Raw genomic sequence first — 56,640 nt, 5'->3', positions numbered from 1 at the left:
AATGATGCTGAATGTCTACTTTATTTGGTTGGTTTATTGTACAAATGTTAAGGCTGGACTGAAATGGCTATCTCCCCTTCCTGCCATCCTGATACCTCACCTGTGGATTTGTGTTATGTGCAGTAGACATGTGTAGTAAATGTGTTCTCTGTAGTCAGTTCATCCACATAACCATCAGCAAACAGAAGAACCTTAGTCTGCTACAAGTGAGACACATTATAAAAGATGCTAAACGTATTGTTGCACTAGAAAAACAAAGTGAACAATTGCCAAGGAAGTGGCAGAATATCAGCATGGCTTCAGGAATGAGCTGTGGATGTGAGAAAGAGTACATTTCTTGGAGGAAAAAAAAATCCCTCTGATTTTAGGATTCTGATATAAATAGGATGTGGCATAGCCCTACTGTTGGAACCCCCTTTGCCCTAATGCAGAACCAGTTCTGAAGGCTTTGGCAACTGATTGTTATAGTTACCTTTATTAATATATGTTGGAAGCATTAGTCACGTATAATCCTAGAATTTATGTGAAACCTCTGAAAGGAAATAATCTGAGGTGCTATTGATACTCAAATAATAGAGAATGAGTTGCAATTTGCAATTGCTTCAGCTTACTGGCTCTTTCACTTTGCAGGGTCATGCCACCTGATTAAAGGTGTAAGTTCCAAATAGCTGACTCTTCTGTTTCTGTTTTGGAAACCTAAACTTGAGAAATAAAAAATAAATGTAACAATAGAACAAATATTATGAAAAATGGGCAATGCATTTAAAACATGGACATTGTTAACTAAACTCTTACAGTTATATAGAATTTCCTGTTTGACTGTTCTGTTGTAGTTGCAGGTGTATGGGAACAACTGCAAGATGATATTTGGAACACGACTCTGAATTATGCACTCATTTATAATAGAAATGGATAAATTGGGAATGTATATGGCAACTGTGGGGTAGTCAAGCACAGCTTACAAATGAATTAGATTGTCTCACATTGGAGTGGCTGGTATTGGAGTGGCTGCAGTTTGCTAGATGGTGTAGAATAAGAGACATTATTCTCCTGTTTATAAGATTGGGTGAGACAAATGATTCCTTCATTTTTTTACTGCTCCACCCTTTTCTGAATATAGTTTCAACAAGAGTTCATTGAGTCAAACTAGGATTCATGCATTTCCCCTTTGAGGGCTAGCTTAAGCATCCATGAGCCATTTAATCCAGTATGTAAATTGTCTTGACTCGGCTGACTGAGTAAACTCAAGACTCCCTTTCCTTGCTTTGCAAATATTTGCCTGTTGTTTGAAACAAACAGGATCATTTTTCTTACATTAATTTGATAATTCAGCCAGTACCAAGATTCTAATTTTATTAGGCCAAGAGTTAATCTGTTGTCAGAACCCAACAAAGCCTTCTTTGAAGATTGTTTAAGCATATGAGAGCGTGGGGCATATGAAGGGGAAAAGATGTTTCCAACTCTGGCATTGTGGGGTTATGTATAGAGGTGTATCTTGCAATTAAAAGAAATTAAACACATGGGAGAAGCAAGGAGAAAATTTAACTAAGTTCATGCTGAAGCAAAACTACACAGAAACTGTAGAAACTGTTGATGAAATAAAAATGTGAAACCCCAGGAGTTTATTGTGTCTACATAATTAGAGAAAAGGAAGAGTGGAGCCAGTTTTGTTAAGTCATTAAAGATATTCTCTCCAAGAGGGATATTATATATTCTGTTTTATTTTCATCGAAGAGGGAGGAAAACTGTTTCCTGCTCTTCCCTTTGGCATGTCTTGAACATTTCTATAGAAGGCATGGCTTCTTATGCAATTGATGTTAATGCTGCTGACTAAGCCTCCTGTATATAGGCAGGTGGGTTTTTTTTTAATATTATATAACTAGGGGCATTAAGCTGAGGGGAAAAAAAGATGATGCATAGATTGGGAGAGAATGCAGAGCCATTTGATCTGTGGTAGAACAGGTGTGGAGGCCCCTACTTAAAAAGCGCGGACTACTGCTAGCAGTGCCTTTGTTTAGTATATTATGTTGCTTGCATCTGTTTGTGTGTGTGTGTGTGTGTGTGTGTGTGTGTATTTTTGTTCAGAATGGTCAGCTACAAACACATATAGTCTGTATAGAATGGAATTAGTGAAAGCTTTTACGTGGGCAAATTAAATACATTTTTGCAATGCTGTAATTTATTTTTACTACTGTTTCAGCCCTGTGACTTTTTTAATGTCACCATCTGACTTTTTTTTAAATTCCTTCTCAATTTGGTTATATGATGCAAACTGTGTAAGAAACTATTAAAATAAAGGATATCTGATATGAAGAATGAGTTCTTCCCTCTTAACTCTTTTGTTGGGTCCACTTAAGGTTACACACAACATATTTTAAGAGATCTTATTTTCTACCTCACTGACTCACTATTCCTAATAGGCAAAGGATCTTGAACTTCCTTTCTCAGTGTGATTACCAACATAAATCTTTTAGACTTTATTTTTCTATGCAGCTTATCTATTAGGTACCGTTTCCTTTTCATTTATCCTATATATTCAGCATTTTATGTACCTCTGTGTGAACAGGAAACAGTCCAATAAATCACACAATTTAAATCAATATCAATGCACACTGTACATTCCATTTGAGTTCATACTTCAGCCACTGCATCTTGGTCAGGAGTTATTCCCCCGAGCTATTCTGTAGCCATGCAGGAGAGAGAGAAAATAATGTCTAAAAGCTGGTATGATTCAGTTAAAGTGCTGAATTGGGGAGATCCAATTTCAAGTCCACTGTCATCCATGGAAGCCAGGCCAATCACACTCTCTCAGGTTTAGCTACTTCCAAGCTCTTCTGGGGAACAGCTTGAGTAGCTAGAGGAACTGTGGGATATAAAACGAATGAATGTTTTAAGGCAACGGGCATATTTGCCCTCTGTGATGCCACTTTTTGCAGTCCTTGGTAGCTCTTCAAACGATAACCTCTAAAAACTGGCTGAGTTCAAAAACACATGAAAACTATTGGGAAAGCTCTAAAATAGGCATTTCACAATTTAAAAAAAAAATCCTGATTACCTTTTAAAAAAACTATCCCTATTTATATACCTGATGGAGTTCCATCCATTTTAAAAATTAACTACAGCCTTTTCACTGAAAAAGTTTGCCATCTTGGTCTTTTTTTGACTCATCTTTTCAGTTTTCCTTGCAGTGCACTTCTTTTCATCTTCTCATCTTTCCTATTACCTTCTCCTATTGGTATCTTATGATTTATCAGTTGTTTATAACTTATTATTTATGATTGAATCATATGATTTATGATCTATGGCATACCATTGTGTTGTTTGTATGTACATTGACAGCTCATGCACTGGAGACAAATTCTGTGGTGTCCTATCATGCTTGGCCAATGAAGAATATTCCATTCCATTCCATATGCTAGGTGCCAGAATAAAGTATAAATTCCTATCATCCTTGTTCAGTGGAAACAGTTCAAAATAAATAGCTATTAAGTGGGATGAATTATATTGTTGATAACAAGATATAGGTCTCTTCTGATTATATGGTGCTATGATTATATGGTACTATGAATATTTTGAATAGCCAGTATACAGAGTTAGCTTTTAGTTTTAGTATCTTATTCTGGTAAAAGCTGAGTTACAAATAAAAAAATAGGTTGGGGGAAAAAAACCACACAGGTATCTGGGAAAAGTCTTTTATTTTATCTATTAAATAAAATAGTTTATTTATAAGGCATTTGGATTCAGTTCCACTGAATAAGATATTTATAACATACTCTCAAACTGAGGTACAGGCTTGGCTACTTCTTTTGCCCCGTTTTTGGTGCTTTCTTAAGACCTTTGATATAACTGCAAGGTATCTGGTAGACCTCTGCAACAGAATAGAACATTTATATTAGTCACTTCACATTTAGCACTGAAGTATTTACAACATAATAGGAACTACAGCTTACTAAGAATTTTTAAAGCTCCTGAAAAATCTGAAATAATATCAGTGGTTCTTAGACAGTGGTTCATAGGCAGTGGTGAGAGACATTGGAAACTAGTTCAATAATATCTAGAGATAACCTGCCACCGCACTATATAAAGGACTAATGATATGTATAATAACCATTCCACTTACTTTTATAGAGTACATATGCACTTGCCACAATTTTTGTGAATACTATAAAGCAGTGTTTCTAAATTCAGCAACTCTTAAGATGCGTGGACTTCAACTTCTAGAATCTCATAGCCAGCAACCTGTCTACATACCTTAAAAGTTGGGGAGGTTGAGAAACACTGCTTTAAAGTGTTAAGAAACACTTATTAATTCATTATAACCATTTCAAATTGATGACTGTTACAACCCCCAAATCCATCAACCAGACATAATTTGTAGCAGTGTACAAATGCGCTGTTCACTAGAAAGGTGGCAAATTGGTATATATACTTGCAAAAAAGTTCCTATTATTGGCATCAGAATTAGTTCCAGAATCACTGCTTTCTAAAAACATTCATGTGTTTCCACTCTGATCAAAAGTAAAAGGGAATGTCCCTTTGATATTTGGTGTTTTCTGTTCTGATGTCACTAATAGGAACAAAAATAAATAAAAGCAAATTGATAATATGTTCTCAGTGCCTCAGCAGGTGGCAGCAGCTGAGCAGCTTTGCTTGGCCTTACAAACCACATAGAATTGGGTTAGTATTTGGATGGGAATTCTTAGGGGACTCCTCAGGGTTAATTATTAGATTGGAAAGTAAAAATAAAAGGGGACAATGACAAACTAGTTCTGAGGTTCTACCAAGAAAACCACATGGAACTATCTATGAAGTCATCAGGAATCCACCTTCATTCAAAGAGGGTGACTTATGAATACTATTATAGCATGCCAAAGATACTTACCTAAGAGCAATTTAGCAAGATGATTGATCTGATTGCCCTGTATCTGCACTTGTGATCTGTCCTTTACTCCAGGGATTGCGACGATAGTGGTGCTAGCTTGAACCTTTTGTTGAAGGGTACTAGCAACAGCCTGGGGGTCCAAACCATACAGCTCAAGATTCTTAATTATTGTTACCTGGTAGCCAAAACAAAAAAGGGCATTACAAAATTAATTGTAAGATTGGCACTAAATGGCTATCTAAGAATGTAGGGTATTACTTTTATGTGAGTATGCTCTACTTTATTGACACATTTCAAACTGGGGGGCATACAATTTTCCCCCATGCAGATTAATCATATCTTTAAAAAATCAACATAAACATATTTAGAAATGCTAATTTGACAGCATATCTCCAAAGAGGCATAACAATTTATGAACCTGTTTAAATTTAGTTTTAAGACTTATGTGAAGAACAGATCATGTTTTAGGTCATAGTTATGCAGAAGTATTGAACATTCAAAAACATTCACAAATTTAAATCCTCACTATATAATTACATCTGGGTGTCTTAAATGTATGGATGCATGTATGGAGAGAGACAGACATCATCCAGTGGGTGACACTGCTGATTTATTGACCCATGCAAGCATGTTAAACTTCTTCCTGATGATAGATTCTGGACCAATGCCGTTGGGACTTTTGCTCACCTTTTTATTGGATGATCTCTGTGCTACGGTTACATCAATTGGAAGAATGTTTCCTTTTCTCACAACAGGTTCTTGTCCCCAAAAGGTTACCTGATGGAAGGGTTCTAGTTTGTTTAGACACCTGCCAGTAAATTAGAAAACGTTAAGCTTATCTAGTAAAAGCTGATGAGATGGTTATTTCAGCATTTATGGCTTAGCCATTCCTGATGTCCAAAATTGCCAACTACATCAATCCATTTAGTACATGAATGCTGAGCCCTGTGAGTATGATGCTATTAAAAATATTTCAGGAACAAGAACTTATTTCTGGGTTTGTAATATGCTATTTCTCTTAGCAGGTCATTTATTTTATAGCAAAGACTGTTAAGACATTGGGAAATCTATGCTGAAGAGGACAACATTAACAATTAGGCAACAAAAATCTTATCTTGCAAACAGTCATCCAACAGTACCCATTTCACCAGAAGTGTAGCATGCAGAATTTTTGGAGTCATGCAAAACATCCAAGCAAGATGCTTTACATAAAATAAAATGTGAATGAAGCATCTTACTTCTTTCGTTAAAGCTGCTGCAACGCTTACAAAGCTTGGAAGGCTGCTTCAAAACTGTCCATGAAGCCACTATGATTTGTTTTCCTTCCAGTGAAGAATTTTAACTACTTTTCCCATTATCTGACCATCGGCTATGAAATAACTCTTACAGTGGGTATAATCTTGGATACATCACAAGACACAAATGCAGCAAATGTTACTTTATTGTAAAGCAATCAGCCATGCTGATTGAAAATTCTTGAATGATGGTCTCAATAGAGAGGACTCAAGATTGGGGAAGGTAGCTTCACTTTATAAGGAGAGCCTATATCAAATATATAAAACACTACTATGAATTAGTCTTCCCTCACCTGCTGAGGAGATCATCCCACTTGAGTTTTGAAATTTCATCTTGCTCTGCTTTGTCCAACAGACAGTCACACAAAATTGGATTTACCTTTACAAAACTGTGATAAAAAAGAAACATGTTTTCATGATTAACACCAGTGTCAATAATGTGCAACACTTTAATTTTGGTTTCAATTTACAGGAACTACAAATAAGAAGGGTCTTGCCATCTACTTTTTCAGTTTAAAAAGGTAAATTAAAGAAAGATAAAGACTTCTTCCAGCCAAGGTAAACAATTATCAACTAGATAATTATAAACTAGATAATTACAAGTTACTAATCTGTGGAATACTTGCTGGGGAAAGTGTATGTAATGATTAAAATAACAAACTTACTGTTTTACAGATCTATTAATTAATCAAGTTTATTGTTGATGGCCCTATCTAAACCCGAGGAAGAACTTTCTGATTCAATTAGCTGCTAAATTAAGAATACTTCACAAGGCCCGTGCCAGGCATGAAAGACCAGGACCACATATGAAGCTCCAACTAAACTCATTTATTACTATGCCTATGCACAGGAATGTACTCAAGAAACAATTTGTACTACTTTGGCGCTGGATAATGGTCTATGGAATTCAAGGCGGTTGGACTTAGTCAGTTTGTGGCAACGTAGAGAGTTTAGACTGATTCCTCTTTTGACTCCACCCCGAGATTCTGCCACTCCTTCTCCTATAGCCCGTACTCATATGTACTCATATCCTATAGCCCATACACATATACACATCTGTTTGTGCATGGGGCAATAGTAAGTTCCTCTGATTACAAATCATATAATAATAAGCCTTTCAGAAAATGCCTGTCTCTTTTTTATATTGCTAGATATAGGAAAGGACCAGGATAGGACTAATCACTTTGGGGACTGAATATTCAGATTTGAAAATAGAAACCTATGAACCCGGAATGCTACATCATAAAATCCCAGTGTAGTCATTTCATGCCAATGGTATAGACCCAATAAGCAAAAATTCTGATCTCTTTGCTCAGTGGTTTCATTTCTTACACACTTTTTGTTTATTTCATCAACCAATTCATTAGCCTTCACATAGCTGACTATCACACTTCTCACTTCACTGCTGGAGAGGGTATGGCCTTTCCTGGAAAAAAATGAGAATGTTTTTAGTTGTGAAGTTGAATTATGGAAACAACTGCAAATATCCTGCTCTTGCAAACTGAAGATTTTCTAAAGGTTTTCCAATATAGTTGACACTCTGAATTAAAAGGCAAAATATGAAAGAAGTGGTACAATAAAAGCACACACATTAGCTTGGCATTCCAAAAGCATTACAATTTAAGTATTTTTCCTGGTAAGCCATTCTTTTCAAACTTACGCAAATACTACTGATAAGGTCTAGCTATGCCATTCTATTTTTGCCTAAAACATCTAACTCTGGAATCTGAGTGACTCCAACACATACACAACGACACAACTCTTTCCTTTAAGAAGAGAGGTGTTGCCATCTCCAAACACTCCCAACCCACTATGTAAAATAGTAAGATGGTGTTTAATATTATAGAGTACAAAGAGGCTGAGGTCAAGCCCAAAATTGACACATGTGTAGCCATTTTAGTTAGGCTTAGTATATATTCTTTTTCTTACTTTCTCTTTGGTGGTCATGGAAGAAGGGTTTTGGGGTTGAGAGGATGCCCTCCCTCATTTGAAAAGAAACCCCTGCAACGACATAAAATACACAAATTTCTTATATTCCTTACTTATATCCAGACTCTTGAAACAATGGGGCCATCTTTGATGAGATCCCATAAAGGGGTATAATTTCAGGAGGATGGTATAGTTGTTCTTGGTCATCACCTTTACAATCTTGGACAGACATTTCAGATGTTGCAGTTTCAGGTACAATGAAGGATCTAATGCTGAAATGCAGAGAAAAACATTATTTTCATACATTTAACCAGAGACGTATTGTAATGATTAGAACTGACATACAAAAACTAATCAATGCAATATCTCATCTTTCTGACTTAACAGAAAACAGACATTGTACACAGTTCTTAAAATGAAAAAAAATTAACTCAATTTTGTATATTTTCTAAACTTAGTCTTATTTAGGAAATATTTTACTTTTGCTATCTTTTCAATGCTTATTTTCCTTTCTATATGAAATTCTATAATGGGTAAAACACAAATTTTGTTTGTATGATTTCTATTTAGAACAAATAAATCATTCCATAAGAAATTTAAAATATTGATTACCTAGCAAGAATTTGACTTTACTGTTTGATTTAGCAAAGAAAGAGAGAACCAGAATAGTTAGAGTAAGCATTCAGTACATATGAGCAGATTATATGAAAGTGTGTGTGTGTATCTATCTATCATCTATCTATCTATCATCTATCTATCTATCTATCTATCTATCTATCTATCTATCTATCTATCTATCTATCTATCTATCTATCTATCATCTATCTATCTATCTATCTATCTATCTATCTATCTATCTATCTATCTATCTATCTATCTATCTATCTATCATCTATCTAAATATATGTATGGTATTCAGCTTTGTTCGGGTATTTTTCCACGTCATTATAGTTGTGCTTTTAAAGTTGTAGCAACGTTTCGGCAGAATCTCATCTGCCATCATCAGGCTTCTGTATAGTGTTCGTTTGTGAGTCAGACTTTCACAGCCATTTCTGTTTTAAATTTGGTGCTAGCCTACTGCTGTGCCAGAATGGTTTTTTCTTCATCCTGATTGGTTGGCAGTCTTGGTCTGTGTTTATTGGTCTTGGAGTTTGCTGTGTTCTGCTTGATTGGTGTTTCTAATATCTTCAGTCTGTTTTGTAGCTTTTTTTTGTCTTGATTGGTTGGCAACATTGTGTTTTCTATATTGGAGGCTTTTAGTGCAGCTTGGCTCCGAGTAAATGGACGGCTATCATTTATTAGGAAGCTAGGTTTCATCTGGGTGCCTGGTTGGGGTGTGTTTGAGCTGGTGGTATTAGGGGGAGTCTGTTTGTGCCCAGGTGTTTGCCTGGCTTGTGGTGTGGAGATTTTTTTGTTTGATGCCCCAAACTATACAGCCTCCCAAAAATACACAAAGAAGGCATACCTCTCAGACCCATAGTCAGCTCCAGAGGAGCACCACTACAAAACCTAGCCAAATACCTAGCAAAGCAGCTACAGCCCCATGCTGAAGCAGCAGCTTCACGTGTACAAAACTCATACCACCTCTTGGAAATGATCAAAGATCTACACGTGGAACAAGAAGATGTGCTTGTAAGTTTCGACATGGTTTAACTATTCACTCAAGTCCCGATAAAAGAAACTATCGAAATCATCAAAAATAAGTACCAACCACCCAAACATCTCATGGAACTAACAGAACACTGCATAACCAACACATATTTCATACACAAAGGACAAAGATAGAAGCAAATTGAAGGAGCCCCTATGGGATCATCACTGTCACCCGTCATTGCAAACCTGTTCATGGAAGAATTCGAATCCAGAGCCCTAGCCAATGCCACCCACAAACCCAAACTATGGTTAAGATACATCAATGACACATTTGTGATATGGCCCCATGGAAAATAAAACCGAAACAATTTCCTAACACACCTAAAGAGCACACACCCCAAAATCAAATTCACCATGGAAACAGAAACAAACACAACTACCATTCCTAGGTGTACTAATCTACAAAAAAACAGATGGCACACTAGGACACACCATATACCAGAAGAAAACACACACCAACCGCTACACCTCAATGCCCAATCCCACCACCACCCAGCAGATCAACTCCGTGGCCAAAACACTAATTGCCAGAACCAAACGCCTGGCAGACAAGACACACATAAAGACTGAACTATACACCCTGACTAAAGTACTGACAGCCAATGACTTCCACAAAAGCAAAATCACCGGCTTGATCCACAAAAACACACTGAGACATAATGGAGACCTAGAAGATGAACAGACCTATGGAACAGCTGTCCTGCCCTACATAAGAGGTACTATAGACAAAATCAGTAAGATACTACACAGGCATCACATCAAGACTGCCTTCAGACAGAAAAATAGCAGCCATCCTTAGAAACCCCAAAGATAAAATTGACCTGGAAAACCAAGGCATATACGAAGTCCCCTGTGCATCATGCCCGGCCACATACATTGGACAGACCAATAGAAGAATAAGTACCTGCTTGGATGAACACAAAAATGCAGTAAAAAAGCTGGAACACACTTCCTCACTAGTCCAACACATGAAAGCCATAGGTCATAGCATCAACTTCAATGGCACCAAAACCCTAGCCACTATAGAAAACCCCAGCCACAGAGTTATCAGAGAAGCCATAGAGATTGAAAAAAGACCTGAAAGCATGAACAGAAGAGATGATTCCACCAGACTGTCAATCATTTGGAAGCCTGCACTCACAAACAAAAAAATCTCCACACCACTAGCCAGGCAAACACCTGGGCACAAACAGATCGTCCCGATACCTCCAGCTCAAACACACCCCAACCAGGTACCCAGATGAAACCTAGCTTCCTAACAAATGATAGCCGTCCATTTACTTGGAGCCAAGCTGCACTAAAAGCTTCCAATATAGGAACACAATGTTGCCAGCCAATCAAGTCACAAAAAAAGCCACAAAACAGACAGAAGATATTAGAAACACCAATCAAGCAGAACACAGCAAACTCCAAGACCAATAAACACAGACCAAGACTCCCAACCAATCAGGATGAAGAAAAAACCATTCTGGCATAGCAGTAGGCTAGCCCCAAATTTAAAACTGAAACCACTGTAAAAGTCTGACTCACAGATGAACACAATATAGAAGCCTGATGATGGCAGATGAGATTCTGCCAAAACGATAATGATTGGGGGGGGAGGGGACCTAACCAAACCAGCACTTAGAATGTCCTTAAAATAATTTTATAATTTTCTGGATTGGATTCTAATGAAATCTATTTCTGGTGTAAAATATATCGATAGTTACATTCATCTTCTTGCATGTCACTTCTAGTTAACTTATCTGAAACTAAATTTAAATGATCCTCCTATGCATACTCAGTCAACTTCCTTGACATCACAAGTACCTATTATGACAGCGCTAACACACAGTCTTGCCTATTCTAGCAAATTACTACAGAAAGTCCTGATACCACACCTGTCAAGGTATAGCACAAGTAAGATCTCATCTAAGTTATTGTAAAATGTGAACTTCAGAATGCTATATTTATGTGACATCACAGATGGGTGGGGGCGGAAACACTATAGAATTTCCTGTAGGAAATAAAGGCCAAGAGCCCAGAATCAAGGAGCCGACCCTTTCAGAGATGATCCTTGAGGAGAAAGGTGAAGAGGGGCTGCAGTGCATCTTTATCCACACTAATCCACTGCCACTTTTAGCAGAAGTAGGAGGAGAAAGATTTGCGAAGAAAGCATGGGCAGCAATAGGAAGAGATGACAGGTAAGCATGACCAAGTTCCAGCTTTTACACGAAACTGGAGTGAGATGACTTGGAGGGTGGATGGTGTGTGTTGATACTAAGAATAGAAGCCATGCCTCTCGAATATTTTCTTCTCCTTTTCATTATCACTCTCTACATGAGGGATAACCACTGCCATTCAGAAGCTGGGGCAGTAAGCGAAATAGGTTAGATGTCCCCAACTTTTCCAAGTATCAAATGTGTTACAGCTGACATAAAGATTATGGCTGAGTAGATGCCACTAGTATCTTTATCTGTTACCACTTACAGACTGAAAGAAAATTAAATGTTATCCTTTCATATCTACTAAACATCGTTATTTATAAAGTTTTAAATCTTTCACATATTTCAAATGCATAGTTCCATTACAGTTATCTATTACTCACAATAGTTTCTACATCACTTCCAAATTATCAATTTAAAAGTAATGTAGAAATAATTTAAGCATCCCATAACAATTTAGAAATGGACTGCTTTAAAAAAACCAGGCTCAATGGCATAGGAACAAAGATATATAGTAGTGGTAATAATTAGCAGTGGTGATCTGTTGTGTAGGTTATCTTGTTAGTAAAATAACTGAGATTTCCAAAGTCTTATCTTGAATAAGTATGCACTAGAATGAGTTTTCCAAAAATTTACCTCTTTTGATGCAGCAAAAGGACTGGTGAAAGAATCACTTGCTAATTATTATGTAGTAAATGTTTGGGTTGATAAACATTTCTGGTTGCAAAGCACTGTTATGTAGTGGCTCAGATGCCCCATTTTTAAAATTGTCATATTTTCATTCAAAATGTTCTGTGATTTTTTTTAAAAAAAATTGGTTGTGGGGAAAATATACATGCCTCTAAAAAGCCTGGCTGTTGCTGCATTGCTGACCCCTCACCTCTAATATAATGCAGATATTTATGGCTCTACACTTTCTATATCTGAGAGAGCATTTAGTATTAGTCTGGTCTAATCCTTTTAATCCCCCTCAAGATCTGCTTTGCTGCCTCATCATGGCAATGGAATGCTGGGAGTGTATTCCAAGAGTACATATTGCAGCAAAGTTACCAAATACATGAAGATCCTTCCAATAACCCAACTAAAGCAAGCAAGCAGGCACAAGGTAGCAGCTATATTAAAAGATTCTGGAAGCTGAGGATCAAATTAGCCAAGGACACTATGGAGAGGAAATGCAAAGGCAATGGCAAACTACTATATTTTACTATAACTACTGCATGGATAAACAATATTATAAGATTGGCAATACAGTGCTGTATGATGGGCCCTTCAGGTTTGATGGCATTTAGCCTGCTAAAGAGCTGAGGATATTTTGGACTATTAATTAGGTCTATGTCATGGCTAATATTAAAGCCTCTGGAGTGTCCAGCTGCTGATATAGACATATAGGAAAAGAAAACCTGATGATGCCAAAAAAATTGCAATGGAAACATGGAATATAAGAAAGCTGAATGTGGAATAGTTCAAAACAGTGAAAGATAAAATGACTCAACTATATATTGATATCTTAAGCATCCAAAAATTGAAATGGACTGGAACTTTCAGTTAGAAGATCATATACTGTTTATTACTCAGGACATGAAAAATAAAGAAGGAATGGTATTGTTTTCATAACGAAGGGCAATATTTTGGTGCAATGAAGACAATGACCAAAAATCGCAGTTAGACTTTGAGAACAATCCTTTATTAGGATTATGACCCAAGTTAATATTCCAAACTATTGGTATTGATTTTTTTTTTTACGGTCAATTTCTATCTGAAACTGCCAAAACCTGCAAGCATATTATACCGTTTGTGGTTGGCAACTGGAATGCCAAAGTTGGAAGTATTAAGGAAAAAACAGAGAAATGAAGCAGGAGAACCATTTCTTCATTGCTAACACAGTATTTAAATAACCAAAATGATGTCCTTATAGATTGCTATTATCAGATAAACAGAAATCAAAGTGACTATAGTGGTGAAAGAGCTAAGTCATAAATTAAAGACAGACAGGAGCTGACTATGGAACAGATGACAAACTGCTTATCTGTAAGTTTCAACCCAAGCTACAGTGGAAGAACAAAGCCAACTAGTTTCTATGAGCCTGAGCATACACCCACCATTTTCTAGAAAAGTATCAGAAGTCACTTTGAAGTCCTGAAACTTACTGATAGGAACCAGAGGAACTATGAAGTGAAATCAGAGAAATTGTTAGCATAAACAGAGACTGACAAATACACAAAAAAACAGAATGCAATCTGTATATCAGAATAAATGGTGGAAATTGATAGGAAGAGAAGCCATAGCTAAGAAAGACAAAAATATCAAAGAAGGAACTGAATAATTTCAGATAGCTATAAAAGGGACAAGAGGCAGTATCTATAAGGACATTGAAGATAAAAACAGAGATGGAAAAACAAAGAAAGTCTTTCAAAAGATCTCTGAATTCAGAAAGTTCTAGCAACAAACTTGTTAGAATGCCAAGGACCGATGTAAAAAAGACCAAAGATACACTGAAAATCTGTGCAGTACAGATTTATTATTTATTATTGTCAACTTCCATGTTGTCTTAGAAAGTATTCCTTATTTATAAGATCTTCTATATTAGAAGATAAATTTATATTAGCACTCAAGTCATTATCAAGTTGGAAGTCTACAATTATCGATAGACCATCTACAGAGGTATGGCAACCAACAGCAGAACCACTGGTAAATATTCTAACCAAACTATGGTAGAGATCAGGAGAAGAAAATAATGGCCTATAGATTGGAAGAAGTCAGTGAACATAGTAATACCTAAGATAGGACATTTAGTAAAATTTATAAACGATTGCACAATAGCCATGATTTTATATACTAGCAAAATAGTTCTTAGGATCATTAATCATCCTCAAAATTATGATTGCCGTTCCCCCCAGGGTTATATGATTGCATTATGGGAGCTTGGCAACTGGCTCACATTTATATAACCGGTTACAGTATCCCATGGTCCCATGACCTCAATTTGAAATGGTTTTTTTAATCATTTCTTCAAGAAAACAACCAAGCTCAGAGAAGCATCAGGGACCTCCAATTTAAATTTCTATCCTTTTTTTCAAGTTTGCGGTTACGTGATTCAAAGTCTTACCTTTCATGTCTCCAATCTACTTCCACAATACTTTCCACACCCTTATTCAATTCTTTCACCTGGAGAATCTTCTGCTGTTGCATTGACTGCAAAAATTTTGAGAACTAAGAGAGAAAAATAGCTATATGTGAATATTGGGACAAAATAGCAATATCATCCGTAAGGCAGTCCAAAGAAAACGGCATACTGTCTAAGGAATGTCTACTCTTCACTGCAGACTTGGGATACAGATGAAAAAAGAGGGAGCCTAGGTGATAAAGCATAGGCTGATAGTAGTCTGTTCACAAACAATATTGGGAAGTTTTTTGGGCTACAATAAACATGGACTTATTTTTTGGGCTGGCTGCAATGGCAATAAACTAAAATATACATCAGTTGAATAGATACCTTCAAATTAACAACCTGCCTCCAGAAGTTGTAAATGCTCCAACACTGGAAGTTTTTAAGAAGAGATTGGATAATCATTTGTCTGAAATGGTGTAGGGTTTCCTGCCTAAGCAGGGGGTTGGACTAGAAGACCTCCAAGGTCCCTTCCAACTCTGTTATTCTATTCTATTCTGTTAAGAAGATATGAATGAGTAAAATAATATAGAGCAAGCAATTTATGTTGGAGAGACATTGTTGGAAATGTTATGAATACAAAATATATTGTTAATCTCCTTCCTAAATTGGAATTATCCCAGACCTTATGTCTTGAAAAAGAAGGGTGGGGGGAGGACAAATTTCTTAGCACAATTTTTTTGCAACATTGTAGGAGAAAACTTACAATATTGCTTCAATAAAAAGATTGCCATGACTCAAACCATTTGCAAATATCAATGGGAAAGTACAAATCAATCTGTTCATTTGTTGCTTGACCCACATAGATCATTTAGTGTATACAATTGAATGAATTACCAAAGAAACAATGTGCTACTAGTAACTAATACTACAAATACAGTGTTGTATTTTTTAAATACTGGTTTGAAAAATCGAATATATTATTTTGGCAAATTCTAAAAAACCCACGTTATCCATTATGCTTTTTTAATCCATGAATTTGCATGTGGATACAAAATCTATGCTTTACGTTTCAAATATTTATTTTATTTTGTTTGTCAAACATGTACAAGATAACAAGTATAGGTATGAATATAAACATGAACAAAGGAAGTAAGTACAGATAAATGGGGACAGTAAGACAGGGACTGTAGGCATGCTGGTGCACTTATGTACGCCTCCTTTAAGGACCTCTTAAGAATGGAGTGAGATTCACGGTAAGACAGTTTGAAGTTAAAGCTGTGAGGGTTTGAGACTGTAACAACAGAGTCGGGCAGATTTTACGGCAGTTTCCAAATTATTTACACTGTGTAGTCAATGATAGAGATGAAATTACGTAACAAAAATAGCTAGGAGGATTAGAATCAAAATGTAAATATTGTACCAACAATAGGAACGTTAATGGTTTGCTTATATTTTTGTATGTAAGGCAAAGTAATGCCAAAATTGTTTCACTGTGCTTGGTACTTATAGTTGTAAACAATAAAAAGTATATTTAAAAAAAGGAGATGACATACTACTTACTCATTTTTATTCAGTTTGATATAACACATCAGGTTTCCTAAAATGGCACTTCCATTGCATGTAGTGAGATTTAATTCTAAGTATATCTCAGGATTGCACTATGATCCAAAATATTTTAATATATCTATATGGTCATGTGCACTGTTCACTTCCAGTATTCCCTAGATTTATGTATGTATGTATGTATTAAGATTTGTATTTTCCTTTTCTGTAAGATTCAACATGTCTTGCACGGGGCAGGGGGGTGTCATTCTCCATTTTATCTAGATAACAGCAACCCTGTCAGGGAGCTTTGCCTGAGAGATAGAGAATGAGACAGAACTAGCCCAGGCACCCAGTGAATTTCTAAGGTTTAGAATGGACTAAACATGGGTCTATTTATTTATTTTTACATTTTATACAGCTTACCAAGTCAAACAGTGTGTGATTGGATGGCATACAGAATTTAAAAAGGTTCCTAATGTCTGGGAGACGAGTCAGGCCTTAATGGCTACCTTACTGTATAGATGAAAAGAGTTGGGGTCTGCCATATATCGCAGGGAGGGAGCATTCCAGACAACAGGGGCAACCACAAAAAAAGGCATGCTTTCTAGGCCGTATAGGAATCTGAAGCACATCCTTCTTGTGGGACCATACGGGACAGGCGGATGTTCTTGGGAAAAGGCAGTCCCTCAGGTTACCTGGTCCTATGCCATATAGAGTTTTAACTAATTGGGAGTCCTCTGACCCAGAAATAAAATGGAAACTCTGAAACTCCCACATCTAGGGGAGCCAAAAGTACTGGGAAAGAACCTCGACAATTTAATTTGGACAGCTGGTGACAGAGATGTGTTGCTGGGTGTCATCAGTATTTTGATAATAAATCACCCTGAACCCAACCAATGGTCTCTCTCATCTGTTTCATGTAGATATTAAAAAGGATGTAGGCGGGCAGAACCCTTTGGCACCCAGCAAAGTTAGATGGTCACATAAATATGTGAAACTAAGAAAAACCCCACCGTATTAAATCAAATAATTTATTACTGCAAACTTCCATAAATACGCAAAGAAACAACTATTCACCTTTTTGTAGCTAGATTTCTTTATATCCAGTTGTTGATCTTTTGGACTATTAATAAATTAAAGGAAAAAATAATTATAAAACAAAATCTGCATCATTTAGAATAAGCTAAATAGAAATACATCATACATGATTCATTTAATTACAACTGCTGTGGTCTATAGTCTTTTATGTGCATAGGATTTTGACTCCTACCTATAAGTACTTTGCAAACACACACACACACACACACACACACATATTTAGCTAGCATAAACTCCAAAGTAACTTCAATCCATTAATCAATACAGAAGGACTGTTCCTGCACAATCTGGCCTAATCCTGAATATCCTTATATACAGCATAAAGGAGCTCTTACATGCTCATGTACACTTAAAGGATCTGGTTTAATTCAGAATATTCTTACATATAAGGAAGCTTTTACATTCCCCAATACAAGAATTTTCACTCTCTGAATGTTCAAAGGAGGTCAGCTGTGTACTTTGCAACTTTCATGATTAATGGTTCTAAACCATGTTGCAGATAACAAGTAGCTGAGAATCACCAGAACTTCACTCAGTAAAGAAATACATGCTTTACATACATATAATTCCAAGTTTAATCAGTGGTATTTCTACTTCAAATAACGGGACAAAAATGAGCTCTATTTGGGTGGGATCTTGAGAAGTAAAATTGATTGGAAGACAGTGAGCTGGATTAAACAAGAATTAACTATCTTGGCTCCATGTGCAAATTCCACTTCAAACCACATAGACTTTAAAAAGGTTTTAATCTAGATCAGTGTTTTTCAAACTTTCACTTTTAAGGCATGTGGATTTCAGTTCCCTGAATTCCCTAACCAATGTGCTGGCCTGGGAATTCTGAGAGTTGTAGTCCATATATTTTAAAAGTACCAAATTTGAAAAGCACGCATTTAGGCGCTGAAAACGGTCAACAACTGTCAGAAGCTGCATAACTATCATGAGGGGAGGGTATGGTTTTTGTTTATTTTTTATTTTTATTTTATTTATTTTATTTTGTCAAGCGATTATAAGATAACAGGTATAAGCATGGTTATGAATACATGAAATGGATACATATAAGAAAAAGAGAAACAATAGGACAGGGACGGTAAGCACGTTGGTGCACTTATGCACGCCCCCTTTGTTTTTGTTTTTATTGCAATTAGTATATCTAACTAATAATCTTCCAATCAATTGTTGGAATGAGAGAAAAATCTTTAACTAAACCACAGTAGGATGCTAAATTATATAACAATGTTTTTGCAGTCACTGAGTTAAGTTTATGAATTATGGGAGCTGAAATATCATAGAGCTAATTGTGGTATACTGCCATATTAGAATGCTAGGTTCAAAAATACTAATCTTGTGATATTGTATTAACTTGCTCTTTGTACATGCAAATGCTATTCATGGATATAGTACATATTTTTCAGGTTAATCAATTATGTTCTGAATAAATAAAGTATAGTGACATATCAGGCATGGTGAACATGGGTAGAATCTTGGAGGTACAAACAGAAAACAATTCTCTACAGCAGTTGTTTTCACACATTATGTTCTCAGGAGCCCTTTACTTTCTTAAAAATAATTAAGTATATCAAAGAGTTTTGACTTATGTAGGTGTAACTATCAATATGTTAAATGTTAAAATATTTATTAATTTGACTTCATGGATCCCCTGAAAGGGTCTCAGGGACCACATTTTGAGAACTACTCCTTTGCAGCAAACTTAATATTCAGCTTTCAAAAAGTCCATTGTATTACACTTATATTGTTAGATATGAATTTTTAAACTTTGATTTTCCCAGTTATCACTTACTTCACTTGTTTAATTTTGCTTTTGAATTGTGCTTTTAGTCATGTGTTTAGATTGCTACATTATGCTGTGTAAACCACTCAGAGTGAGATGGGTGGTGTAAAAATATAATAAATAAAACAAATAATAAATACTTACCAGCAGGAAAACATGTAGTTACGCAAAAACGTACTGGTCAGCAGGGGGAGCTCTGACTTCTTCACTTTACATTTTAAGGCATGAAAGAAACACTGATAAAGCAGGGCATCCATTTGTTCTGTAAAAAGTAACATTAGGCACCATATGTTCCTCCATGGGCTCAGCACAGAATCCAATATTGGTTTGCATATAAAGTTATTTCTAATTAAATTCATGGTTCTGTGTTATCTAGCAATACATCGCTAACATGATTTCAAACAATGATTTTATGTAATTTTTAAATTAAAAATGTAGAGCTATAAAACAAATATATATATAAATAAATCAACAAGTTTTCTATCCCTCATTAATTAAAAGTAGTAACATGTATCTCTTCTGCCAAAGTTTTATTTCTTATTCACTCAAGAACCTGATTCTTGAGCCCAACTTCAAAAGTTTCCTTTTGAGGGACCGTCAGGAAGATATTGCAGAGGTGCTGCAGTTCCTTGTGGGTTCCCTCTTCTTTTACTCTACTGGGTTCTGAGGAATGGAGGAGGAAATTGCTGCAACCTGCTGAGCTGCCATTATTCCCTGACTTCTTTTGCAAAGAGACTGTTTGGGATTTCTAAAGCAAAGTGTAGTAAAAACTGCTGGTGGCATCAGGGGCCAACAGTCATGTTTAGCCTTTGGTACCATATGGATCTGATTCTGAATGGTCATGCAAGTCTGTCATGCAAGCATAAGCAGGCGTGTTGCTTCATTAAGTGGTAATTTTGTAAACAATGGGCAAGCAAGCTGTGTGAGCAATTCTTTAACCTCACTATTTCCAGGTTTATTGGTTTTGAATTGTCTTAGGCTGGAATCTGACTTAATTCTATCAGTATGCATGCTCCATGAATGCAGAGATTGGGGGGGGGGGGGGGGGGTGGGGGGGTGGGGGGGGTTGGGGGGGGTGGGTTTGGGGGGGGGGGGGGGTGGGGGGGGGGGGGGGGGGGGGGGGGGGGGGGGGGGGGGGGGGGGGGGGGGGGGGGGGTGGGGGGGGGGGGGGGGGGGGGGTTTGTTGGGGGGGGGGGGGGGGGGGGGGGGGGGGGGGGGGGGGGGGGGGGGGGGGGGGGGGGGGGGGGGGGGGGGGGGGGGGGGGGGGGGGGGGGGGGGGGGGGGGGGGGGGGGGGGGGGGGGGGGGGGGTTTTTTTTGGTTTTGGGGGGGTTGGGGGGGGGGGGGGGGGGGGGGGGGGGGGGGGGGGGGGGGGGGGGGGGGGGGGGGGGGGGGGGGGGGGGGGGGGGGGGGGGGGGGGGGGGGGGGGGGGGGGGTTTTTTTTTTGGGGGGTTTTTTTTTTGGAATAATGTCAAAGAAACAGGTACAAGTTTCCCATTAAAAGTGTGGTAAGTGGGTGTACAGATAGTCCTCAACCTACGACCACAATTGAGCCCAAAATTTATGTTGCTAAGTGAGAAATTAGTTAAATGAGCTTTGTCCTTTTACGATTTTTCTTACCCCATTTCCTAAGTGAATCACTGCAGTTGTTAAATTAGTAACATACTAATGAATTTGGTTTCTCCATTGACTTGGCTTGTCAGAAAGTTGCAAAACGTGTTCACATAACCCTGGGACACTGCAACCATCATAAATATGAGTTAGATGTCAAGCATCTAAATGTAAATCACATAACTGTGGGGATGCTGCCATGGTTGTAAGTGTGAAATATGGTCATAAGCCACTATTTCCAGTGCTGTTGCAACTTCAAACAGTCACTAAGTGAACTGTTGTAAGTCCAGGACTACACTTTTTGCCTTTTGTGGGGGAGGGGTCATCTAGTTTGTGACACATTGCTAAGAACTGGTGGTACTCAAATGCTGCCATGTCCTAAAAGTGGCACAGTCTGTGAAAAGGTTGAAAAGCACTGATATAAACAGAGCAACTACTCTGCGTCTAGTAAATCTATTTCTGTGCAAATCTCTAATCATACCTTGTGGACTTCTGTTATCTTCCATCTCCTCAGAAATATTTGGCTCGTACTCTTCAGTCTTTTCAGCAGCATCATTTTGACTGAGTTCCTCTTTCTCCCCTATGATAGTACACGAAATGTCTTCCTCTAAGTTGAGATGTTCAATGTCCATCTGCAAGGATGGATCAAGAGAGAGGCTGCTTTCAGGTGTTTCCCCTTCTTCATTCTTCTGTTCCTCCTCTTCTCCAGCTACTGTCTCTGAAGGTTCTATTTCTAAGGGGGGTATTGTAGGTGGGCTTGATTTGTCACCAATTGCCCTTGTGAATTTAAAAAGAAAATAAATAATGTGATAAAGCATACACTGTATGATGCAAAAAGGCTTACTCCAAATCCCAACTTCAGCAAAAAAAAAGGTCATGGAAACAAATCTACTTAAAATGTAATACCTATTCCAGAGAAATCAAAACAGCAATAAATATCTGATCCCATAAAAGTTATAGTTGAAATAATACCAGTTAATGAATGCCTGTACAAAGGACCAAGGTAATTCCAAAGCCAATTCAAGACTTTGTCTGACTATCCAAACACAAGAACACCCACATTTTAAATATTAATTGAATGTGGCCTGAAGTGACAGAAATTTTGCATCTACAAATTACAGATATATTTTCAAATTGCATTTGCAGGGAGAGCAGTGCAATTCAGGTGAACATCTCAATATTATAAAGTCAATGGAACCATTCAAACCTGCATGTACCTTGTAGGGGCACATACAATTTATTCTAGGACCTAATAAAAGAAAGAAGAGAAATGTGTTTCTTAGTATTCCAAGAAAAAATGTATGGGGATTACTGTTCCCCAACGACACACTGATATCACCAGGCTACGAAAGAGTAGGTATCACAAACATATTAAGGCCCAATTTAGTAGTGAGATTCAAATAAGATTAGAAACAAATGCCATGCCTTTTTTGTTTGTTAATTTGATGTTTGTTATTAGCAATGCTAACATAATTAGAGGCTACTCAAGAAAAGAAACACTATGAGATCTCACAATCCTCCAAATTGATGATATACCCAAAACATTTTCCTTTTATTGTTCAAAAGGACAAATATATGCTGATCTAACATGGCTGAAATAAAGCCTCAACCGATAAATTCTGATTTACAAGTTGATTATTCTAATTTAATAAAATCTAATATTGTCTAATTTAATGTACAGGTAGTTCTCAACTCACAACCATTCATTTAGTGATCAATTTACCACAGCATGGAAAAAAGTGATTTATAACAGTTTTTCGCACTTATGACCATTGCAGTATTCCCACTGTCACGGGATCAAAATCTGGGTTCTTGGCAACTGGCATGTATTTATGACAGCTGCATTATCCTGGCATCGTGTGATCACCATTTGTAATCTTTCCAGCAGCCCTCTGACAAACCAAAGTCAATGAGGGGAGCCAGATTCCCTTAATGACCATCTGATTCACCTAACCGCAGTGATTCACTTAACAATTGTGGGGGGAAACGATCATAAAATGAAGCACAACTTATTTAACTGCCTTAACAATGGAAAATTGGGGCTCAGTTGTAGTCATAAGTTGAGGACTACTGTGGTCAGGTTAGAGTCTAGAAATCAATTGCCCCAAGTCTTGAATTAATATTGTGCCAAAACTAACAGCTATCCTTCCGATTTGGAACATCCTTTAAAATTTGTCTGTGTCCTCACCATAGGTGATCCATATAAGTGTGAAGCACTGTGAAACCCTTTCCTTTCATGCCAGCTGCTACCATCTCAGCAGTGGTCATAATAGCTGTTCCAATGGCTACAGGGGCTCTGCAAAAAGACAAGAAAAAGAACGCAACATGCTTAAATCAAACTCTTATTCCATTTAAAACAGCTCTAAGACCAGTTTGTCTTAATTTGCATATCACACCCAAACCATGGATTAACTGATACTGGCTTTATGTTTTATCCTGAAAATCAAAGTTAAAATCTAGAAGAAAAACCAAAGTTCAAGGATTATGTCACAGAGAGACAAGGTAGAACTGTCAGCGTTCCAAGGAACAGGTTACTAAAGGAAAAATTTAAAAAGCAATTGCTGTTCTTCACTTTCTAATCCACCTGTATTTTGTTCAATGCATTATCAAATTTTCAAGTTCATTTGGCTACCCTTGTTAACATTTGCTCTTCAGATCTGGAAGGTCTTTTTGTAATGAAAAACAATCAAAATAGTAAAAGGCATTACCTTAAAATGAGAAAAAAAACAAAACCCCTGAATCCCCCCCCCCAACAAAGAATTGCCTAATTTTTATATTTAATACAGAAATTCAAGAATCAGCTTTGTAATCAAGACGTGTTTTAAGGCAGAAAGAGGTACCTTCCAACTATGTTCTATGGAAAAAGCACATTGACTATCTCTGATACTACCTAATACATAAAAAGATATACATAGAAAGCCTGTGGTCATCTTCCTCCTTTGAATTTTTCTGGCACATAAATTGCAATAATGAAGCATGCTAGACTTGGACATCAATTGAAGCTGACACTATTCCCTCTATACAAGCAACTTTCACAAAATAAATTCTTCAATACATCAAGCAAATGTCTCCAATATATGAACTCAAGAGACTTCTACCTGCAATATTATAAACATATGTAATCTGCAATAAGAGAGTAATAATTCATTGATGGACATGTGCTTTATACACAGAGAATTCTAGATTTGATTTCTGGTGAAAAAGATATCAAGAAAGAGAAAGCCTCTGTATGTAAACTACTTCATATCATGGTTTAATTCAGTCTGAAGATGTTTCATTTATTCACAACTACGTACATTTCTGTAACACTGCTAAAGACCTACAATATTTTCATCTAAAAACAGATATAAGTTTTATGATGATTTGATCTGATGCTACAGGGACCAATAACATTTTGACTGATTAATACCTTATGTAATTTAACACATTACAGCTGCCAATAAAATAGGACAGATAACATAAAATAAAATGAAGTGCCAATAATTTTAAAGTGTCTCCAAAACACAGGAAACCTTGTCTGAGATATATAATTATCATTTTCAAAGGCAGTAGCCAACATTTCAGAATATAAAAATAAGAATTCATAAATAAATCATTAACCTTTTTAGCATTAATTTTCTCTAGAAATCATACCTGTTTTTCACCAATGTAACAGCAGAGAGAGTACCTCGTTTTACCTGGGGAAGACCACATTTGGGAATTATAACTCCTGGAAGCATTAAGTCTGTAGGGAAGAAACATAATATGTTCAAGAGAACAAATATTCAAGTTAACCTCTCACAATTTTCTGTACTAATCATCAAGAAGCAAAATATTACACTAGTAATAAAATGCAAAGTACATTTCATAGCAAGTACCATATCTTCAGCAATGTAGCTAAAAATTATCAGCACAATCTTTTATTTTATCCAAATCTTATTTTGGCTCAGTGATCTTCACATGACATATGACACCAAAAGACATGTTCAATGTGGTGCCTGAAGTAAACTCTTACATTAAATCTGTATCTATGTAATCTGTGCTTTGAAATAACTTTATTCTTCTGTTCAGTTATGTCTGATTCTCTAAGACTGCCTGGGCATGTTCCTGCAGTTTTCCTAGCAAGGTTTTTCAGAAGTGATTTACCACTGCCTCCTTCCTACAGTTGAAGGTGAGTAACTGGCTCAAGATTACCCAGATGGCTTTGTTCCTAAGGTGGGACTAGAATTCAGGGTCTCCCAGTTTTTAAAATGTTACCTTATCCACTACACTAAACTGGCTCTCTAACCACTATCCCACAAAAAAGGCAGATAAACAGCCAAACAGTTTTCAATCCATTTCCTTACCTGCACCTCCTACTAATTTGTGCATCACAGGTGGCCAAGTAGAAAAGGCAGGAAGAAGGTGTGGATAAGACCACAAAGTGTACACTGCCCCAAAGAGAAAAGAAAATAGTTTTAAAATGTTTTGCTAATATTTATTTCTCCTCAGGCTTGCATAATGTAAAATAAAAAAATAGAAATTACTAGAAAAATAAAGGACGTATCCGAAAGACTCTCCTAATCTCAACCTTTCATTCAACTAACTCAAGAAAGCAATCACCTAATTAATTAGCACCTAGTACAAAATACTTAAAACTTCTAAATGTAACAATGGAAGGCTATCATTGATCAGTTAGATCTGTAAAATCACACTTCCTTTTTTGTACCATCTTGTTTATGGTATAGGTATTATGGCTTGGTTAAACTATAGTTGCCTATTACATGTGGTGAAATGGTGACAGCTAAAACTTAGGCTAAATAGATTAATTTAAATTAATTTTATTAATAAAATACAGGTAGTCCTTGACTTTATGCCTGTAATTGACCCTGGAATTATGGTTGTAAGTTGTTACAATCATAGGTTTAGGCACTCCCATGACCAGAAACAATTTTCTACTGTTTTTCAACACGGTTAAGCAAACAATGCTGTTGTTAAGCAAATCCATTCATTTTAATGGGTGGGTTTTTGCCAGAAACCAGCAAAAAATGACAGAAACTGGCAATAAAAAAAAAATTGCAGTCATGTGACTACACAATGCCATGACAAGTCACAAAACTGACCCATCCAACATTCATTCTTGTGATTGTGGGAGTGGAACTGACGCTAGCATCTATGACAATTGGCTACTGGCAATAAAGCACCAATTCCGTGGCTGTCATAAATTTGAATGGTTTAAAATGACCAGTTAAGTGAGGACTACCTCTATGTATTTACTACTATCATCACAACTGTTACATAGAAGCTAAAACCCTAATCAACCTAATCACAATCTTTCTAGAATCGGCATGAATTCCTTCTTTCCACTCACCAGTGGATAGACATTTTGAGAAGAGTTATAATGAACCATGTTTCAGAATAATATATGCATCATGAAAAGCCTGATTGCAATTACACTTTTTGAAACTTCACTGCCATAACTAGGAAGTATTGGACTGTTCTTGGAGATGGAAACCAAGGTTCCAAATGATCAAGGAACTTGTTCAAAAAGAAAAAGAGAACCAAACTCAAAAATTCCAAGTATCAACATCAACTGCCCACAAGAATGTCTGCTGTACCTGTTGGATATAGCATTTTCTCCATTTCAAAAAGGACAGGATTTTTGCCATTGGCATAGACTGTGACAGTTTCTCCTTTATGAGTATATATTTTAATAATATTCAATTCCTCTTTCATTGGCACAACTTCAGCCAGTTGTTCTGAAGTTAGGGTGGGAAATACCGCTGCAACATCATTTCGCAATTTCCTCCTGCAATTATTAATTTTATATTTGTTACTACATATCAAGAAATAGTCATCCCTGGAATTCCAAATTATTCAATCTGCAATTACCTATATATAAAATTATGAGAAGTTTTTAGTAATAAATTAGTTATTAATACTTGTTTTCTTAATATCCTTATTCTTTTTATCTACCCAAGCAATTCACAGAAAATATACAGATATCATAAGCATGCTATAACATTTAAAAAGTTACTTTAAAAACCCCGAAGCCATTTTAAGTCTGGCAAGCTATCCTAAAACCCTTATCTCAAATCAGTTATACAGGTAGTCCACAACTTATGACCACCACTGAGCCCAAAATATTTGTTGCTAAGCAAGACAGTTGTTAAATGAGTTTTGTTCCTTTTTACAACCTTTCTTGCCACAGTTAATTGAATCACTGCAGTTGTTTATTTAGTAACAGGGCTGTTAAATGAATCTGGCTTCCCCATGACTTTGTTTTTCAGAAGGTCGTAAAAAGTGATCATATGACCTCAGGACGCTGCAACCATCATCAGTATAAGCCAGTGACACCTGAATTTTGATTACATGACCATGGGGGTGCTGCAAAGATTGTAAGTGAAAAAAATGGTCATAAGATTAGATAATTACATCTCATTTCATAACACATATTTAGAAGATCGTTACTATTTTGTCAAAACAAAATCTGAGGCCAACATTCCTTTTGATGCATACTGTATGCAGTGCTGGAGTAACAATCGGATCACTTTTATCTGTCAACCACCAATCTTTCCACTGGGGAAGATTCCACTGAGTTGGGCACTGGGCAGCATATTAACGTCTGTAAAGAAAACGATCAAAGTTTGCATTCACGCTGAAGCAGGCATTTATTGACCTCAGACTTTCAAAACCGCGTCGTCCTTATCGAGTAAAGAGTCTTCGGCTTGCTCACATAAAACTGCTCCTTGTGATCAACATGAATATATCCCGATTTACAACTGCCCAAGAATATAATGCCTTGAAATGAAAGAAAGCAAACTCACCTATCGGAACCTTTGATAGCGGTGTTGGATTTTACCCTGAAAGGCTTGACGAACATATTCAAAGAAATCCCAAGACTCCGGTTCTGGAAGAACTTGGAATTCTGCCGATCGTGGATTCCCCAGGAAGGGGGGAAATGCTTTAGAAAGGGGGACCCATTGATGGCCTGGAAAGATCTGCATAGAAATCTTCCTTCGTTACATGGGCGCAGCCATAGTGCGGTACTGCAACAAAAGGAGTCCGTGGAGCAATTGCATGATTATTCCTACAACTGGTACGACTACTATTTCCTGCTCTGGTGACCTCAGCAGCAAAGATGCCGCAGTAGAATCGGTTACACTTCCGGCGGAGTCCAATTTGCTTAGCCTTCGGCTACCCTGTTTCAATGGAGTAGGAGTCGAGACGAGTCTCTGGAATCGCTGCCGTTTAATTCTGCTGAAATTGGTAGGAGAAACTTATGTCATGACCTGTTTGAAGGAACTAAGGAGGATTAAGCTTTACTTCAGTGAGAATCTGAGAACACATATATTATGCTATACTATATTTATACTTATTATATATGTGCATATATGCATGTATATATGTATATGTGTGTATATATATTTATTATAACCAATATAATGTAATATAACAATAATATATGGGTGTATTATATTTGATATTTTATATATAAATGTACATATATCCTGCTTTTATTATTTTTACAAACAACTCAAGGCGGCAAATATTCCTCCTCCTATTTTCCCCACAATAACACTGTGAGGTGGATTAGGTTGGAAGTGAATTACTGTCCCAAAGTGACCCAGCTGGCTTTTATGGCTAAGGCAGGACTTGAACGTGTAAGTTGTAATGTAGAAACCATTAGACCAAACTGGCTTACGGACCAGACATTATTTGTACATCATCAGAAATTTAGATCACCAGAATGTCAATGAAATGTGTTGAACCATTTGTCCAAATAGTCGTAGTAGTTGATAATTTTATTAAATTTATATGCTGCCCAGAGAGTTGGGCACTGGGCAGCATATTAATGTGTTATTATTATAATAGATGATCACATAATCAATTATTTAGATTTGGCATTTTTATCCACCTATCTTTATATTACTATTATTAAGCTTGCATTTATACAGTAAGAAGGATTTCGATTTATTTGAGTATTTTATTCAGTGTTTGGAATTCACACGACTGCCTTAAAGTTTATTTTTGATTGAGCAGTCCTATAAATAGATAAGATTATCCTAAGTTAGTGATTTCAACTGTATTTGTCACAAGCTACAATGACAGCCCATATATAATTCGAAATTTGTTTACCCTAATTTACAAACTAAACTAAATATTCTGAGTGGACTGAGAGAACCCAGTTAATTTTTAGAAGATTAGTTGTTATTTTGGAGCCAGGTTCAATATGTTATGCAGTCATGCCTCATCATACTATTTGATAGCAATGTTAGAAAATTTATTTATTAATCACATTTGCCACCATCTCAATATCCAAGGGAAAATATTCCCTGAAAAAAAATTATGTAAGTTACTTATAGACTAGTGATAACAGGGGCTTTAATTTTTTATTTCTCTAGGCAGTCCTAGGATGTTTGAAACACTCTAAAGTGCAATGAGATATGAAGCATCTACCCAAGCATCCAATGGCAGTACTAGATTCCAGATCCCATGAACCTCAAAAATCTAAGTCTTCAGATAGTAGCACAAGATACACGTGGAATAGAAATAGCATATAAAAGATAGGGACTTAACAAATTGGAAGGATCCTAAGTTGTAGTCACAATTTTGTTACAAAACCAGCTGGGTAGCTTTGGGCCATTCATTCGTTCTCAGTCCTAAAAAGATGGTAGCAAAATGAAGATTTTTGAAAATTCTTCCAAAAAACCCTTGCAAAGACTAGTCCAACTAATTGCCAGGTGTGTAGACTAACTGAACGTGTGTGCATACATATATGCACACAAAAAGCACAGTGCTGTCCTGCAAATATACTGAACCATCTGCATCTAGCATAAACATTTGATTAGTATTTACTTAAATTGCATGTTATACCTTTCCAAATATCTTTAGATAATAGAAAGGGCAACCACATCAAAGCACAATAAAACAGTACTAACCATAATAAATGATTTCAGGGTATTAGAGAATCCATCTTCAAAAGTGGAAAAAGATAATTTCTTTGATTAACCCAATAAAGTTTCTGATAGCTTTATTATTTGCTCCCTGCGAAATGGCTATTGGCTATATCTCTTGTACTCATCAAACATATTTCAAAGGATGAGAGGAAAGAACAAGACTGTATGGTTGATTCTAGGGTATGACCTACTGGAAAGAAAACGGTTTGCATAAACTACTTTCTGGTTTTGAAAATTAATACTAGCACTGTAAAATTCAATATTAACTTAGGAGTGTCAAGTCTTATTAGATCATTATCTGTTGCATGCTGCCCAGATGAATCATTAATATAATCCTGATCACATCATAATGAAGATAATTTAATTAGTTTCAGTCTGAATCCATCTTTGTAATTGGGTTTTGCTTGGAATTGGAATGACACGGTAATTGAAATAAATATGCTAATTTTCAAAGAATATACTTGTGGAGATAAAGCAATATAATTTTACAATCTGTTGCACAATAATTAGAAAGATTTGTGATATTTTGGATTAACAGCTTTATAAGAACACATGTGAGAACCAGTTTGGAGTCATGGTTCAGGCTAGAAATCCGGAGACAGTGAGTTCTGATCCCCTCTTGGGCAAGAAGTCAGCTGGATGACTTTTGGGCCAGTCACTTTCTCTCAGTCTAAGAAGGAGTGATTGGCAAGCCATTTTTGAAAAGCTTTGTCAAGAAAAGTACAGGGACTTATCCAGGCAGTCTTTGAGAATTGGACATGATTGAATGGAAGAAAAAATGAAAACACATATAAATGGAAATTCTGAAAAAAATATCACATTTAGAAACCATGTAGCTCCCTCACAGGGGGACTCTGGGCAGCATGCAAATAAAATATTAAAATATGAACACTGTATATAATTTTTTTTTAAAGGAAAGATGGTTAGAATTGAACATTAAAGTGAATTAAAAGATAGGGAGAGGGCCTTCTGAACACTACCCAGTCCCACAGCTGTGTGTTGTTTTGCCTCAAGCAAAACAGCAGAGCCCATGTTTTCAAACATTTCCAAAAGGCAGGAGAATGGGGGCCCGCTTCATTTCTGTGGCAGGGGAGAATGTTCCAAAGGGTGGGAGCAACGCCAGAGAAAGTTCTCTTCTTGGACTCCATCAATCAGAATTCTTTAATTGATGGCATCTGCAACATACCTTCCCTGCCTGGGTGAATGGGCTGATGTAATGCGGCAAAGATGGTTCCATAGATAATCTGGCCCCATGCAATGTAAGACTTTAAAGGACATAACACCTTGAATGTTATTTCACTTATAAGATTTATAAACTCTCACTCCATAATGTATGTATGTATGACCTCTTATTTTGGATATGTTTTTACCTATTGCTTTTTCTAAAAAAATGTTTTGTTAGTCTTTATATTTATCAGGTAAATAAATTAATAATAATAAATAATCTTTGTGCTCTGGCTCCTGAATCAAGCAAAGCATTTAAAAAGAGGTGGACTAAAGTAATTACTGAGGAATTCACATTATTTAAAAAGCTCACTTTACACTAAAAGCATGCCTCCAAGAAAAAAAAATATATTCTTCCAAAAACCATAAATGATTTTAATTCTAGAAAGGGAATAGAGAACTTTATCAGGATAATAATAATCACTTTCACAACCTTGTAATTCCCTGCAGAGAGTCATAATAATGCATTTTTAAAAAGAATGTTATTATCACTGCAAAGTAAGAAATACTCTTTGGAAGTTGCAGAAAGTCACTGTTTTAGTGGAGTTAATTACATTTGAAGAAATTCTGTGGCACTTAGGAGACACCTAAAGCATTCATTCAACAGCAAAGATTTTTTACAATATACATTTGAATGCAATTAAACTTCTCACCACAGAAGCAAAGAAAATGGATACACTATTAGATATACTGGTAGTACAGCCCCAAGTCTAAGAAAGATATTTATTTAGCCTATGGTAAAAATACTAAAAAACACATCGCAATTACATTCTCAATGAACAAATATGAAAATACTTAACACTTGGACATGACTCACATATTGTAGTGTCAATGAATCATCCTGTGACACTAGTCATCCAGTATTGTTTCTTATAAAATGATAAAAGATAAAAAATATTAAAATTCAGTAATAACACTGCTTCAAGAAATTCCATAATTGATTCCGCAAGGTAATATGATGTGTTGTATAAGAATATATTGAAAATAGAAAAGTATTTTATAATGTATAGATGATTTATAAGGTATTAAAATGTAATGCAGAATCTGAGGAAAATATATATGTGTTATATATCAAATGGGGAGATTGATATTCAGGTAGAATGAAGGTGGTTAGCTCAAATTATTAACCAAAGGGGACAATTATATTCATAGACAAGGATGGATAAAATGACAAATGTGACAGGGAAAAGTAAAATGAGAAATGAATATAGAAATGAGATGAGAATTCTAGATAGCATTGTAACTTAAGATAGGAGAATATACTAAGAAAAATGGAAAGAGATATAACATGAATTGGAATTGAATAAATGAATATAGAAATGAGATGAGAATTTTAAATAACATTGTAAAATAAGAATAGGAGAACATACTTAGAGAAATGGAAAGATATAACATGAATTGGAATTGGATAAGATAAGCTTAATATTTAATAATAATAAGGATGATGGAATATGAAATTAAACAAATAAAATGAATAGGTAATTATGGTCATATTTGTATTGAGATGTGAAACCTGGAACTGCACTGCTTGCCAAATAAGAATTCTTTATTTTAAAAAAATTAGGTATGTTTAATTGATATGGTGGTAGGCATTTGGAGAGAGTATTGAAAGGTTGAAAATAAGCATTGTAGGATTGTGATTTAATGTGAATACAAACATTGAGAGACATGATTGGTATTATTAATTTTGCCTATACTAAAATGTATGATATATTGATATCACACTGTTAAAGTATTGTTATGTATGTGTAGATTGAAATAAAAAATTTTGGGCAGTAGCTCAAAATATTAAAAGAAAAGAAATTCCATAATTAAGGATCTGCAGAATGATCTTTTTAAAAAAAATATTTTGTTTTTTCTTGGTAAAATAGCATGTACATTCTGTGATACTTGTTAATAGCACCAGATGGCTCTAAAGAACACAACTGTTAATCTGCCCTTGAGGCACAACCAATTCCCTAATAAAAAAGGCAACTGTATAAAACAGTTTAATACAGAAAAACCCCAATAAATACTATTTCCCAAATGTTTAAGCTTTTATTATAAAAAAGCATCACAAGTGAGAATTCTTTTTGTTGACAGGGTGTTTGAAGCATTAAAGTCTTGCTTCCTATATAAGACTATATATAGTTTTACTGACAGAAATAACTGAATTGCTATTTATAGCCTGTTAATCAGTAGAGTCTAGATGTGGAAATGGGCAGGCAGAAGGGGCCAAGGCTGTTTGTTTAGATATAAAACAATGGTTTTCCATGTGCATATGTGCATTACTCACGTTAAGGAAACAGACTGCCTCTTTGCCTCGATTTAAAGGACAATTTAAAATCTGAGTCCTAAATTTTCCTCAAATGTTCTATGTTCAGTATTCTCATTTAGAAAGGAAAATTGTTCTTTTGATATTTTTATTAATGAATTTGGTCTTAAATCTCCTTGCTAATTTACTGTAAAGCATCCAGAAATGCACCAACACATTCCAGTCCTTCTATCCTAAGCCCAGAACCAGGAAGGACAACTGTTTGGGAGCTGAGGACTACGTTTCTTTTCTTCAAGATTGTTTTTGGTCTTTGTGTGTTGCAGAGACTTGGGATTATTATCAATGGGAGGAGGGTCAGGATGGCTTGGCTTTTAAAAGCCAGTGTCTTTAATTTATTAGAACTTTAACACATTTAAGGGCTACATTTTTAAAGGATAAGTGAAAAATGAACCACTGGATGTACTTAGTTGCCAATTTTGGCTGTAGGGATGGTGCTAAAAAGGCAATAACCTAACTTAGGTCAAGCATTATACACTGCTCAAAAAAAATAAAGGGAACACAAAAATAAGACATCCTAGATCTGAATGAATGAAATATTCTTATTAAATACTTTATTCATTACATAGTTGAATGTGCTGACAACAAAATCACATGAAAATTATCAATGGAAATCAAATTTAGCAACCCATAGAGATCTGGATTTGGAGTTACACTCAAAATTAAAGTGGAAAAAAACACTACAGGCTGATCCAACTTTGATGTAATGTCCTTAAAACAAGTCAAAATGAGGCTCAGTAGTGTGTGTGGCCTCCACATGTCTCTATGACTTCCCTACAACGCCTGGGCATGCTCCTGATGAGGTGGCGGATGGTCTCCTGAGGGATCTCCTCCCACACCTGGACTAAAGCATCCCCCAACTCCTGGACAGTCTGTGGTGTAATGTGGCATTGGTGGATGGAGCGAGACATGATGACCCAGATGTGCTCAATTGGATTCAGGTCTGGGGAACGGACGGGCCAGTCCATAGCATCAATGCCTTCGTCTTGCAGGAACTGCTGACACACTCCAGCCACATGAGGTCTAGCATTGTTTTGCATTAGGAGGAACCCAGGGCCAACCGCATCAGCCTATGGTCTCACAAGGGGTCTGAGGATCTCATCTCAGTACCTAATGGCAGTCAGGCTACCTCTGCTGAGCACATGGAGGGCTGTGTGGCCCCCTAAAGAAATGCCACCCCACACCATTATTGACCCACTGCTAAACCGGTCATGCTGGAGGATGTTGCAGGGAGCAGAACATTCTTCACAGCGTCTCCAGACTCTGTCACATGTGCTCAGTGTGAACCTGCTTTCATCTGTGAAGAGCACAGGGCGCCAGCGGGGAATTTGCCACTCTTGGTGTTCTCTGGCAAATGCCAAATGTCCTTCACGGTGTTGGACTGTAAGCACAAGCCCCACCTGTGGACGTCGGGCCCTCATACCACCCTGACTGTTTGAGCAGCCACATGCACATTTGTGGCCCACTGGAGGTCATTTTGCAGGGCTCTGGCAGTGCTCTTCCTGTCCCTCTTTGCACAAAGGCAGAGGTAGCGGTCCTGATGCTGGGTTGTTGCCCTCCTACGGCCTCCTCCACATCTCCTGATGTACTGGCCTGTTTCCTGGTAGCACCTCCATGCTCTGGACACTACACTGACAGACACAGCAAACCTTCTTGCCACAGCTCGCATTGATGTGCCATCCTGAATAAGCTGCACTACCTGAGCCACTTGTGTGGGTTGTAGACTCCGTCTCATGCTACCACTAGAATGAAAGCACCGCCAGCATTCAAAAGTGACCAAACCATCAGCTAGAAAGCATAGGAACTGAGAAGTGGTCTGTGGTCACCACCTGCAGAACCATCCTTTATTGGGGATGTCTTGCTAACTGCCTATGCTTTCCACCTGTTGTCTATTCCATTTGCACAACAGCACGTGAAATTGATTGTCAATCAGTGTTGCTACCTAAGTGGACAGTTTAATTTCACAGAAGTGTGATTGACTTGGAGTTACATTGTATTTTTTTTGAGCAGTGTTTATTCACACACAATACATACAGACACCCTTTATGTTACAAGATCTACCTTGTCAGAGTTAAATTATTCTAAACATAATTTAGACCTGTAGCCTTGTGCACATTATTTTGGATGTAAATTCCATTAAAGTCAGTAGAGTTTAACTCTAGAGTGGTTGTGGAGTGTAGTTTAAAGACTTTAGGAGCTAGATTAAATATGGTTTGGTATCATATGTTCTTGATCCAATTCATCCCAATCTTCTTGGAATGAATTTTAAAACTACATTTTATGCACATATGTATAACCCCTTCTTACTGTAAATAAAATATATAATGGCCCAGTTGAGATCAAGACTGCCCTAAATTAAGAAGGAACTTTAGTACGAACTATTTTTAAAAATCTACATACAGAATAATATTTTTTTTAAAAAAATATCCCATTGGGAGTTCTCCAAGAGGAAGAAACGTGATACCCAAGGAAGCTCTGAGAAATTTAATGGTTAGGTTTTTCCTTCATTGCAGACTAAAAAGAAGACACAAATGGAGCTTATGAAATACATATGAAATTCTATACTTTCAAGGTAAGGATTTACAGAAAACAATCACTCTCCCCCAAATGACAATGACTCTTCACACCAAATAAAAATAATCACAAGTAATTTAATAATTCTTGTTCTTGAGAACCTCCAAATTCCAAAATAAAATTTATCAAACCAAAATTATGCCCGAAGATTATATCCTTATTAACATGTCTATATATTCCAGAATATATTCCAGAATCATATTGAGGGTAAAGTCTATAGAGATTCTCAGTCATCCAAGTCATGGTTGTCCCAAAGGTACTTTTTCAGGAGACAAAATTCGTCTCCTGGAAAAACATCTTTGGGACATTGAGAGTGAAGGTTCATTCTCCTAGCTTGTGGGTTGGTTTCCAAACATTTCATTATATATCATATTCTCATATATATTCTCATATAAATCATATTCTCTGGCCATCAAGCAGGGCAAGTAAGGTACAAGCAAGGTACTAAATAAAATTAGCCAAACTTAGCCCAAGGCAATGTTCTATCACAAGAATGTATGGAGTTTGTGCATCAAAGGAAAACTGAAGAGTGTTTGTTTCTTGTGATTTCTCAGCCTTTTGGAGGTCCAAACAAAAACATTTCGCCATCCCAGGTCTTTTGAGGCAGCAATCCCAGGGATTGGTGAACTACATTAATTATCATGAAGTACAATATTTTTGGTCACACTGGAGAGGGCTAACGGGAAGTGGAATTCAACCTAATTTGCTCATTCCTGTTTTAAGGGGAAAATGGATGTATAATTGCTGAAAAGGCAAGTTGGAAAAATGGGAGAAAGGCTTAATGGAAGTTGCTACTGTTTCTCAATCCATTCCATCCCATTTTCTTGATATGTTTTTCAATGTCTCTCCACCCTCACTTTCTCAAGCATTTCCTTATACAAAAGCAGTGTTTTAAAATTTATTAGCATTTAGATATTTTTTTCCAGAGTGCAGTAGCAGGATTTGGCTGTTCCAGCAAAGCTTAAGAGTTTTGTGGAATCATAAATATCTGTCAATTTGCAACAGATCAAGTACATCAAGTCCTAGAAAGCACAGCTCACTTACACGTCCCTAGCCTTTATGAAGTTAATGCTAATTTATTTCGACGGGCTTTCTCTCGGGTCCCAATTCACAAAGTATTCTTTTACAACGGCATCTTTAAGAAGGTAGGAAGGTCTCCTATTGTCTTCAGGCAAAATAAATACAGATCCCTATGCTTTGTACGCTTTGTATAAAGTCGCTTTGGCTCAAGCACATTGTACTTCGGTCGCTGAAGAAATGTTTTGGGGGGGGGGAGAGAACGTTCTTCCCCTTCGCTTCAGCCCCTCCCCCACCGCGCAAGCGCACAACGACCCAAGCAGACGTTCCCTTAGCAACCGCGCTTTCAGCGCTACCACGTCCCTGCCTGCTCGACTACAACCTCCGATACTAGAAGCAGCTGCAGGCACCGAAGGCGGGGGAATCTGGGGACCGGGCAGGCCTGTACACGGTGATGGGGCGTACGGCCCAGGGGCTTTCCCTCCGGTATCCTGCTCGTTATGATGCTGCTGAGCAGGAAGTCGGAAGATCCCCTCTCGGCAGGTAATGGGGGAAGCTTAAGGGGGCTCCTTGAGTCTTCTCCTTGGATCCCCTTTCCGTTCCTTGCGGGCGTAGGTCCTTCCCTCCTCCGGGCTTTTCGTGGCTGGGCTTTGGGGCTGTCTGGCTTCCTGCTTTCCAGACACTCAGCCGTTTGCGTGTCTTTGCAGAGACGAGGCCTCTTTTTACCAGAAGTGAATTTTTGTGTGGCGGGTGTGCTGGTGGGAGATCGCTGGTGCCGCGCAGGAGGGGGCTTGTAAAAGGAAGAGTGCCGTTTCCTCCCTGAGTAGTGAAACAGCAACGAAACGCCTGCAAGAAAATAGCCAAGCTCAGACAGCACCAAGGAGCCCTTGTTTCCTTTGGAGCCAAGCCTTTCCTGCCCATCCTTTGCCAGCCTGGCCATCCCAGGCACAGGATGGTGGTGGAGGTGGTCTGGGAAGGGGAAGCGCGTTTGAGGGAATCGGATGTAGAGTTAAGGGCGGGGGTCACCCTGCCCCTTGGTGGGAGGAAGAGGAGCCAGGGCTACGACCCGCACGTGTCCTTCGCAGGAAGGGCTGGAACTTTTGGAGGAGGAGGCGGCGGCGGCGGGACCACGTGGGGAAAAGGGACGATCGGAGCGAGAAAAACGGCCGGTTGCCGGATTCGTGGCGGGAGGATGGCGCATGGGACTTGCACCGTAGCCCGGTGCCTGTACTGTATTTTTTCAACTGGGGATAATGGACAAAAATGTAGACCAGAGAGGCTCGAGAAACATCTTTAGCACCGTTTCCTCGAGAGACCGATGGGAAACTATCACATGAACAAGCCCCCCCCCCAATCCTTCCAACGGTAACGGACAAGGGAGCCTCAATTGGAAGGAGTTGGTGCTCCTTTCGATGGCCCCCACCGTAGCAACCACGTTGGTTTTTATTGTTTGGGGATGTTGTAACGCTTGCCTTTTTTTTAAACTGTTCACGTGTGTAACGGTAGAAATGAAGTACAGTAACTGTTGGAGCCAAAATGGTCTAGGTTACTAGAAATATTCGGTGTACGCTGTGACTTCGAGAAGCAGGCCAGATTATTTCAACTCACTGCCAAACAACGCATAAGGAAATTTTTAAAGATTTTTCCTTTGGTAATAACTTAGCTGGCTCCTGCTTCATGTTTTTTTTTTAAACTGTTAACTGGAAGGCAAGGAGCATTCCTTCCAGTCAGCAGTAATTACCATAAATGTTTATTTACTTGTTTGTAATCCAAGTTTTTTTTTTAAATCTGTGATTAAGCAAGCGAAAGCTCAGGAACTCTTCCTTTTTCATGTTAGAGGCAGTTTTAAAATTTTGGAGCACTTAGAACTTTTTAAAATAACAGTTTCAGAAACAAAACGCAACATTTGTTAATTTCTGCCAGATTCTGTTTGCACTACAAACATTTGTAAATAAGCGAAGTCATGGAGTAAAATTTTCAGCTTTACTTGGTTGGAGCATTACTTGTTGAGCATTACTCAACAGATCAGAACAAGGCAAAATAATATAACTATTCAATGCATTATTACATTGAAGCAAACAATGGGAACATAAGAACGTTGCTGGGTTCATGTTAGTAGCCTCTCTGGTTCAGTATTCTTTGTCTTACAGTGTCCAGCTGGATGAATTCAGGCAAGTCATAAATGTGGCCAAGTCAATGTCCTTCATGTTCCTAGTTGGCTAATGTTGAAGGCAAGCTATTTTTATTCCAAGGGAAATAAAAGCCCATCAAGCCATGGGTATGGTAGGACTACTTTGTACCAGAGTTATTTCCAGGCAAGCCTATGCAGAATTATAACTGGATGGATAATTATGTGATGGATATACTTACTGTATTAAGTTTCAGTAAGTTTATTGTTTTAAGGAGTCAGTATTAAGTGTCTTGAGTTTCAAACTATTTTTGAAGCTGTAATTTTCCTAATTTAGTCAACAGACACTGATTCATGATTGCTACGGACAATTGCAGCTTAGTTTACTTTCAAAGAAATCCAATTTCAAATCATAGATACATCCTATCACCTATATATTTTCTTTAGCAGATACTGCTGAGATGAATTTTTTAAAATTGATCACTAACTCATGATTCTATGCTCATAAATAGTGGTTGTGGTATTCTGAGCAATTTAATGGTGGAGTCCCGTATTACTTGGGAGCATTGCAATAATCTACAAGAATTGTTGGTTTTCTCTTCGCAAGACAGAAAAGAATCAATATTGGACAGGTTTATGTTGCTGGCTTCTAAGACAGTCCTGAGTATGGTACCTCCCCAAAGTGAGTGTAGGAGGACAGATTAGGCAAAGGTGAAAATCTACTAAATAGTAATATTCCTGTCCCTTGTTATTACACAAACAAACAAAAAAGAATTGTACATGCACAATGCTCATTTTAGTTTTTTCCCTTTTTATGAAAAAAGGGGGGAAATCAAATGTTGCTCCTTCTAATTACCTGCAGCCACATCATCTGGACTTTGGAGTTTGTTGGAGGATTCCAGTAAGAGTTTAGGATGGTTCCTATAATTTAAAACAATGCTTGTATGAATTTATGTTCATTTTTACTGATTATTTTGTTATTTTCAGCCAGGTTTGGAGATGGCTTATATGACTCTTATATGAGAATAGATCAGATTAGATATCCAGAACCTACAAATGAAGAATGCACCCCTTCTGGTTTTCCTTCACTAGGGAGATCTAATGTAAGTAATTTTCCTGCTTTTTGAGTTTTGTTACTGCTGGGATAACACAAACTAGATGCTTTAACAAACCAGAATATTAATACTAAATTTATGCAGGGCTTCTGATTTGATTCCAAATAGCTGCTTTATTGTGCAAATGTGGCTATTTATACATTTGTTTCCAGGATCTCATGGCTGCTTTAACAAGCTGCACAGAGATGCTGCATTCACTCTTGTACATTAAGGAACTTCTTCCAAATACAGCCTGAACCACTGCATAACTCTAACAAGTACAACTATATCAGCAGAAGGCAATAGTTAAATATTGTGTCTGTACTATCTTTTCCAACCATTCAGCATGATTAAAAATGTTATTGGTAGTTCTCATTTAACAATTGTCTCATAGAGCAATCATTTTCAGTTAATGATGATTCAAAAGTAACTTTGCAACCAGTCCTAGGATTTATGACCTTTGTAGGTGTGTAAAGCAAAGGAAAGCTGAAATAAGATTATAAGCAAAGTCATAGTTTCACTTAGCAACTGCTTTGTATAACAACCATTGTCTCTAAATGAGGACCTCTTAATAACAACATAGTAACACAAAATGCCCTACCGAGGCCGACATGCCGCCGCCGCCTGCCCTCTGACCCAGCCTGCAGCCAGCACCATACCTGGGTCTGCAACAAAGGAGCTTGGCAGGGTAGGCAGTTGTGCTGCTCCGCCATGATTGGCCATTAGGAGCGGCTGGTGAGGCATGGCTGCCTGCAGGGTGCTCTAGGCGAGGGTGCATGTGGGGGGGTGGGAATTAAGTCACCCCCGAAAAGGCAGCCTAGCTGTTTTATCAGGGAACAAAAAATAATAAGGCCCAGCTTTATTTTTTGAGAAACACAGTTTTAGTGGGGATTATATAGCCTTGCAAATAGATTTTTCTGGGACTCATCCTCCTTTTGTTCTGCTTTCCTTAGTGGTTCCACACCCCCCTTAGCATAAGGGTTAGTGTTCTTCATAATGGAAATGGACTGATAACAATAGGCATATATAGGTAAGAGAATAACATAATTAAACAAGTGATCTGAATTAAGAGATGTCACAATCCTAGTTCTCATTGTACAAGACCATTAATCTAAAAATATATATTCCTTGCCTCTTTATGGCTTGTCCACTCAATTGACAAAGTGAAAGCCATTTTTTTCAACATTTATAGGATAAATCTTTCCTGTTGGTAAACATCAAGATATTAGGATTAATTAATGCCTGTGTCATTTTAACCACTGTATTTATTCAATATGAGGGTATAAGTGGCAAGAGTAGCTTTTTTCTTATTGGTAGACTTGAAAAGAGTTGCATTTTGAATGTTATAGTGATTACTTTTTATGGTGAAATAATTAGAAAAATGTCAGTAAATATTTCTTTGCAGAAAAAGTAAGCACTGGAGAGCATCTCTTTACTAGAAAGAAGGGTTTCTATGATAGTTATATATCATCTTTTATGTATCTATAACCATTCCATACTCAATATTCTTAGAGTTACTGTCAGTTCGCTAAGTGTTTAATTACTGGACTGAAATGTACTGGTTTTGTTTTTTAAAATACAAAAAGGAATTTTCTAACGTTTCTTTTGGAAACAGTAATGTCTTCTGTCACTTCGATTGTTTTCATAGAAATGATATATGTCTTAATCAAAGTCATGTATCTTGTCAGCTTATTAGAGAGGACTGGTTAGATTGCAGCAATTATATCCAATTGTGACAACAGCCATAACAGTAAGATGCTCTGCAAATACTTTCAAGCAACAAAAATATTCAAGCAAAACCAAAACATGGTTGCATAACTGATCATTGAAAGAAAAGTTTGGCCTCTATAATTCTAGCATCCTTTCATGCATGTCATAATTGCTTCTCAGAAGCTTATAACTAAGAGGGGGGAAATGATATTTAAATTCGGCAAAGAGATTCAAAAGCAAATACAGTGCGTCAAATCTTATAAATTGGATCAAGTCAGTTGAAGCCCTTAGACATTTCATAGAATAAATATTGCATTATTGACAAGCTGTAATATAGTGATTTTTTTAGTAGTATCGATATATGATGATATGAAGAGGCCTGAATCTATATGCATCAGGCTTTATAATTCAGATTTCTTGTATTTACTTACTCAGTGAAAATCATTGAGGTGGTTTTGTGCATAATATGTGTATCATAGAAAGAAAACATCAGCGAGAGATTTGCCACTTACTATAAACCATATACATGGACGTGTTTCCTCTATAGATAGGCAATATAAAAAGCTCACAGGCATGTCCTAAAGTTTGTACAAGTAGTCCTCAGACTACAGCCACTCATTCAGCATCTATTCAGAGTTACAACAGTGCTGAACAAGAATGACTTACAACCAGTCCTCAGAGTTGCAGCCATTGCAATGTCCCCAGAGTCATGTCATTGTGATTTGAGAACTAAACAACTAACTTGCTATTATGACAGTTGCAATGTACCACACTCCCATGATTACTATTTGGGACCTTCTTTGCTGGCTTTCTACAAACAGTCAGTGCGGAAGCTGGCAAGAGGTTGCAAGTTGTTCACATGTACTCCATACCACTTCTTGTGGCACCTGCCTGCCTTCCTGCATTCCATTGGAGAAGTAATTACATGTCATTTTCTTGTCAAGTCTGTTGAATTTCCAGGACACTAAGCAAATATATTTTTTGGCAGTTGGCTATCTTTTTGTCTGCCATATGAAAACAAGAAACTTGCTTTTTATTATAAAAGATAAGCTATTGCATAGAGTTTCTATGGAGCATAGCTTAGAGGCTGAATTTTCCACTACCCAACGAACAGATGTGAGAAATGCTTCTGGTTTTATTTCTAAAATAGTTTAGTCTAAGGCAGGGTTGTTCAAACTGGCAGCCTGTGGGCCGGGTACATCACACAGTGGCCATGCCGACCCCCAATTTAGCAAAGGGAAAAGGTCATGATATATCACATCAAGTTTGATACCCCTGGTCTAAGGCATCCTACAGTCTCATGTTCATGCAGCCCTAATGTTATCCGTGTGTGAGTTAATTTCTAGCTACTTTGCTTTCATTTTATATTTAGTCAGTTACAGAATATCTTCTTTCACTGCCAATTGTTTTTTCATTATTCTGTGTTACTTCAAAGTAAATATAAATAGATTGGTAATGTAAATATAAATAGATTGGTAATGTTTAACCAGAGTTTTTTCTAGCTTATATTTTATCTAAGTATTGCATGTGGGACAAAATTACAGTTCGGGTTCATTTCCTGTTTGGACTATTGCTATTCTATTTTTATCTGCAAAATGCAAAAATTGCACCCAGAATTCTTTGTCCATTAGGAGATCAAATGTTTCTGAAAATAGAGGTCTTTGAAACCGAGTTACTCTGAATTAATAAAGAATTGCTGATTGGATTGGATTAATATCCTGCAAGGGGCCATCTTATTCAAAATTTTACAGCATTCCTCTTTCTTTCTGCTCAGTTCAGCCATAGATACTGAAGAATCTGTTAACATGCTAATCTCTGGCTCATATTTTCTGTGACTTCTACGAAAGTTGTATGTCTCAAAATACACTGTCTGTATTTTCCAAACAGATATAGCAGTTAAGCAGTAAAATACAGATCTTGGTGTCCTGAAACTACATTTTCTGAACCAATGTCGTAACTGTTTTGGCATTTCATTGAAAAAGGTATACAAATAGTTTTTCAAAAGAGTTATTAATTTGCTTTTTGGGGGAGTAAAAATTTGCTATAGAAATTGAAGACGATAGCATTCTTTACTGGCTACCCCAGACTTATATAAAGGCTGTTATTTGGTTGCAAATCTTGGTTTCATTTTTTTGAAGTTTAAGTTTAAACTAGAAGATGTATCAGGGTTTCTTACACTTATTTCATAAATTAGTACAATACCTTGTCGTTGCCTTGCAAAAATCAATGAGGTATGTCACACTTATGCTAGTCTGCCTTGTGGACTCAACAAGGTGTACTTTGCAGAATAAGAATTACCTAACCAAATCATGTAAGAGTGGCTCATTTCATTCATTCATTCAGTGCACTTGCAAGGTATCTACTCTGCAGAGTTTTTAGTTTTTAGAATAGGACATTGCTTTGCTTCATTGCATTACTTGGGAATCTATTGCTCACATTGCCTAGATTGAAATAAAATCTGAAGTGAGCATCCAAAGTTACAGTTGTTTCAAATTAAGATAAATAATTTTTAATGTTTTCTGACTATTTTTGATTTGCAGTTTTGTAGGGAAAATATTTAGTTCCTTGTGTGCGTGGAACAAAACTCTTTTCAGGGCTCAAAAGTGAGTTAGTATTCTAGAATACAAAACATACAAACTGCCTTCATAAAAGATTAAAGAGAGGTTGGAATGCACTAATTTAAGAGCCATACGGAATTTTTGGTAACCAAATTATTCACCAATTCTGTCTTAATCCTTTTGGAAAGATTTCATTCATAATCTGTGGTTATTTGTATTTTCTGCAATTTGCTTTTTTTGAGCTAGTGAAATCATAATTTGCAGGTTCCTGGTTGCTTCAAGTTACACTTTCATTACTTGTTACTATGCTGATTGAAGAGTAGATGTTGCAAAACTACTTTAGTGCATGCTAATACAAATTTTACTATATCAGGTTTATGTAAACATTAATTTATTACTACATATTTCTTCTGAAGTTAAATGACTCTTGCTATTCCCAAATGTTAAATTTGTGAACGCTAAGGATTTTCTGTTTCATCTTTAAAGGTAACTCCAAGCACAATCACCATGAAGGATCATCCTTTGACTGGGAGCCAAGTCAAAGTTGAGCAATTATTTGAAGACTCTGGAAATAGAAGGAGCAGTACTCTGCAGTCCACTGGAATAAATGGCTCTGACAGGTCATTTCCAACTCCAGTAAAAGATAAAAGCGCTGATAGTATCTGCACCATCAAAAATAGTGGTAGTTCTATAAAAGCACAGAAAGCTGGTTGTCAGTCTGCAGAGCAAGCACTGAAGCAATATAAACAGCAATTAACAGCCTATGAGCAACAAGAAATATTTAATTTTCCTGAAATCTATTTTGTGGGTCCAAATGCAAAGAAAAGACAGGGAGTTATTGGTGGCCCCAACAATGCTGGATATGATGATGAACAAGGCAGCTACGTTCATGTACCTCATGACCATCTTGCATATCGATATGAAGTACTTAAAATAATTGGGAAAGGCAGCTTTGGTCAAGTAGCTAAAGTGTTTGATCACAAACAACACCAACATTTGGCTCTAAAGATGGTACGCAATGAGAAACGGTTTCACCGGCAAGCGGCAGAAGAAATACGCATCTTGGAACATCTCAAAAAGCAAGATAAAACTGGCAGCATGAATGTTATTCACATGCTAGAAAGCTTTACCTTTCGAAATCATATATGTATGACTTTTGAGCTCTTGAGCATGAATCTGTATGAGCTGATCAAAAGAAATAAGTTTCAAGGCTTCACTGTGCAGCTTGTACGTAAATTTGCTCACTCAATATTACAATGTCTGGAGGGGCTATTCAGAAACAAAATTATACATTGTGACTTAAAACCTGAAAATATTCTTCTGAAACAGCAAGGGCGAAGTGGAATCAAAGTAATTGATTTTGGATCTAGTTGTTTTGAGCACCAAAGAGTTTATACTTACATACAATCTCGGTTTTACAGAGCCCCAGAAGTTATCCTAGGAAGCCGCTATGGGATGCCCATAGATATGTGGAGTTTTGGCTGTATTTTGGTGGAACTTCTGACTGGTTATCCTTTGTTTCCAGGAGAGGATGAGGGTGATCAGCTAGCTTGTATGATGGAGCTCCTTGGAATGCCTCCACAGAAATTGCTAGACCAATCCAAGCGAGCCAAAAACTTCATCAATTCCAAAGGTCATCCTCGCTATTGCAGTGTAACAACTCAAGCAGATGGGAAAGTTATTCTTAATGGTAGCAGATCACGAAGGGGTAAAATGCGCAGTGCTCCAGGCAACAAGGACTGGATCACAGCATTAAAAGGCTGTGATGACTCTTTGTTTATAGAGTTCTTAAAAGAATGTCTTAATTGGGATCCTTCTGCAAGGATGACTCCTAGCCAAGCTTTAAGACATCCTTGGATTTGTAAACGAATACCTAAGCCTCCCAGCGTGGATAAAAGTTCAGGCAAACGGATTGCTCACTATACAAGCGCTTTCCCAGGGATAAATTCCAGATTACCCCCAGTTGTTGGGGTAGCAAACAAACTGAGAGCTAATCTAATGTCTGATTCAAATGCCAATATACCTCTATGTACTGTGCTACCAAAATTGGTCAGCTAATAGAGAATTACATATTCCCAGGATACATATTCTGTGTTTATTATTATCTCCTTGAACAACAAAGAGATTAGTGTAGGGCCTGGGGAAAAGATTATTGAAGACTGAAACTTGTTTAAAAAAAATTGAATGAAAACATAAGGGCTATAATTATTTAATCAAATTGTTTCAGCTAGAATGGGATGCTTATTATATACGTTTGTTTTATTTAGTGAGATCACATGATGTACAGCAGATTTTAGAGCAACGTTATAAGAAGCCACAAAATCACTTGTTTATGCAGGTAGTTGTAACCAGAAAATTGAGTGCAATGTGATTTCAAGACAATTGCACATAATAGTAAATTCCTTACAGAATGCTGGTCAGAAAGCACAAGTTCTTAAGCTTTTTGTTTTTTAGGAGTTATTTTGTACTAATTTCTACATATAACTACAAGATTTTTGAGTTTCCAAATTAATTTGCGAGCTCTCCTTCAAATTTCTTGCAGACAAGCCCCTTCCAAAAATGTGTGGTGAGCCAGAGCTATGAAGATAATAGTTTTTGGACTCTCATTTTAATGTTTTTAATTCTTCATTCCAACATCTTAAATTGAATTAATTGATCACAAATGGAGATAAAAATATTTCTAAGAAAATTTCTTGTGCATTAAAATAAGTTAATTTTAGTAAAGGATAAACTTAGAAAAATGCTGTTTTCAAATCTCAGATGCAAAAAGATGGGTGCTTCAGATATTTTGTACAGGAAAATGTAACGGGCAGCATCTGGATACTGGAAAATAAAAATATTTTTACTAGTGCACATAAGCTTGCCTCTTGGTTTTCCCATTCAGGATCTTGATTATGAAGACTTGCAAAGCACAAAACAATACTACTCAGACCTGACATACAATTTAGGTATATGGTGCAAAATTACTGGATCATTATTAATGGTAGCCATTTGCATTGGATGTTACTAATCAGTTGAATATTAACTATTATTTAAATTCCATCTTCCACATTGAATACATTCTATGTTGTAGTTAATAATTTGTAGAACAGCTAATCACAGAAATTAATTTGGTTCCCCTTGTTATTGTGTTTACTGTGTTTACTCTCATGAGTTAAAGTCACAAATGCTAGATTAGATGCAATTTTTGTACATCTATTAATAATACTCCATAGGTAGGAAAATGTGAAGAGTCCTCAAGAATGGCTATTTTATTGATGGTCACTAACCTTTCAGAACCAAAAACCTTTATTGCATTTATATATAAATTATTCCATTTCCAAATAAATGCCTTAATTCTCTTATTTCAGATAGTTGGGTTGTTACATCTGCATAGCCATGTAAGATTATATGAAATTAAGAATTCTGTCTTAACAGTAATACTGATCACTGTTGAGGCTTTTTAGATTGCGAACATCCTCAAGGTGATTCAAATAAAAATATTTTATTGCAGTAGCAGACATTGAGTGTGTAAAGCATTTCACATGTCTTTCTAGAGATATGTCCAGTGACCTCAGTGGGATTTATTTCCTAATTCATTTGTGTAGCACAATTTAAAGGAACCCTCTACTTGAATACTTTTTTTTTTAATTTGCTTGGAAAAAAATATTTCTCTTAACTAAGAAATGTCATGTGTATTACAATGTACTGTTTTTAGTTTTAAGTGCATGGTTTAGCATTACATGAAATAATTATGACATTAATATTGCAGATAAGAAACAATTTACTTTCACCTTGGCAAGAAAATACTTTGCAAAATGTTATTTTACTGCATAAACATTTAATGTTTATTGCATTTGTATGCCATTCCATTAGTTGAGGAATTTAGGGCAGTTTACAAAGAAAATAAAAATCATAAAGTAAGAGCAAGTACAATAAAACAAATGTAAAATTGAAAAGTTGATTTTAGTTGCACGTTTATAGATCATTGCACTTTCTTTTTTAATTGTTCATCCTTTGTATAAAATATAATAAATTTCCACAAAAATATCTACAAGCTATACTGAAATATCTGAGGTATATTATAGCTTATACTTTTTTATAGCTTTAAATAATGCTGAATCCTGCAGATAAAAGTCACTGTCAATAAAATCTGGGTCATTTTGGGAAATAAAATACAAACATATAGATCTCAACTAACAACAGTTCATTTAGTGACTGAAGTTACAACAGTACTGAAAAAAAGTGACTTATTACCATTTTTCACATTTATAACCATTGCAGCAGCAGTATGGCCACGTGATTTACATTTGGATGTTTGACATCTGGTTCGTGTTTATGATGGTTGCAATGTCATCAGCTTTTGTGACCTTATGACAAGCAGTCAATGGGGAAGCCAGATTTACTTACTAACCATTTTACTAACTTAACAACTGCAATGCTTCACTTAACAAATGAGGCAAGAAAAGTCATAAAATGGGGCAAAACTCAGCAAACTTCTCGGCAACATAAATTTTGCGCTTGTGCTTGTAAGTTAAGGACTACAATTTTCTCTTTTTAATTACAGTCTTGAGCTTTTTAAAAAGGGCATCCCCATTCTATTTTCTTGTTTCTTTGACAGAAAAGGCTGCTCCATGATGTTTTTTGCTAATTCAAGGAGAATAACACAAAAATTTGATTGTGCCTCAGGATTATTGTAGCAAGACATTTCCCATGCCTTTAATAGGCAATTGGTTAAAGAAAAAAAAATGTTCAAACTTTTTTTTCATAGTTTCAACCATCTTGTACCATCTGTGAAACAGGATATTTTCTATAAAAAAATGATCTTTTGTGAAATAGTTTGGGTTTTTACCATTCCTATTAAGAAAGGAAGTTAATTTAGCCATAATGTTCTTTTAAATGAGGTAACTGATAGAGTTATGTAATTGTATCATTTGAATAAAATCCTATAGTAACATTCCATTTCTATAAAATGGTCGTTAAGGAAAATGCAACAGCAGCACATTGGCTTATTTAATATTTGACACTGGTCTGTCATATCCATAAATAGACTGGGTTTATTGGGATTTTATACCCCAAAGATTTTCTGAATTGAAATAATGTTCATTTAAATCCTTTATATTAATGTGGGAACTAAGTTAATCTCTTCAGTTCAATGAAAATACTCTACCTAGAAATGTTAACTGAAATGAATTTTCTTGAAAGAATCATATATGATAGAATAATTTGAGGTGAAATTTTCCTAGATTGGAACAAAGATCTAATCTTAATAATATCTTGCATTATCTCTTCAAATATCTTATTCCCAAAGCAATGTCCTAGTTCTTGTACAAAAACCAAGAAAATGATTATGTTCTTATAAAGAAATAGGCAACCTAAAGCTCTTCAATCTAAAGCTCTGGACTACAGCTTCTATATTCTTGACTTTTGCTGACTGATTTATGGAACTTGCAGATCAAACATGGAGAACCTGAGATTTTCTAAGCAAGAATTGTTGGGCTCTTTGTTGGAATTAACTTAAGATGATTTTGTAGGACAGTTGAATAATGTCCTTGCACCTTATATTAGTCATCTACATTTATTTCCATGCAACATATTCTGGAAGTTCAGAGGTTCCAAAGTGACCAATAAGACTGGTTTGGAATACTTTCAAATCAGATTTGTATTTTATTTTGAATACTATGACTGCAATCGTGTTGCAAATTAATAAGTGCTAAACTGCATGATAATTTGGAATGTGTGTGTGAAGGAACATTTTCAAAAATTAGTGTCTAAATGTATGTAAATGCAATGGAAAAGTGCTCCAACGTAAAATAACTTTAAAAATAAATTCTTTTTCAGATTCAAGTTGTGTGTACTTCTAAAAAAATTTGCCTATTTAGCATTCAGATATAAGGAACACCTATAAAATCTATGAGAAATTATAATTTATTTAAAAAAAACCTTTCTCTTAAATGTTCCTTGAAGAACACAATAGAAAAACATTTAATTGAAAGCAATTGTGTGTTTTAATATCCCAGTGTAAGAACAGAAGCTAGCATTGAGATTCAGCATTTTGAGACTCATTTGTAAAGCCAGACTTTAGTTTGTGTGCCAAGAGTGGACTAAAGATAAAAATGAGCTTTATGAATAATAATGTAGGTATTAGCAAAATATTCTTCCTTTGCAACAACATACAGGTTCATTGGGATTACTGATTGTGAGAAAACCAGAAATAAGTTCTGATGGGAAGGGATTGTAAACTTGTTTCCGAACTGGTAAACATTGTACATACATATTTCTCCTTAATTATTGTCTATTAGCCTGAGCCATTACTTCGGCTTTTTGCTGGTGGATCTGAGTTCTAATATACAAAATAGGGTTCTTCTAAAAGTGGCAATTGGCAAATGAACTTAATTACACTATAACCAACCCTGAAATGCTAAGAGAAAGTTAAAACACAGTAAATTGCAAAGATTTGGAATGAAGCTTTGATGCTTTGAACTCAGTAACTTTCTACCAATGATTTAACATTAAAGTAGCAGAATGAATACTGTGTTAAACAACTACGCAGACATAACTTATGGATAAGGTAGAGGTACCGTTCAAGGGGATGCTGTATTTGAAGCTACCTTTTAAACAAGACTGAAAAAGCCATTTTGGCTGAGTTTGCACATTTTGTAATTTAGCATGATATACTTAGTCATTTTGGCTTGATTTATCACAGCCAACAGTATAGCATGTTGAGTAATGTCAATTTTAATCTAAGCATGGTCTGTGAGTATAGATTTTGAGTTCCAATTTCAGGCCCATTATGTTTCCAAACCAATATTTATTATACAGTATATTTTATTATTTACTTATTCAATTTCTATAGCTACTCAACTCAACTAAATAACATTTCTATATTATTCTTAACCCAATGCTTCTGATTAAAAATTTTTTAAAAGAAATGTTCAGTGCAGCACAAAATGAACGTGCATATAAAACAAGACAATTGAAATGCATGTGCAGTAAATTGTCCAGATCAAAGATGTGAATCAGCCACCATTTTATGCCTATTCATATTCCTGGATGTGGCAAGAAATATTGAAACAAATAGGTTAATGTTAATAGACATTAATGAGTTATGATTTCTTATCCCAGGTATTAGAATTTTGTACCTATGATGCCACTAATGCCCATCCTCCCTTCTAGTTACTGTTTTACTGTATTAATATCTATAGATTGCTTCATGTAATTTTTTTTAAAGGAACCATTCTATAATTCAACTTTACGGCAGATAAATGTGAGTTTGTCAAAGCTGTTGAATTGGACATCTTACATAGCATTCTTTAATTCTTTAAGTTGCAGAAACATGGAATGCTTTAAAAAACAAAAAACACTGGCTTGAAAAAGGAAACGTAGAATGAATTAATAAAAACAGTTTTTCTTTATCAGAGACCATGTCTTGATACAGTAGCTTACTCAATATGACAGTTGCATAATTTGAAGCTAAAATTATATGCAGCAACGAAAGCCTTCACAGCTGTGAAATACAAAATGATATTCAGAGATTTGTAGAGAAACATTTAATCATCATCCTTTAAATCAGTCACTGCCAATAAACAATTAATATAACCTCTTGGGACATTAATGCATTCTGGATAAAAATGGGAAGCATGACATTAATGTATCTGGCAATAGATACATTGGCATCTCTCTTCCAGTGCTATAGCTCCCTTGTGGCACTGTAGCTGTGTGTTTTTTCTTGAAATAATAGGTCCTCTTGTTTCAGAAGTAGCAGAATGAGTCCAATCTGGAAGAAGTATTGGAGGTTTCTTTACACATTGGGTTTTCTTTGTGAGTGTTGAGTGAGAAGAATGAAGGTTCTTATGCTGGAAGCAAACAGATTTTCCTGTTATAATTGACTTCCTAGAATAACATTTCCCCATCTTTGTAGAAAATCATCAAATTATTACTGGAAGAAGGTTTTATAGAGATTTAACATCACATGGGATGCTGGACAAATTCTGAGAAGATGTAATTATGCGGAACTTGCTAAGGCACGCAAAGTAGTCAATGGAAGAAATAGAAGGAAAAGGAAACAACAGTACATGATGCTTTGTTATATGTTTATGTAGATGGAGAACCAAAGTCTTTGTCATTATCCTCACTAAGTCTATCAGGTATCACAATAGAGATCAGGATTAAGCCTATACTATTGAAAATTGCAACCTTGCCTATTTTGGACAGGTTTTCTCTTTTCTCAGTCAATATTTAGCACATGCTAAGCTTTAGACTATAGAGCACAAATTAAACTTCTAACAGTCCTGACAATTTGCAGTTAACCTTTTGGTGCTAAAATGCCAAGTTCCATGAGCAAGTTTTATTAAGTGAAATTCACAGTTTGATTGTATACTATAGAGCAAGGGTCTTCAAACTTGGCAAGTTTAAGACTTGTGGACTTCAACTCCCAGAATTCCTGAGCTAACATGACTGGAGGAGGAATTCTGGGAGTTGAAGTCCACAAGTCTGAAAGCTGTCAAGTTTGAAGACCCCTGCTATAGAGGATCAATTGAGCTTTCTTGTATATTGCAAGTCATTATTGGGAAGTCATGGGTTTCCAGTACATGGCCCTGGTTATTGTCTAATATGCTGCCTATGATGTATTTGTCACTCTTTCACATAGAAGAATGTTTGCACCTATTGCATGGAGGAATCCATTTCCTATCAAGATAAAACAGATTGGGAAGAGGCATCTGGGTTAAAGTTTGGATGAATAACCTAAGTATGTGTTGTGCTTTCTACCATTTTAAAATCCTTGATTAAAAAAAATAATCCAGTTTACACAAGAGGGCCTCCTGCACTGTCTCGTAGCCATTATAGGATGGATGAAGCTATAACTTGGGGTGGGGTGGGGTTGAAGGGGTATTGTTTAATAGTCGATATGAATGATGCAGAAAGTTCACGGCTAAGAGAAGCCTGTGGTTTTAAGTTTTTGAATCTTTTAAAAATCCCGAATCACTGTAGGCTGTTGATCAGTAATGTAAATAACATGTTATTTAAACCCGAAGGGTCTGTTTAGAAAGTCAAAAACCAAAAGGTGGTCTGTATATCAGCCTGCCTCTAAATGGCACTCAAGCAATGAAATAATAAAGGTGTGCTGGTGGAAACACTTCAGAGTATAGGCATATCATGCAATCTCCCTTCATTCTTGTTCTTTGTGACAATCTACAAAGCAGATCTAATGCATTGTTATGCACTCCATTTATTATTATCTACAGTGAATAGGTGCATCATTTTATCCCTTAAAAGTCATTGATTTGATGGAGGTATGGTGCTGAATGCCTTTCTTTGGCATGGTTTTGTCATATTCACTGCTCTCCTAGCACATTTAGGAAAATTTATTTCTTGTTGAATGAGTGAGGCCTGCTGATAATTAAAGAAATTAACGTACAACAGTTAAAGAGTTAATTTAAAAAGAAAACGTCAATGGGTTTGGTGAAGATTGGATTGCTTAACATCGCAGCATGATTTGCAACACATTTCTGTAGTACCTTGGAACTAAAAACCCAGAATATTGGTTATGAAAACCCAAATATTGAATCCAAAATGAATCGTACATAAATATATACACACCTTTCAGCCAGCATTGGCTCCTGCAAACTGTCTGGACAAATCTCTACGGTTTTCTTGGCAAGATTTCAGAAGTGGTTTGCCATTATCCCCTTTCTAGTACTGAGAGAGTGACTGGCCCCAAGACACCAAGCTTGCTTCTTGCCTAAGGCAAAACTAAATCCGCAATCTGCTGGTTTCTAGCCTGATGCCTTAATCATTAGACTAAACTGGCTCTGGGTTTATTTACTTAATTTGAATGTTTTTTTAAAGCTACAAAATGTGTCGACTGCATTGTTTTGACAAATCTGGTATTCTTTAGGATTCTGCTGTATGCCAGCTTAGTTTATGTGCAGATGTGATGAAAGACTGGTAACATTAAAGCAATGACAGCAGAACTACCAAGAATGCTATGTCCAGTTTGAGTTGTTTTGTATTTTAATATCTAATTGCAAATCAGCCTTATTAAGTAAATGCTTAAATAATGTTCACGTTTAATATTAAGTAAATGTTTGGAAAGGCAAACATAAAAAGGTAAACTGGATTTAAAGCAATTGATCCTAGTCTTCATTTAAAGAGAGTCCAATAGAAATCTTGATGTGAATAAATAAAGCCATCTCTTCATCTATTCTGAAAATATCTATATACATTGGCCAACAGGGTTTTTTTCCTATTACTGAGCCCTTTAAAACAGGTGTGATACTTCCTCTTTTACACTCCTAACTTCATTCCCAGCTTGGAAATAATCGTGTCAGTTTGCCCTTTTGTGCTCACTATAATTAGTTATGTGGATTATCACTCAGCCTAAATACAGTCTAGGGAAGGCTCTTGCAGGCATATGGTCAGGTCAGACAATCTTGGGAGTTTTAGTTTCTGTAGTGAAGAAGGGAGAGGAGAGGAAAAGAGGATTGTTTTTCAAATGTGTCATAGCATTTCATGGATATCCTAATAATCATTTTTATGTCCATCATCTGGCTTCAGTTATTTTTGGCAAGTTCCTAATGGCTCCCCATATTTTCTTTTTTCCTTTTATGAATGTATGCATGGCTTTGACTGCTGAATGTTAGAAGCTATATGGAAGCCTCAAATCTTTGCTCAGTTATTTAAAGATCACAGGAAGAATTCACAGGAAACATCACCACATAAGACATAAGACTGGCTTCAGAAGTACAGCAGAGACTGCAAAACAAATCCTTTAATCCAGTGTTAGCATTTAGCAATAGCATAGACTTATATACCATTTCACAGTGTTTACAGCCCTCTCTAAGTGGTTTATAGAGTCAGCATATTGCCCACCAACAATCTGGGTCTTCATTTTACCAAATGATTGAAGGCTGAGTCAACCTTGGGCCGGTGAGAACCAACTGCCAAACTACTGGCAACCAGCAGTCACCCTGCAGTACTACAGTCTAACCACTGCACCACCACGGCTCTTTCTCAACCTTAGTTGTGTGGACCTTAGCAACATTTTAAGTTGTGTGGACTGGTTGGTGAGTCCACATAGCTTAAAATTGCCAAGTTGAAGAATTATTGCTTTAACCTAATACAGTGGTGCCTTGGTTCTCATCATTAATTGGTTCCTGGAGGTGCAGTGAGTATCAAAAGCAAGTACCAAACAGTCACAAAGCAGCTGACGCAGACGACTTCTAGCTTGTGCATTGAATACCAAACAAATGATGAATACTGGGACAAAATTTTGGTGTCAAAATGTGTTGAGTATGAAATTTGATGATTTTCAAAAGTACCACTGTATTTCTCCTTTACATACTTTGAGCTAAACGTTAAATATAAAGTGTTTCCCTAACCTTAATTTGGTCCTTCAGCATATGTTTTCTGTTTGTAAATAAACTCTATATTGTTACTTGCTTTTACTAAGTCCCAAAAATGAACAAAATTTGTAAAACTAGTATCTGAATTCAAGATCAGACAATTTACCAAGGGTAGTGGTAGCTACAGGCACTAGTATTTTCCTGTACAAATTTAGTTAATGAATTCCTCATCGCCACAGAGTTCCAAATATGAAAGAAGTGGAAATAGAACAGATTATTAATTTGGAACAACCTTCCATCCCTTGTATTAATTTTTAGGTATATCTGTTTAGCACATTTTGCAAGTGAGCATGGGATTATTCATCTTCCATGGCCATGACAACAGGGTCAATAGAAGCAATGTATTAAATGCATTATGCCATCTATTAAGATTTTGCTAAGTGCCAGTTCCAGATTTGGAAACATGGATGCTTGCTTGCAGAGTTACCATATATGGTGCCTAGAATTATCTCCTATTATAGCCATTCAAAAGTGTGTTTAGGCACTGTTGCATCCATCTGAAAACAGCTTCAGTCATTCTAATCTATGCAATCTTTTCTAAAGAGTGTATATCAGGCAATTTCTCATTTGTTATCATGCCTGTTCTCTAAACAAACATTCCCTTAGTAT

General features: G+C 36.5%; 3 protein-coding genes across 17 annotated transcripts in view; 2 read left to right on the top strand and 1 right to left on the bottom strand.

The window, feature by feature from the left end:
• The window catches only part of RASSF5 (Ras association domain family member 5), a 78,106-nt gene extending 75,790 nt beyond the window's left edge, over positions 1–2,316 (top strand). For all 5 annotated transcript variants that reach the window (XM_026715652.2, XM_026715651.2, XM_087929389.1 and 2 more), the window contains one exon: positions 1–2,316. This exon is cut by the window's left edge. The gene's annotated coding sequence lies outside the window, so the exon portion shown is untranslated.
• A 1,362-nt stretch (positions 2,317–3,678) lies between these two features.
• On the bottom strand, positions 3,679–28,188 carry EIF2D (eukaryotic translation initiation factor 2D). Its single transcript, XM_026715649.2, has 15 exons — positions 27,899–28,188; positions 26,690–26,880; positions 25,439–25,522; positions 24,747–24,837; positions 23,302–23,409; positions 21,595–21,890; positions 19,649–19,766; positions 17,695–17,740; positions 15,070–15,173; positions 8,220–8,378; positions 7,514–7,603; positions 6,471–6,566; positions 5,570–5,690; positions 4,883–5,057; positions 3,679–3,868 (listed from the first exon to the last, which is right to left on the bottom strand). Exons 1-15 carry the CDS (start codon positions 27,952–27,954, stop codon positions 3,798–3,800), a joined length of 1,806 nt encoding a protein of 601 aa, XP_026571434.2. The 5' UTR covers positions 27,955–28,188; the 3' UTR covers positions 3,679–3,797.
• Positions 28,189–28,202: 14 nt separating this feature from the next.
• DYRK3 (dual specificity tyrosine phosphorylation regulated kinase 3) lies at positions 28,203–47,890 on the top strand. 11 transcript variants are annotated; one of them, XM_087929383.1, is made up of 5 exons: positions 28,206–28,340; positions 36,080–36,138; positions 40,273–40,388; positions 43,977–44,071; positions 45,134–47,890. In XM_087929383.1, the coding sequence occupies exon 5, from the start codon at positions 45,155–45,157 to the stop codon at positions 46,703–46,705; it is 1,551 nt and encodes a 516-aa protein (XP_087785509.1). In that variant the 5' UTR covers positions 28,206–28,340; positions 36,080–36,138; positions 40,273–40,388; positions 43,977–44,071; positions 45,134–45,154; the 3' UTR covers positions 46,706–47,890. The 11 variants fall into 11 exon arrangements, with proteins under 11 accessions (XP_087785508.1, XP_087785509.1, XP_087785506.1 ...); XM_087929382.1 differs by lacking the exon at positions 36,080–36,138 and having other exon boundaries at positions 28,203–28,340; XM_087929380.1 differs by lacking the exon at positions 43,977–44,071.
• The last annotated feature ends 8,750 nt before the right edge of the window (positions 47,891–56,640 follow it).

This window comes from Pseudonaja textilis, chromosome 3 (assembly GCF_049901715.1).
Source record: "Pseudonaja textilis isolate UNSWEBS1 chromosome 3, rPseTex1.2, whole genome shotgun sequence".
Classification (NCBI taxonomy): Eukaryota; Metazoa; Chordata; class Lepidosauria; order Squamata; family Elapidae; genus Pseudonaja; species Pseudonaja textilis.
Note: the sequence above shows the minus strand (reverse complement) of the source record. Positions and strands in the feature narration are given on the sequence as shown.

Bases quoted from the DNA above. Each gene is read 5' to 3' on its own strand.
- EIF2D (XM_026715649.2), bottom strand. From the start codon at position 27,954: ATGTTCGTCAAGCCTTTCAGGGTAAAATCCAACACCGCTATCAAAGGT. The intron at 8,379-15,069 runs GTAAGACTTTGA...TCTGCATTTCAG, and splicing joins GTAGATTGGAGACATGAAAG to CATTAGATCCTTCATTGTAC. The intron at 6,567-7,513 runs GTGTGTAAGAAA...TTTTTATCACAG, and splicing joins GTTGATGAAATAAACAAAAA to TTTTGTAAAGGTAAATCCAA.
- DYRK3 (XM_026715599.2), top strand. From the start codon at position 37,612: ATGGGGCGTACGGCCCAGGGGCTTTCCCTCCGGTATCCTGCTCGTTAT. The intron at 37,701-40,276 runs GTAATGGGGGAA...ATTTTCAGCCAG, and splicing joins GGAAGATCCCCTCTCGGCAG to GTTTGGAGATGGCTTATATG. The intron at 40,389-45,133 runs GTAAGTAATTTT...TCATCTTTAAAG, and splicing joins CTTCACTAGGGAGATCTAAT to GTAACTCCAAGCACAATCAC.